The sequence below is a fragment of the Bison bison genome, unplaced genomic scaffold, assembly GCF_000754665.1.
Source record: "Bison bison bison isolate TAMUID 2011002044 unplaced genomic scaffold, Bison_UMD1.0 scf7180017864343, whole genome shotgun sequence".
In the NCBI taxonomy this organism is placed as follows: Eukaryota; Metazoa; Chordata; class Mammalia; order Artiodactyla; family Bovidae; genus Bison; species Bison bison.
Window position 1 is genome coordinate 2,178,670 of NW_011494915.1, and position 69,797 is coordinate 2,248,466.

Genomic DNA, 69,797 nt, shown 5'->3' on the forward strand with positions numbered 1-69,797 from the left:
AAGTCGCTCAGTCGTGTCTGACTCTTAGCGACCTCATGGACTGCAGCCTACCAGGCTCCTCCATCCATGGGCTTTTCCAGGCAAGAGTGCTGGAGTGGGTTGTCATTGCCTTCTCCGTTAATTCTATCTAGGTATCACCGAATTAAAATTTAGTTGATTTTGCATAACTGTAGAAGAAATAAAATTCTGTTATTATTGTTATGAAATGTATTAATATAAAGAGAAATATTTGCTGTTACTTGGTGAAGTCACATAACTGAACTCTATTATAGTTAATTTTTTGACTCTTGTATAATTTTACCTATGGAGCACCACTAAATGAAGCACTGGACAACTAACTCCACATACCTGAGATTTTTAGATCTGCTGGAAGTCAAACTACCCAGAAATTAGGTCAGATTATGACCACAAATAGATATAGGCTCTTACATCATTTCAGTACACATAGTCAATGTTAGAAACAGAAAAACACGTGCAGATCCTATATTATCTATTGTTTGAAAATACTACTGAATGGTGTGTGTGCCTGCTAAGTCGCTTTCAATTCAGTTCAGTTCAGTTCAGTCGTTCAGTCGTGTGCGACTCTTTGCGACCCCATGAATCGCAGCACGCCAGGCCTCCCTGTCCATCACCAACTCCTGGAGTTCACTCAGACTCACATCCAATGAGTCAGTGATGCCATCCAGCCATCTCGTCCTCTGTCGTCCCCTTCTCCTCCTGCTCCCAACCCCTCCCAGCATCAGGGTCTTTTCCAATGAGTCAACTCTTCACATGAGGTGGCCAAAGTATTGGAGTTTCAGCATCAGTCCTTCCAATGAACACCCAGGACTGGTCTCCTTTAGGATAGACTGGTTGGATCTCCTTGCAGTCCAAGGGACTCTGAAGAGTCTTCCCCAACACCACAGTTCAAAAGCATCAGTTCTTCGGTGCTCAGCCTTCTTCACAGTCCAACTCTCACATCCATACATGACCACAGGAAAAACCATAGTCTTGACTAGACGGACCTTTGTTGGCAAAGTAACGTCTCTGCTTTTGAATATGGTATCTAGGTTGGTCATAACTTTCCTTCCAAGTCTAACTCTGTGACTCTATGGACTGTAGCCCTCCAGGCTCCTCTGTCCATGGGATTCTCCAGACAGGAATACTGGAGTGGGTTGCCATGCCCTCCTCCAGGGGATCTTCCCGACTCAGATACTGAACCTGTGTCTTCTGAGACTCCTGCATTGCAGGTGAATACTTTACTGCTGAGCCACCAGGGAAGCCCCACTGATTGGTATGGGGGTCCTATATTACCTGATTCGTGAATTCCTTTGTGTTTTGTGCTAATATTGGTGTTCAGCTGAGAGTTTTTCTCCTTGATCTGGCAGACATTCTCATAGGTCTTTCCTTTTGGCCTGCGAGTGCTTTCCTGGGTCACATAGATGCACTGTGGCTTGGGGATTTCTCCATCTACCAGCACCTCTTCATCCAAGCCATATGCCAGGTAGTGTCTACACTGACCTTAGAGGTTATTATTTCTGTCCAAGTCACAGAGCTGACCTTCCATAGTCTCACTTTCTAAGCAACAGCCACATCGATCTAACACAGTCCCAAACAAGCAGATTGCAAGCTAGGAGCACAGTTCTAAATCATATTTTCCTTAGTCACCATCTACCCTGAATAATCTCAGCCAGCTCTCGTAATGCAAAGTGGGGAGGCTTTGCAAAACATGTAGTCAGGCTGCAGAGACCACTGTGCTTATTGGAGGCCTCATTCCAAGCAGCGAACAGGAGTCTTGAATGTTTAGTTTTAAGTCAAGAGGGGGTAAAGTCTCCATTTCTTATTTTTCCTCTTTCCCCTCAAAAAAAAAAAAAAAATCACAAATTTGCCATCAATGATTTCAAGCCAATATTGACATCAGATTCCAAGTCTAGAGAAGATAAATAGGATATTTAAACATCCACAAATGCTCTTCTGGGATGCAATTTTTATAAGGACGGCTTTTGGGTTTAAGACAAACTGCACTCTTGGCAATGGAAATATAGTTTTGCTTCCTGTTGGTTCTGGGAGCCAAATCCTGAGACAGTTATTATATGAGAATAGAATTGTTTTATACCACTTAATAGTGAAGCCCAAGAAGTATTAATGAAGAAAAATTATGTAAAGTATAAAGTTGATTATCATATGTGATTTTTTAAAAAAGCTTAGGGACTTTTAAGAGTGCTTCAGAGTGATGAGTAACGCAGGCAAGAGAAAAGGGTCTGATAGTGAAAGATGAGAAACAAATAAGCAAATAGAAAACACTACTTGTAGGAAACAGACAATTTAGGGAATAGAAGAAAACATAAAAAAAGAAACTATATCTTTAGAGAGAGAAAAGAAAAATTTTCATCTCTGCAATAAGCACAAAATGCCATTCAGAGAAGAAGGAATAGACCTTGGAAATGAAAAATAAAATACCAAAAATAAAAAGCTCACTAGTTTGAAGCAAAAGTTGAAGAAATCATCCAAAATAAAAAATAAAAAGGCAAAAAAAATAGGCAAGAAGAGATGAGATAGAGGGTCTTAATTCCTGAGTTCCAATATCTAATTAGTAAAAGTTAAAGAAATAGATGCTGTTAAAGTGCTGCACTCAATATGCCTGCAAATTTGGAAAACTCAGCAATAGCCACAGGACTGGAAAAGGGCAGTTTTCATTCCAGTGCCAAAGAAAGGCAATGCCAAAGAATGTTCAAACTACTGCACAATTGTACTCATCTCACACGCTAGCAAAGTAATGCTCAAAATTCTCCAAGCGAGGCTTCAGCAGTATGTGAACTGAGAACTTACAGATGTTCAAGCTGGATTTAGAAAAGGCAGAGGAACCAGAGGTCAAATAGCCAATATCCAGTGGACCATAGAAAAGGCAAGAGAGCTCCATAAAAACATCTACTTCTGCTTTATTGACTATGCCAAAGCCTCTGACTGTGTGGATCACAACAAACTGTGGGAAATTCTTAAAGAGATGGAATACCAGACCACCGTACCTGAATCCTGAGAAATCTGTATGCAGGTCAAGAAGCAACAGTTAGAACCAGACATGGAAAAACGGACTGGTTCCAAATTGGGACAGGGTACGTCAAGGACGTATATTGTCACCCTGCTTATTTCTATGCAGAGTACATCATGAGAAACGCTGGGCTGGATGAGGCACAAGCTGGAATCAAGATTGCTGGGAGAAATATCAATAACCTCAGATATGCAGATGATACCACCCTTATGGCAGAAAGCAAAGAGGAACTAGAGAACCTCTTGATGAAGTGAAAGAGGAGAGTGAAAAAGCTGGCTTAAAACTCAACATTCAGAAAACTAAGATCATGGCATCCGGTCCCATCACTTCATGGCAAATAGATGGGGAAGCAATGGAAACAGTGAGAAACTTTATTTTGGGGGGCTCCAAAATTACTGCAGATGGTGACTGCAGCCATGAAATTAAGACACTTGCTCCCTGGAAGAAAAGCTATGACCAACCTAGACAGCATGTTGAAAACTAGAGACATTACTAGGCTGACAAAGGTCCATCTAGTCAAAGCTATAGTTTTTCCAGTAGTCATGTATGGACATAAGAGTTGGACTATAAAGAAAGCTGAATGCTGAAAAATTGATGCTTTTGAACTGTGGTATTGGAGAAGACTCTTGAGAGTCCCTTGGACTGCAAGGAGATCCACCAGTCAATCCTGCTGAAGCCAAAGCTCCAATACTTTGGCCGCCTGATGGAAGAACTGACTCACTGGAAAAGACCCTGATGCTTTTGAAGGCATTCAAGGGAAACATTGAAGGCAGCAGGAGAAGGGGACGACAGAGGATGAGATGGTTGGCTGGCATCACCGACTCAATGGACACGAATTTGAGCAAACTCTGGGAGTTGGTGATGACAGTGAAGCCTGGTGTGCTGCAGTCCATGCGGTTGCAAAGCATCGGGTATGACTGAGTGACTGAAGTGAAGTGAAAGAGAAACAGAGAAACTATCACAGGGAAGGAAATTACCAAAGAAATCATACAGGAAAACTTTTCAGAACTGAATGCCATGTGTCTCTAGGTTGAATGGTCTATTAAGACCCCAACACAAATGAGGTCAGCTTCAAGAGTGATCAGTGTGGTTTGGGGCAGTTTTAGGCTCCAGGGTGAATGTTGGAAAAAAAAAAAAACAACAACAAAGCATCCACACCCAGAAAAATGGTAAATCACTTGATGCATTTGATCATACTGAAAGTTTTATGGTACTGGGCAGAGAGCTAAGGATTAATTAGTAACAGAAACATAAAATACTGAAGAAATGAAAGGGCAATGCAATTATTTAATTCCAGAGAAAGCTATTATACAAGAAAAGAAAAAGTATCAAGATATAACATTATTTTTGTTCGTCTTTGAATAATATTTATATGTCTAAATCAATGAAAATATTGACTATCAGTTCAGTCAACAATTCTTATATTTTTACATTAGAAGGAAAGAGGAGGGGTGCAGTGGGGGACGATATGGTGATTGAGAGTTAAACCTCATCTTTTATAGTGGTCATTATAATTCAAAAATTTAAAAATAAAGAAAAGGCAATTAAGCATATTTTAAAAGGTAGTATGGTAGACAGCATGGGACTTCCCTGGTGGTCCAGTGGTTATGAGTCTGCCTTCCGATGCAGGGCACGTGGGTTCAATCCCTGGTCAGGGATCTAAGACCCCACATGCCATGGGGCAGCTAAAGAACGCCTGGGCGCCATGAAGAAGACCCAGTGCAGCCAAAATAACCAGTAATAATAATAAAGAAAATACAATAGGAGGTAGAGAGCAGAAAAACCACTCAAAAGTTGTTTGCTCTGGGGAATGAGAATTAAAGGTGGGAAGTGATGGGGCAAGGAATCGTTGCTATTTGTTTCAAATCCTGTAAAACTTTTTAATATTCTGTGAACATATTTCTTGGCTAAACATAAATTTTAAATGAAAAGTAGTAATAACAGAACACAGTCAGATAATTGCTTATGGCTTGGTTTAAATCTCGACTCTGCCTATCACCACCTCATGACCTTGGGCAAGGGTATTCACCAACTTGAACTTAAAATTTTCTAAAAATTGGAAAACATTTTGCAGAGTTGTGATGAAGATGTAATAAGATACCTCTGTAAAAGCTTCTAGGGGATACAGAAGCACTTAATAAATAGCAGCTTTTCTTTTTTCATTAGTTCGTGGCAATCAATAATTATAGTAAAAGTAAGTCTTCTTAGAATAATTAACCTACTCTGGCACAGTAACCTTTGGCTGAATATCACTCTGGGCAGAATATTATATTGGCTTGCTTTAGACTCTTGCTAAGTGGCCTGCCTGTTGCCTGAGAAACAACCATTTAAACTAGACATATGGATTTCTGTCTAAGTATGATAGATGAGGCAAGATAACAGCTGGGAAGGGGGGAATCTCAAGGAAGGTGGGTGGGAAGGGAATTGATTTGGTTTTCTTCAAAGGGCTGGTGTCATTTTTCTTAGATTTGTCATCATGTCTTGTCTGATCACTTGAAATCTAGGTGTCAGATACCAGCTGCATGCTTTACAAAAGCAGAAGGTTTTATAGAAGAATCGGAAAGGTTTGGGAAATAAAGAGGAAAGGAGGAGAGAGTGTCTGATGACCGTTGCCATCCTTGCGAAGGACACCTATCACAGGACAGGGGGCTTTGAGGGGTCCTTAAACCAGGAGGTAGGATGAGAGGGACAGCAGGAGGGGACACATATGAAGTATCCTTTGTGTTCCGAGTCTTGGCTAGCCAGTTTCCTTTGAAACCTCACAGCCTCAACTTTAACCCAAGTAACTAGCTCAATATATGGCTATTTATACTCCCCTTCCCCACTTTGACAAATGAGCAAATTTAAGCAAAGAGGTTAAATAATTTGCCTGACACTGAATATTTAGCAGGGTCATGAATTGTACCCAGCTGAATCTCACTTCAGTCCATCAACATTTTTCATTCTATCATTCTCTCTCTCTCCAGACATGAACTTATTTTTATGAAATAATTGCATGTAAGTCTTTTGTGTGGCATAAAGCATTATACAAATCCAATATACTTTAGATGTTATTTAACATGTGAAAGGCAAAATCCGAAAATCAGAGAAGTGGTTATACTCATGCAACACTCAGTGTATTTTAGTTTGTGGAGCAGGTTGAAAAAAGAGATGGGAATATGAGGCCAAAATGGAGACAGAGATGAAAGGTAGTGAATTTCAGTTTTTCAAGAGAAAAAGAATAATAACTATTTCTGAGTAGTAGAAATCGCTCAATTGAAACACTTACTTCTTGCATGAAAAATTATATAACATGAATTTTCTAGGTATACAATTAAAAAGGGATTTTTTGAGGCTGATCCACAAAAGAATTAGGTCCTTGCTGCTTAAAGTGTGGCTTGGACAACTCACCTGCCTCACCTGGGAGTTTGTTACAAATGCAGGATCTAGGCCCCATCTGAGTCAGAGTGAACTTTTAACAAGATCCCTGAGTGATTTGTGTGCACATTTCAGTCTCAGAAGCATTGCTTTAGGTCAAAAGCCAAAGATTGTGGATGAAGGGAAACGGGCATAAATTTGGGTGAGGCGTTTTCAGGGCTACATACTGTTTATGAGAAAAATGAATTTCAAGGAGTACCATGAGTATTTTTTATGACTAATCAGTATAAACAAATCACTCCAGATGCCACAAAAGCGATTAGACAGTGGCCGGGAAGTGGAAGTATGAAGGGAAGTTATAAATAAACCCCATTAGACAAACAAAATGTGTATGTATTAAAAGAGATCAGAACATTTAATTCAACCTACCATTTATCTGCTACATTTTAGTGAACTGAGAAGGACTTAAATGAAATCTTGAAAATTTAGCTTAAAAATTTCCCTCTAGTAATGTTATATATGTTATGAATAAAATAAAAGCAAAATTTCGTGGATTTCTTGCTTGTCAAAACAATTGAGTATTTCATAAAGAAGTTTTGTTTACTCCTACAGTGTGCTAAGGAGGAGGAAACAAGTATCTGGCACTTTGTGAAGAACCCAGCAGCGGAGCAGGAAATGGTACCCTTAGATCTCCTGAGTTCCCACTAGGGGATAGGTCACATTTCCTGGCAGCTTGTCATCACCATTTATAACTCTGCACTCTCAGCAGAGCATTATACTGGAAGAGATTGGTGGAGACATGAGGCAGGAGGACAGAGATTCAAGGATTCGCAGTTATAGCTTAGAGTCTCTGATCTAAAGGAAATCACAACTCCTAAAGTGCTCAGGGAGTGAATTAAGCACTTACACTCTCTCAATCAATTCATTAACAGGCTTGTAGCACACACATACTTTGTGAACAGCTCTGTGCAGTATACTAAAGTGTAAGCCATAGTTCTTCCAGAATATTTACATTTCCATGACAGAATTGGCAATGGGGACGTTGAGGAGAGGGGATGCACATTTGGTTAGGAAGGGAACCATAATAATTCACTGCTGTATTTAGGACTTGACAGTAGACAAAACACATTCCGACTAGTAGCAGGCAGTTTTCTCCTTTTTGGAGCTGTGCAGACACATTTGAAGAGGTTTAATGACCAACCCAAGGTCATCTCCACTGGTAAGCTGGCAGATCTGGAAATAAAATCCAGATCTTCCACTGCTTAATTCCATGAGAAAGAATAGCCCAGAGGGTGATGGTGATGATGGTGGTGGTAGTGTTGATGATGGTGGTGGTGGTGGTAATGGTGGTGATGGTGGTAGTGGTGGTGGTGGTGGTGGTAGTGGTGATGGTGATGATGGTGGTGGTGGTGATGATGATGATGGTAGTGGTGGTGTTGATGATGGTGGTAGTGGTGGTGATGGTGGTAGTGGTGGTGATGGTGGTGGTGGTGATGGTGGTAGTGGTGGTGATGGTGGTGGTGGTGATGGTGGTAGTGGTGGTGATGATGGTGGTGGTAGTGGTGGTGGTGGTGGTGGTGATGGTGGTGGTGGTGATGATGGTGGTGGTGGTGGTGATGATGGTCGGGGTGGTGATGGTGGTGGTGGTGGTGGTGGTGGTGGTGGTGTTGGTGGTGGTGATAGTGATGGTGGTAGTGGTGGTGATGGTGGTGGTGGTGATGGTGGTAGTGGTGGTGATGGTGGTGGTGGTGATGGTGGTAGTGGTGGTGATGATGGTGGTGGTAGTGGTGATGGTGGTGGTGGTGATGATGATGATGGTAGTGGTGGTGTTGATGATGGTGGTAGTGGTGGTGATGGTGGTAGTGGTGGTGGTGATGGTGGTGGTGGTGATGATGATGGTGGTGGTGGTGTTGATGATGGTGGTAGTGGTGGTGATGGTGGTAGTGGTGGTGCTGCTGGTGGTAATGGTGCTGGTGGTGGTGGTGGTGGTGTTGATGATGGTGGTGGTGTTGATGATGGCGGTCGTGGTGATGGTGGTGGTGGTAGTGGTGATGGTGGTGGTGGTGATAGTAATGATTGAAGTGTGGGTGATGATGAGGATGGTGATGATTGTGATGGTTGTGTTACCAAGTCCAAGTCTGTGCTGCTCACAGCTTGCCAGGCCAATAAGTTGAGAAACAAGGTGTTGGGGCAAGGAACAGTGACTATCCAAAAAGCCAGGAAACCAAGAAGATGGCAGATTAATGTCTTAAAGAACCACTTTAACTCACAATAGAATTCAGGCTTCTTTTATACTAATGGAAAAGGGGAAGCAGGAGGGTTCAAGGTCAAAGAATAAAGGTGGACCACAGATTTCTTGGAGCCACCTGGCCTTCAAGGAAAGCATAACATTTCATTTCTCCACTTGCTCATCTAGGCTGGATCACAGGGCTCCTGCAAAACCTCGAGCTGTTAGCAGTTTACTATTTCTATCTCTGCTTATTCGTGAGATTTTTGGGCTGGAAGTAAATCTATCTTTATCTACTGCAAGTAACAGCCATAACTAACCTGGGACCGTGGCATGAGAGCTTTATTCAGGGAACCTAATGAGCTATTTGGGCACTAGCAATATTCGTCTAAGATTTAACTCTTGATGTGCAGGGCTAACAAAATAGAATACATAGGCTAAAGAATGAGAGAGGCAGTTTCAAACATGGTGTTAGTTCTGTTCTTCCTTTCTTACAGTGGTAAGGAAGGATAAAAGTTGAGAAAAGCAGTGCTAAGGACTCTCCATCTTAAACATAAAGGCATTCCTGGTACTTCTTCCACCAGTATTGTTTGTTCTATCTGAAGGAGAAAAATGAGTGGCTTCAAGGAACTAAAACTGAGGAAAAAAAGAGGGATCCCAGTGTGATCTTAGCATATATGGGGCTTCCCAGAGCTCTATGAAGTAAGTGGATGTAAGTGAATAATCCTTATTGTAACCCACAACAGAGGTTAAAAAACCAGGAGCTTCACTAAATGCATCTGGCAAGCATTTCGTCTTCCCTTAAATAAAATAAATACCCTTAATAAAGCCAATGGAGGCAGGGTTGGTGGGAGGGGTGGGGGGTGGAGAGGGTGTGTATGATTTATTGTGGAGCAAGAAGAGGGTCTTGATGGCTCTGAACTATCTATTTAGAACTGCTGATTCTAAAACGAAGTTGTACATTGGTTTCTCTTTTTGTGCCAATCTTACATTTTTTAAAAAATATAACTTTTATGAATATCATCATTAGTGCTATAAGCACAGGGAAGTATAAGTTAATTTTACAGTAAAGTGATTATTAAATCCATTAGTCATATACAGGGAATCCATAATTAACTTATTCTCCAGCATCAAGTAAATGATTCTACTGTGTGCTTTAAGAAAGCAATTGTTCACTAATATGCAAAATACAGCAGAACTATTAGATCATAAAGCTATGCAATCTTATAATTAAATTATAAATTTTACATATTTTAATAATGTGCTTTATATACTTTAATTGTTTTCTACGCAAGATTAAAAGGAGGTGCCACGGTTTTTCTCAGACATATTATATCTTGACCTGAACCATGCAATACTTAATAATAATTGATGAGTATCTACCAGGGATGGCAGCAGTCCTTCAGCAGCATCAGATATTTCTTTGGATTATTGCCGAAGACGAAAATGAAGATATGCATTATTCCTAAGTGGAGTCGCAGCCATACCCTTGGGCTTTTCTTTTGTTTCCCCGCCCCCTTTGCTGTTATAACAACCACAGGCATCCATGTTCCCTCTTCCCAAAACGGGCAGGCCTCCATTCTCACTGCCTTGGCCGACAGTGTGGGCAAGGCAACACACACATTAAATTCTCTGCAGGGGACTTATGTGCCTGCGTGAGCAATCTATTGTTGTTATTATATTTTGGATTAAATAATGATGCCATTCTTTTCCATGTGCACAATTAAATGTGTTTGAAAGGCTTGGGAAATAGCACAGATCTGTGCCTCAGGGGGATGCCTCCGTAACCTTCTGTTTTTCCAAACCCCAATTGCTGCAGTGGGAACCGTAGTGCTGGTTTCCTTTATGCTCCCTCAGAGGGAGCCAACCTTTCTCAGATGGTTCCCTGTTCTAACCGGCTTTCCAGTTTTCAGGAGTAACATTGCATTGAAGATGCCCTCCACACAGGAAGAATAAGAAGTTCATTCATTCTGTGAACACTTATTGAGAGTTTACGACAGACATGCCCAGCCCTGAGCTTAACGCTCAGATTTAAATTTTTGAAAGATGAGGTTTCTTGACTTAGGTCTGTGAATCAGGTTTATTGCTAAGGCTTACACAGTTTATGTTTGTTAGGGCTTTCACAAGGTGTCATAGACTGGGTTACTTAACAACAGAAATTTATTTTCTGAAGTTCTGGAGGCTGGAAGATCAGGGTGAGCACAGGGTTGATTTTTTTCTGAGACCTTACTCCTTGGCTTGCTAATGGCCCCCTTCTTGCTGTTTCTTCACATAGTCTTTCTTCTGTGTGTGTCTGTGCCCTAATCCCTTCCTAGAAGAATGCCAGTTATAGTGGATAGGGCACACCAGAATGACTTCAATTTAACTTAATTACCTCTTTAAAGTAATTTAAAGCCCTTCCCTGATAGCTCAGTTGGTAAAGAATCCACCTGCAATGTAGGAGACCCTGGTTCGACCCCCAGGTTGGGAAGATCCCCTGGAGAAGGGAAAGTCTATCCACTTCAATATTTTGGCCTGGAGAATTCCATGGACTTCATAGTTCATGGGGTTGCAAAGAGTCAGACATGACTGAGTGACTTTCACTTCCTTCACCTCTTTAAAGATCCCTATCCCCAAATACCATCCCAATCTGACATACTGAGAGCTAAGACTTCAACACATGAATTTAGGGGAGGGCACGGCCTCACTGACTCAGTGGACATGAGTCTGAGTAAACTTTGGGAATTGGTGACGGACAGGGAGGCCTGGCGTGCTGCAGTCCATGGGGTCGCAAAGAGTCGGACACGACTGAGTGACTGAACTCAACTATTAGTCAATAACACTAAGGGATCCCCATTACCAAGCCCTGGCTAGGGTAGGGAAGGCTTTTTGAAGGGTAACTCTAGACCAAGTTTCAAAAGATAAATAGAAGTTACTCAGATGACTTACAGGGAAGGAGGCTAGGCAATCTAGGTGGACAGGGCAAGATGTGATGATTAGTCTTGAGTATGGTCAGAGCTGAGTGTGACATGGGTGGGGAAATGGATTGACACAATGTTGAGTCTGGAAGGTGGGCAAAAGGGCAGCGCTGGAGTGCCACGTTAGATTTGGAGTGCCAAGTCTAAGGGATTTGGACTTTATCCTGAAGGCTCACAGGAACCACTGAAGGATTCTAAGCTGGCGAGTGGTGAAATTTATTTTATTTTTTTACAAAAAAGATGGTACGTTCGAGGCCCAATGTCTGAAAGGTCACTAATATCCCCAGATCTCTTCCCTATGTGATTTGCTTCAGTACCTGAAATTCTCAATAACAAAGAAGCTCTCCTTTGGGTCACTGTCCTGTAGATGCAATCCTATTTATTTTCTTGATGGCACTAATCAGGATCTGTAATGACTGAATTTGTTTTATGTAGTTATTTCTTTGATGGTCTGGTCACTATATTTCCTCTGCACTGAGCATAGTGCCTGGCATATAGTGGTTGCTCAATACACATTTGCTGAAAGAGAGGATGAGTCATCTCGGCCAAACAGCACATTAAGCCATTAAAGCCAACAAGTTGACCCAGAACCCTTGAAATAAGGTGAAGATCAGATAAATTTTGACAACAGGGAAGTGTTGCTGACCTAAATGAAGTTAGGTGGAACAGGCCAGTGGGAGGAGCCACAGCACACTGGCCGCTACCCTATTTAGGCCTGTCACTGGGCGGCTATGAGGGGTGGGAGATGACGACTAATTGAGGTAATGCACATAGAAGTGATTTGCACACTCGATCGGGAAGCTAGATGGCCAGTGGGAATCACACTTCTGCCACTCACTACCCATGTGACCCTGAAAAAGTGGCTTGCACTCTCAATTTCCATTTTCTCATCTTGAAATAGGATAATGATACTTCCTACCTTTTAGGTTGTAATGAGGATTAAACGAGTTAATACGAGGAAAACTTTTAGAATAGGTTCTGGCACATCATAAGTGTTCTGTCAGTCTTGGCTATTATAATGTGTTTTTGAATTTTAATTAGAGGAGGTACACTCTGTCCTCTTGATTCTGATCTCTGCTCCTTTTCTTCCAGCTTCTAAGCTACTCCTATTCAGCTTCTAAAACCTAAATCATATTACTTCCTTACTTGAAAATCTTAGGCTTGAAAAAAATTCTTGGCTCGAGTTCAGACTATCACACAGATATCATGTGAGTGTTATGTTCCAGGCCCTGGATCAGAAGTTGTGGAAAGATAAACCCAGAAGTGCCTTCTATTAATGGCGTCATGTGGTTTCTAGCAGTGTTTCTCAAAACTCGGGCCACAGATTTCCCTCTAGCGTTTCTGGTGCTGAACAAAATGACAGTAAACCAAATCTGTAAGTGCTCAGAATAGTCTGAGGGCAGAAGTCTAGGGCTTGACACTATCACCAGGATATGGAGAATGTTCTAGAAAAGAGTGGTAGTGAGTGGGACACTGGGAGGTACAGTATTCTTTCTAGAGAATTGGTCACACACTTTATACCGCCCAGAAGAGAGCAACTGAGGCTGAGGGAGGTCTCAGCTCTCAGAAAAAGAAGAATAGAATGAAGAATTCAGATACTCTCAGGCCATCACTGTAGCTACACTGTGGCTACCCAAACCAAACTTAGCTTTCTAGAATCAGCTGATAGAGCAAGATCCTGTTTCATTTGTGAGTTCTGGACACAGAATCATTCTCTGCGGCAGCTCTGATGTTGGCGGATGGGAGGCTCAGCTCTGTCCTGTTTATATAGCAGCAGTTGATAGATAGTGACTCCATAGTTGGATATTTATGAGAGGTTTCATTTCAAATAATATAGTTTTGGCCCGTGGCAATGCGAAGGCTCTTACCCATTATTACTGAGAAGCTAAATCTTTAGGATATTGTAACTATAACTGCAGGGTCTGTTTGATCTACCCGGAAGAACTGGAAAAGTTAATATTTTTCAAAGCAATGAAAGCTTTATTATAAAAAAGTCTCATTAGGAAGTTATCTGTCCCTAAAACATATAGGCTATCAGAAGGTCAGGTATTAAAAAAAGCAACTTTTCATACTTTTCTTATACCTTATGACTTCTATCACATAACAAGGTAATTAAAAAGAAAAAAAGTTTCTTGCTTTCCATTACAGAAACCAAACACCTTGCCATGCCCTCCAGCCAGGTCCCAGCTCTGAGAGGAGCTGGCGAGGTCCATTCCTCACCCGTTCGGGACAACGGTCTTGGCTGTGTTAGGAACCGAGACTTCTACTGATGCAGTGTTGTTCCCAGACCTAGAAACCGTCAGTGCGTTGTGAGTGTCCTCTGTTTCCTCGGTTGTAAAAGAACGCCACCCCCATTTTACACCCCCTGGGCGTATCTTCCAACGTCTATGGGGTTTAAATCCTTGTAACGTGATGGCAGATCCTTGGCAGTTGGGTCTGGAAAAGATGGGTGAGTAGGGTGGTACCAAAGCTCTTTAAGGTGAGTGCTGGGAATCAGGGCTTCCCTGGTGGCTTTCCCAGACGGTAAAGAATCTGCCTGCAATGCAGGAGACCTGGGCTCAGTCCCTGGGTCAGGAAGATCCATCAGCGGGGAAGTGTTCATGTCACTGCCGCTCTTCTCAAAGGGACACTGGATGGCACACAGGCAGTCTCTTGGTTTGGGGGAAGTAAATTAAGAGCTAGATGGTTGGAGAAAAATTGGGCAAGTAATGAGGGTGATAGAGTTAGCAGAGGGCTTAAACAATTTTTCCTTTTTATGTTCGTAGAGCAGGAAATTGACCAGGATACACACAGTAACCCCTTATGCTTTTAGAGGCCCAGTGAGGGCGGCTTTGCTGGTGTTACGGATGAACTGGACCATCCTCTCCATCCCAGCACCAAGTTCATTTGTTGAAGTCCTAGCCCCTAGTACCTCCGAGTAGGATTGTGTTTGGAGATAGGCTTTTTCAAGAGAAGATTTATTTAAAATAAGGTCCTTTGGGTAGTGTCTAATCCAATATGATAGTTGCCCTTATAAGAAGAGGGGATTAGGACACAGATGTGCACAGAGGGAAGACCATGTGCAGACACAGGGAGAAGTAAGCCAGGGGCGAGACCAACCCTGTGGCCACCCTGATCTGGACTTTCAACCTCCACAGCTACGGGAATGTACATTTTCACTGTCGGAACTCCCCTGGCAGTGCAGTGGGTAAGGCCTGTGCTTCCACTGCAGGGCGCATGGGCTCAGTCCCTGGTTGGGGAAAAGATGCTGCATGCTGTGGCATGGCCAAAAATATTTAAAAATGATAATAATAGTAACTTAAAAAAATAACAGCAGACAATAAATTTTAAAAAATAATAATAAGTAAGGTTTTGTTTTAGCCACCCTGTCCGTGGCACTTTTTTATGACAGCCCCATCTGTCATAAGTTGTGGTTAAGGGGTGGGGGGAGGAGAAGGGCAGACTCTATAACCTTGCATCACCATGCACAATGTACCTCTTTCCAAAGTGTGAACCACTTAGCGGGGCACTCTACCTTTCCGTATGCCTGGACTCTTAACAGGCTGCACTGGGCTTCCACCACAGATTTTGCTCTCAAGGGCTACAGGGATTTCTTACCTTGGCCCAGGGGAAATGTTGGACTCTAAAAGTTTGAGGCTAGATTTTTTTTTCATATATTTTATGTCTCATTAATCAGATTTTAAGGAAAAGTTACTTTCTTGATATAGTCAGGATTTCTGCAATACCTACAATATTAAAAACTATTTGGTCCCCAATTCTGTTTCTTGCTATGTTGCTACTATAGAATCTAATTTAGCATTTTTCCCAAAGTGTATTCTATAGAATATCCATAAGATACTCTAATATATTTTATTCACAAAAAGGATTTTATTGTCAAAAACCTTTGGGAAACACTGAGTATTATACTTCCCTCTTAGATATTCATCATGTACATTACATATTAGAAGCTCTGAGAATTCCTGCATCAAAGGAAGCCCTTTAACTTTATTTAATCCTCTATCTTTCAAAATTATTTGACTAAAAATACTTTTTATTCTCAGATCATCTAGCCAAAGTGATATTTCAAGAACTACAACAATAGGTTACATTCGCTCTGGCATTATTATTGTGTAGGGCATTGCTTTAAGCAGTGCATTTATTTTAATTCATTTTCTACTGATAACAGCCCAGGAAAGTAAGGACTATTCCCATCCCCAATTGACAGATGAGGCACACAGAGAGGACTAATTTGACTAAGACGACACAGCTAATACACCTCAGCCAAGTCTCAAAATCAGGCATTCTGACTCCACGGAGGGGTGCTTGGAGAAACCTCTCTGATCTCTAGGGACAGAATTTGGTTCAGTTTTCTTGGATTCAGTGAATGTATTGATTCATTCAGTAAGTGTTAACTGGGTACTTTTTATGTGAGTCTCTGTACTAGGCCCTGCGGATGGATGTCCAGTGAATAAAGGCAGACAGATTTCTCACCTGAGGAAGTACCTATCTCATGGAATGGCAGTCACCAGCCAATGCTTCACAGAGGTGTACAATTACAGCTGTGATCAAGTTACAGAGCTTTTTAATAAAAGGCATATACTGCCACAAAATATGGGGCTTGAGTTGTTCAGAGAGAGAGGGAGGTGAAAATTAAGCCTAAAAGTAACTCTATAAAGATCCAGCCCTGTGGGTGATATTTGGCAAAACTCCCACAAAGACTCGTTTTAGTTTTGCTTTTCTGAAACGATGGATTTTAGTGTTAGTCAGTCAGTCGTGTCTGACTCTTTGTGACCCCACGGACTGTAGCCCGCCAGACTCCTCTGTCCATGGGATTCTCCAGGCAAGAATTCTGGGGTGGGTTGCCATTCCCGTCTCCAGGGGATCTTCCTGACCCAGGAGCAGAATTCAGGTCTCCTGCACTGCAGGTGGATTCCTTACTGTCTGAGCTTCCAAGGGGACACTACCTCGAAATGAAGCTATGTGGTGCCAGCCCTTGGTCAAATTGTCACTTCCAAAGCCCAAGGTTCCTGGCAGCTTCTTGCTCCTTCCACTTCTTTGTTCAAATGTTTCCCATTGTTCATTCATCCTGAGGTAGATGTTTGAGGATTATCTTTCCAAGAGGACAGCTACATTTTCTCTGGGATTAAGCCATAAACAAAAAGACTGAAAGTCAGTAGAGAGAGCTTCCTTGGGCAGGATCCCTGTTGAGAGGTGGTCTCCATTTCAGCTTGGCATGTAGCCAGGCTACTATTTTATTTTCAGTACATAATCCTATTTAAGACAGTTTTGTTTTTTTTTTTAATGTGGGAATGGTGGCAATGAGAGCTAAAACTTTATTATGTAAAAATAAAAAAAGGATGAGATGTACATTTTAGGGTCTGACATATTAATTAGAAATTTTAGAGGTTTTATCTTCACATTCTTAGCAGCACCTGTTTCCTACTCAAACCAGAAAGAGAAATCAAGTGGGTTCTATTTTGAGCTGTTCAACTAAACTTCAGTGTTAGCTGAGTCTAAAAAAGAGCATCTGTTCTTGAAAGTAAAAACCCAGCGCTTGAGAGCCACTCTTTGTTTTTAAGTCTCTCTTAAATCAATAAGTCTAGAGCCATTAGGTGCCAACAAAAACCAGTTAAACCAGAAACTGTCATTTTTTAAAAAATCAGTAATGTGTCCTTTATTTTTTATTCAACAACCTAACAGCTAAAGTTCTAATAAAATATAGATAGCATTTATTAAGCATGCAACAATATATGCCAGGTATGGTGTTAAGTACACCGTACATTTTGTATCATTCAAGCCTACAAGGATATTTTCCTTTCTTACAGAGAAGGGAATAGGTTGAAAGAGGTTAAGTGGGGTCACAAAACTGACTAGCAACAGGCAGAGTGGGGCTCAAACCCAAGTTGACTCAGTACAAAGGCGTATCGTCTAACCTCTCCAGTGCGCTGCTTGGCTTTCTCACGGGGTCAGTTTGCTTTTTCTCATCACCCATGAGTGACTGGCTTTGGAGATGGAAATTTCAGTGAATATACAGTGGTTGAAGGAGTCATGTTCTCACTGTTTGAATTTGTTTCATTCCATAGCATCATCTAATTTGGATCCAGATTCTGAATACTTCTAACAGCTCACTGTAAGGGAGAAACGGTATGATATAACGGATAAATCATGGGTCTTGAGACCAATTAGACCTTGGATTCAAACCTCAGCCCTGCTGCTCACCAACTATGTAACACTGAGCCAGGCAGTCAATCTCACTGAATCATTGTTTTTCTTATCTGCAAAATGGGTTTGCAGCATTTACCTTACAGGAGTATTGTCAGGGTGAGAGACAGCATAGGCTAGGTGCCTAGTATATGATTGACACTTAATAAGTTGTAGCTATTGGCTCTCATTTACACACATGGGCTCCTGTCCTTTTGTGTGACTCGTAATATCAAGTCTATCCATCTGGGAAGAAGAGAAATGAGTAAAATGAGAAATGAGAAAAGCGCTGAAGGGCTGCATTGTGGTAATGATTCTTAATAATTTCCCCTAGTAGAAGTTTGAATAAAACTTGTTTTATGCCTCTGTTCTACTTGGAAAACATTATAAAACTGAGTAGACAACAGTGGTGATGACGCAGTGGGCTTTTCTGATAAAGATATAACTTTATTGCCCTTTATGTACTCTCTTGATTAATAAAGTAAGCAAATGGAAGGTAATTTGAAATACCTTTTCTACCATTTATAGTGTCAGAATACACAACTTACCTTTAAAAATGCGAAAGATTCATTGCAACGAAAGGTATGGCTTATACATACAAATGCATTTTTAAAACAATTCGCCTGTGTAGTGCTGAGAGGATTCATGAGCCAAGGTCTTTCACCACTACAGAAGTGAAATAGGATTTTCTTGCTAACTGTGTTTGAGGAGCAGCTAGCCGGGTCAGAGACACGTTGTGTGGGCAGGGGCTTTGAGAAGGAACGGCTGAAAAGCTGGATCCTATGTGAAAAATGGTTGCAGAAAGTCCTTTCTAGGGAAGAATGATCTTATTTGGTAGCAAAGATTCCAGAGATATACTCTGCCAAAAATTTCTGGGGGTAGGACAGTCCTGGCAGCTTGAGAGAGATCTTTGAGACAAAAGCCACAGATGGTAACTTTGAATCTGAACAGGGTTGTGACTTTTCATAACAATGCTGTGGATGTTGTAATCTTGCCATGCCCTGTGTGCACAGGCAGCGCACAGAGCCGTCTGAGGAGGTAATCGAATCAGTGACAAGAGTGCTGGGCTTAGAGGACGTGCCTTCTAGTCCTGCTCTGCCCTGGGTTTGCTCTTGGGTGCATTCTCTGATGCCTCTGACCATTAGCTACTAAAATGTCAATAAGCTTGTTGAACGTCATGATGTCCCAGCCATATCCCAATTCTGATTTTCTAGGGGTATGTAATATGTGCATATCCATATGTCAAATTAATTAGGACCTGCTTCTATTACACAGTTCCAAAACACTTTCATATTTGTAATCTCCTTTTTAACTCTATCACAAACCTGATGACTCAGCAGGTAAAGAATCCGCCTGTCAATGAAGGAGACACAGGAAACGCAGGTTTGATCCCTAGGTTGGGAAGATCCCCTGGAAGAACAAATGGTGACCTACTCCAGTATTCTTTCCTGGAAAATTCCATGGACAGAGGAGCCTGGCAAGCCACAGTCCATGGGGTCACAGAGTCGGACCTGATTGAGCACATGGCACACACAAACCTGTGGGATAGGAAGGGCAAATATTTTTGTTTCGTTTGACAAATTAGTGAACTTAGGCAAATAGAGATTAAGGTAATGGCAGAGCCCAGATCTCTTGACTTTCTTTCCTGGGTTCCTTCACTAAATGAAACTGGATTAATCTTTCATGATACGTTAAAAGAGTATGGAATTGGATTCTTTGTGGAAAAAAGATAACTAGGTAAGTTATGTTCAATTACTACAGGAGTAGATAAAACAAAGACCTATTTCCACTGTTGAGAATTTGCCTGTGATCCCTTCTATAAAATGGATAAGAATGTTCTGTTAGGATGTAAAAAACATACAAACCCAGAAAAGGTATATCTCATATTCTTTTAAATGGATACTTTCTCCTGAGACTCCTTTACATTCTGAAAATTCACTTTATTATTACATTCTAAGGTTCGTAGCTTTAAATGCCACAGCATCTAACTTTTATTGGTGATATTTGTGGTTATCACTTTCCCCTGTCATCCTCTTCCATTTCCTTTGTTTTGTTCCACAATACGATTTGATTTATGAATGAGGGCTTTTGATGCTTCAAGAAATATTTTGGCGAATTGGTTCAATAACTTGTTATTGAAAAGCAAAATCCATCAGGGACATATTTGCCTACTTCCCCTAAAAAGAAATCTCTCATCAAACCAACTGTTATTCATCAGTCATGCCGTGCTTCTATATGTTATGAGGACATATCCACATGTTTGGTTAAATATGTCATAAACATTTGCAACCTGAAAAGCCAGCTTCGAGACTACTTTTTAATTTGGAAATTAAACAACTGTTGTAATCCAGAAGATAATAAGTGTTAGTCACTCAGTCATATCTGACTCTTTGCGACCCTATGGACTGTAGCCAGCCAGGCTCCTCTGTCCAAGGAATTCTCAAGGCAAGAATACTTATGAGTAACCATTCCCTTCTCCAGGGGATCTTCCAGACAGAGATCAAACCTGGATCTCCCACATTACTGGCAGATTCTTTACCGTCTGAGCCACCAGGGAAGCCTAACTGTAATTTGGATTCTGGCTAAACTTGCAAGACCTACTTCTGGTGCAGATGCAGAGGAAGTTGGTGAGCCAGCTCAAAGAGGCCCTAAGAATGAAAAAGAAATTCGAATTTGGAGATGACCTTTTACGTCACAACTTTGATAATCTCATACTTCTCAACTGAATCTTCTTTAGTCACTCTGAGAGTTCTTATTTTATGCGAGACAGCAAAAGAGACACAGATGTATATAACAGTCTTTTGGACTCTATGGGAGAGGGAGAGGGTGGGATGATTTGGGAGAATGGCATTGAAACATGTGTAATATCATATAAGAAACGAATCGCCAGTCCAGGTTCGATGCAGGATACAGGATGCTTGGGGCTGGTGCACTGGGATGACCCAGAGGGATGGTACGGGGAGGGAGGTGAGAGGGGGGTTCAGGATGGGGAACACATGTACACCCGTGGTGGATTCGTGTGGATGTGTGGCAAAACCAATACAATATTGTGAAGCAATTAGCCTCCAATTAAAATAAATAAATTTAAATTAAAAAAAACTTTTTATTTTTTACTGGGGTATGGCCGATTAACAATGCTGTGACAGAGTCAAGCAACAGTAAAGGGACTCAGCCATGCATATACGTGTATCCCTTCTCCCCCAAACTTCCTTCCCATCCAGGTTGCCACATAACGTTGAGCAGAGTTCCATGTGCTCTGAAAGTTCTTGATGAAACTTTGGGGTCATACCCCTTGGCTCCCTGAGAGCTACCTTCAACCTAATTCAGGCCTACTGCTCCTCCAACCCACTGCAGAAGCCAAAGTCTTGGCTGCATGGAGTCTAACTCTTCGCTTCCCTGTGAAGGTTTTTAGTTCATTTCTGTGCCTGTTAAGGATTAGTGTTTCACAAACCAGGAATTGCAGTGAAGGATTGCTGTAACCTCCATATGCCTTCCTAACTCCTCAACCACATGTTCCATTAGGTGTCTTTTCATCACGTTGCGGCCTATCAGAAACAATACCTGTCCTGTTCCTTCTTGGGGCTAATATAGAAGATTCCCTGAGACAAAAGAAAATTTTGCTTTCCATCTGCTGTATACATTATTCATGTTCAATAATCATGTTGAGTTGGACTCCTCTTCCATGTGGCAAACACACTGTATTTTTTTTTCCTAAAAAAATGTAGCTTTAGTGCAGCCGTTGTCTTTTCCACCAAGGCATTTGGCATCTGTCTTCCCATTTGACTTGACATCAAAAACATCTGGAGAGCTCTGAAAAATATAGATCTTGAGTCCATAGGTTTAGGGTTAGACTCTGAAATCTATTATTTACAAAGCTCTCCCAGTGAATTTGATGATCAGCCAGATTTGGGATCCACTCTTCCAAAGCATGGGTTTCCCTGGTAGTTCAGCTGGTAAAGAATCCGCCTGCAATACAGGAGACACTGGTTCAATTACTGGGTCAGGAAGATTCCCTGGAAAAGGGATAGGCTACCCACTTCAGTATTCTTGGACTTCCCTGGTGGCTCAAATGGTAAAGAATCTACCTGCAGTGCGGGAGAACTGGGTTCAATCCCTGGGTCGGGAAGATCCCCTGGAGGAGGACATAGCAACCCACTCCAGTATTCTTGTCTGGAGAATCCCCATGGACAGAGGAGCCTGGCTGGCTACAGTCCACAGGTTCACAAAGAGTCGGACACAACTGAGTGACTAAGCACAGCACAGCACAGCACTTCCAAAGCATGTGTGTTGGGAGTCCCTAAGACCATCCACAGGTTCAGTGATTGTCTATGAGAACTCACAGGACTCAGTGTACAGTGGCACCCATGGCTGTGATATAGCAAAAGTATATAAAAAACAGTCAACTGAGGGAAAATAAAAGCACATTGCATGAAGGAGAGAAAACCACACATGGACTTCCAAGAGTCTTCCCTGTGTCCTCCCTAGGACATGCTTGTTTCCAGCATGCAGCTGTGACAAGTGTGGAATGCTGTCTACCAAGAAGCTCATCAGAGACTCAGTGTCCAAGATTTTGCCTGGGGGCTGCTCACACAGTCACCCCTTTGCTTAGCATGATCCCAAATTCCAGACTCCCAGAAGAGAAGCAGGTGTTCAGCATAAACCGTATTGTTTGTACAAATAGGTTAGGCCCAATGAGCCACTCTAACCAATTCGGGAATAATGAGAACTCTCCCTGAATCCAATTTCCCAGATGTCAACTAGGGGCCACTTTTCAAAAAGAACATTTTTAAGGATAGCAGTCTCAGGCTTGTTATGTTAATGATTTTCTACACAGTAAGTGAAACTAAGTTTCTCTATTGGGTAGGAGGAGAAATTTACAGATGAAGATAGAGATTTAGGTGATGAAGTGTGAAATCCTATTCTTTGAGGATTTGAATAAAACTCATGCCTTGACTTGAATAGGAAGCAGGCCCATCATGAATGCAGAGTATGAACCACTTCGCTCTCAAGATTGGTTAGCCCATGGCTCTAGTCTGGGCTTATTAAAGAAGAGATAACTGGTTTGTAGATGCAGATATTCTCGAAGATCACAGAGACATTGGATCAATATACAGCTAATCATTCACTTTTTATGCCCTATTCCCCTTTCTAGTTTTCCAAATGGGATTGCTTCTTCCCTAATTTCTGAAAAGGCACAATTTTAAGTAGTTAGATTGGATGGTCAAAGCCTATCTCACATCCAAGTCACTGAAAGCTGTGGGTCACATGACTCCCTTTCAAATCCCCCAAAAGAAAGCATAATTTTGGAACTCAACCTTATGGGCCACCAGGAATATTCTTAGGCATACATTCTTTGTTAGCAATAGTTGTTATGACACTAATTTTTTGAAGCCAGAGGCATCTCCTTATATCTACAATCTCCTAAGATTACCTAGCAGATTCTTCTGCTTTCAAACAGGTGGATGGCAAAATCAAAGAGGAGGAAAAATTATTTATTCTCATGGGAAATTTCCAGATGGAGACTAGATGTTTATCTGAGCATTTCATTATTCAACTGCATTTCATTATCCAAATTGCACATTTTCTTCAAAACAATTAGATTTTCTTTTAAGTTTGTTTCTATTTACTTTTATTCAGTTCACTTACTCAGGTGAATAGTGGAACAGTATGTCTCATGTACAAAACCTTCCTGGTCCTAATGACAGTCATTATCATTTAGTCTTACTTTTCACAGTGCAAAAAGGCCTTCTTATTGGACCTGTTTTCCAAAATTTTAATCACTTCTGCAACTTTTCTTTGACTCTTTTTCCTTTGCTGTACATCCTTCTTAAAAGTGTAGTGGCTAAACTTGGACTCAATGTTTTTCAACCCAAATATACTACAGTCTGATATATACACATATAAATTCTCTACAAAAATTCAAAAAAGATGTATATTATATATTTTAAAAATTATTTTTAAAACATAAGATATGTAGTCAGATGTTTTTTCCTTCTTTAAATTCATTAGTAAAACACAAATTATATTGACTGTATAATGGGGTATCATTTCTGCTAAGACTCAATTTTTAAAATGTGTATTAAGAAGCGAGGATCTTTGGCAGTAAACACATTACTAACTGATCAGAATTAACTATGAGCACGTAGCTGAGAAGAGCTGTGTGCGTAAGAGTAATGCATGGCGCTGAGGAAAGACCACAGCTGGTCCTGGAGGCCCAACTTCCCCTAACTACAGATTATCACTATACTTTCCTGTGACTGGAAACCCAAACTGTATTTTTTTCCCTAATGGTACTCCTCTGCATTGCCCACTTATTTTCAGCTTGTGGTCTTGTAGTATCTAGCTCTTTTTTGCTATGCTCATTTCTCCATTTCTTCCTTTCATTTGAAATTAACCTGCTGTCATCTGCTTGTTACTGAATATATCTACATCTATGTATACATATCTTCCTCCCTGTATTGAGAATATTGATATTAAACATTGATATTCTCAATATCAAAATAATTGATGGGATTAGTCTTGCTATTTTTACTCAAGAAATAAATGCTTTGGATAAAGCAGGTTGGGGACTGATCTGGGTAGGTATGATACATGGAACAGACTTAGAATATTTGGAGTGTTTTTACTGAGAGCTCTAATATTGCAACCTACATAAGTTTCACTGTGACACAAAAATCCAAGAATTTTTTTCCCCAAAGTATATTCTCAAACTATAAAAATATCATTCAACAAAAACAAAAGAGAATTTAAAATTAATGGAGAAGATGTGGAAGGGAATCTAGGACATTTTTTGAGAAGTAGGTCTTTCAATATCACCAGGCCTAGCTGTTTAACTGCAAAGCAAGTTAACAGCGGTACAGTGGTGTCAAAGAATGACACTGATGATTTCACGAGTGTCTACCCTCCTCAGTAGGAAATAGTAGAGGGGGGTGTGTGTGTGAATATATATGTGTATGGTCTAGGATGAAGGGAATATGAGGATGGAAGAGTGTGAGTCCACTGAGTTTGTATTATGATGAACAACTTTTCAAAATGGGATCTTAAACATGTTCTATAGATGACCACTTGACTTGGTATGTAGCTGATATGATATATTTATTTCACAGTTTCACATCTTTATACCTTTTTAAAAAATATAGTGCTTGACTGGAGTTTCAAAACAGATATTTCCTTTCAATCTTTATTAAAAAGAATCACAAATATTATTGAACCATACAGTTGCATCCACCTCTTTAATTCTTCCATTCCCATCAGAAACATTTTGCTTAAAAACCTCAGTTGATCAAACCCACAGAAACTGAATTGTTAGCAGTATCATAAAGGGGGAAAGAATGAGAGCCTGTGGTACAGGGATAGGAGAGAGATGATCTTCCAAAGCCATAGTTTATTTCTGAAAGGAAAAGTAAAAGGATACATTTATTAGCAAAGGAAGCTAAAGAATTAAAGATGGCAAGATTCTTTTAAAAGATTGGGCCTTTATCATGGCACACCCACAAATTACCATTTATGGTACCCTCGGCTGAGCGAGGCCAGGAGGCAGGGATGCACATAAGGTGTTTCTTTTGTTAGGGTGAGAGTGGCTGGGCTGGGAAAAGATAGCTCACCTGCAGCACCTTGTTCTGTAACAAGCTACTGACTCAGAAAGCTCTGGACCCAGGATCAAAATTCTCCTACTGAGGCAGGATAAGCCACTCAAAGTAGTCCAGCTAGAAAGATCAGGTGCCACTTGTGATAAGCCACTTGTTTCTGGGTGATGCAGCTCATTATCTATTATAATAAGCATCCTTCCTTGTCATTAGAGCATAGGGATAAAAGCTCCTCATGGAAGGACGCAGGGGATCTGCTGCTGGCAAACTGTTGCTCAGTGTTGAAGCAGCAGATAGAATTGGACTTGATTCTGCAAGGCTTCATGACAATAGTCTGTATAAAGACTCTTAGAATAAGTTTTTTCAAAGTTCCTCCATTTTTCCCATGATGTAGGGGAAACGGCTTCAGTATTGTTTAGGATAGGCTTGCATATAATAGTAAAATGATAAGACATGTCAAATGGGGGAATGAAGCCCCAGAGCTCTCCCAGTTTGGGGAATCCATTATATCTTATAAAAGAAGAGATTTATGTTTGAGATTATTGGTCCACTAAATTTTTCTTCACTTATATTTGATTTTCAATGGTAGGACTTATTGGAATATGTGGACAGTTCTGCTGTGGCAATAGACACTATATTAAAAACTCATCCTGGTATTTACTGCACTGACTTTCAGTTAATTTACTTAAGCCCACATTTCATTTTAATCAAAACCAAAAACTAGAAAATGTTACTCCCCAACTAAGCAACAATGTATTTTTTAAGCACTGTAGAGATTTAGTAAATAGCATGTGTGATTAATTTAGAAACAACCTCTGCCACTTGACTCAATACATGCAATAGTTTCCCTTTTCCTCTTTTGTATGAGTTAAATGAAGACCAGGGAGCCACTGAGAAGCCAGTCCTGGTAGGCTTGTAATCTTGGGCTCCATAGGGATGTCTTTCGTAAAAATAAAAAATAAATGGGTAGATATTTCTATTAAAAGACATGGTGCTGGGACTTGTACACAGCTTAAATAATGGTTGGGTGAGCCATTCTTTGAAGGGAAACGCTCAAATGTTATTTTAGTCACTCGCGGCACCATTAGTTGGGGTGCACACTTGGCTTAGAATATCGTTTACCTTATTACGTTGCTTATTGATGATCTTTGGCTTGCAAACAGTTCAACATCTTCTCAAAAATACATATAGTATGCCCAGTAAAATACATTGGCTAGCATAAAAATCAAAGGAAATAGTAGTTTGGAATATCGATCAACATTACTCGGGTTTTGAATTGTGAAATAATCAACAATCCTGCCCAACTTATCTCGGAAGACAAACTTGACCTTGTCACTGGTTTTCATTGTCAGGTCGCTGTAGTCAACGTTATCTCCGGAAATTTCAATGCTGGCAAAACTGATCTTCCGTTTAAAGCTGGAGATGGAGCTGTTGATGATGTTAGTAATGTTGACTTCTTCCACTTCCTTTGCTTTCCCCTAGTTCATAAACACGGTGGTTAGTGTGACAGATGACTTAGCAAAGTAAGTAAGTGGGTATTTATATACGTGGGGCTTCCCTGGTGGCTTAATGGTAAAGAATACACCTGCCAATGCAGGAGAGGTGGGTTCGATCCCTGGGTCAGGAAGATCTCCTAGAGATGGAAATGGCAACCCATTCCAGTATTCTTACCTGGGAAATCCCATGCATAGAGTAACCTGGAGGGCTATAGTTCATGTGGTTGCAAAGAATCAGACATGACTGAGTGACTAAGCAACATCAATTCACATACTTAGAGGTCTTAATATTGAATAATTAGGTTTAAGAGAGAGCAGTACTGAGTGCCTTGCTTACCATACAAATCAAAGGAAATAGTAGTTTGGAATATCGATCAACATTTCTAGGGTTTTGAATTGTGAAATAATCAACAATCCTGCCCAACTTATCTCAGAAGACAAACTTGAACTTGTCACCGGTTTTCATTGTCTGGTAAGCAAGACATGGCAGTCCTGATATCCTGCTTACAGGCACCTGTCTTTAAGCCATCAACTTGTATAATGGGGAGAATAACCATTGCCCATTCTAGATGTGCAGAGCCGAGTGTATGTGTGTGTATGTGTGTGCTCAGTTGTGTCCAACTCTTTGTGACCCCAAGGACTGTAGCCCATCAGCCTCCTTTGTCCACAGAATTTCCCAGTCAAGAATACTGGAGTGGGTTGCCATTTCTTTCTCTAGGGTGCTAAATGTTAATTGCTCAGGTTTTGAAGATACTGACCTGGGTTCAGATCCCATTCTGTCTTTCACTATTGTGACATTTTAGTCACCCCAATTCCTTTAGAACTCAATTTCCTTGCCTGCAAAATGTTGATGACATTAATACCTACCTCTTGAGAGTGATGGGAAGATTAAATGGTGTAAATTACGTAAAGCATTTAGTAGGTATTTGACGATTTCATTTTATTCCAGGGAGAAGGGAATAACTGATTATGGAAGTTAGTAGAAATCAGCAGTGTCTTAAGGTTTTTGCCACACAAACAGAAATAATGATGGTTCCTGCAATCCCATGGAGTTGCCATTCTCCACCATAGCTGGAACAACACAGCACGTGGACTGGAAAGAAAGCTCAGCTGTGGAACGCAGAGGCAGCCTGATCCCAGGGCAGAGCCTGGGTGGGGTGGTGGCAGCCGTTGTTGACTCTTACTCCAGCAGCACATCAGAAGCAGCCCAGGCCTCTGACAATGGCTGATACACAGTAGCTCACTGCCCCCAGTCCACACAGAGAGTCTACATGGGTCCTGCTTGCCCTGCGGTGCGACTTCACAGCAGGGCTGGGGTGGCAGAGGCCAGAGGAGTGATCAGCTACGAAGGAAAAGAGGACCTGGACCCGAGGTTGCACCCGAGCAGAGCAAGGGCAACAATTGCTGGTACCTGCCCAGATAGTACATCAGAGAGAACGTGGACCTCTCTCTGCAGCCTACCCAGCCTGTAGGCCTCCCTTCCTTCAGCACCTCCCTGGGGCTGGGAGAGGGAAAAGCATACATTTAAAAGGGATAGAGCCAGCATGAGCTCAATCCTCAGGGCTTCTGCTCCAGCAACTTGGGGTCAGATCCCACCCTAACAGGGTGAGGAGGGTCACCGGGCAGAAAGGAAGTCACACCCACACCAGGCTCTAGCTCTAGCCCCTCCATCTGCAGTCCCACCTTCCACCAAGGTGACAGCTGCCAGCACATGCTGAGGAAAGACATGACTAGCTTCCACACCAAGTTCAGCTTTCCCAGCAAAAGCACTCTGTGTAGGGACATACCCACATAAGGCCTATGCAAGACCGCAATAGGCAGCTGCTTCACCTAAACTCGTAGAGGCAGAGAAATTTAAGCAAAATGAAAAGTCAAAGAAACTGATCTCAGTTGAAAGAGCAAAAGAAATCCCCTGAAAAAATAATGAAACAGAAATAAACAATATCTGATAAAGAATTCAAAACATTATTATTAATAATGTTAACTGAATTAGGGAAAAGAATAGATGAACATGGTAAGAATTTTAACAAGGAACTAAAAAATATTTTTAAAAGGACCCAATCTTAGGGATTCCCTGATATCCATGGTTAGGACTCCACACTTCCACTGTCGAAAGCCTGAGTTCAACCCCTGGTCAGGGAATAAGATCCCACAAACCGCACAGTGTGGCCAAAAGAAAAGAAGTGAAGAATTTAATACTGAAGTAAAACTCACTAGAAGGAATGAAGCAGACTAAATGATACAGAAGAACACATAAATGATCTAGAAGATAGAATAATAGAAACCACCTGATTAGAACAGCAAAAAGAAAAACAAGTAAAAAAAAAATGAGAACAACTCTGAGATAATATCAAGTGTATCAATGTTCACATTATAGGGGTCCCAGAAAGAGAAGGGGATAGAAAACGTATTTGATGAAATTATGACTAAAAACTTCCCAAACCCAAACAAGGACCAAATATCTAGGTACAGGAAACACAGAGGGTCCCAAGCAAGATGAACTCAAACACATTCATACTAAGACATAACTAAAATGCCAAGCGTTAACGATAAAGAGAGAATTCTAAAGGCAACAAGAGAAAAATACAGAATCATATACAAGGGATCCCACATAAATCTGTCAGCTGATTTTTCTGCAGAAACTTTGCAGGCCAGAAGAGTGTGACATTCAATGCTCTAAAGGGTAAAACCTGCAACCCAGGTTATTCTAGATTATCATCTAGAATTGAAGAAGAGATAAAGAACTTCTCAGACAAGGAAAAACTAAGACAATTCATCAATAGTAAACTTACCCTAGAAGAAATGTTAAAGGATTTTCTGTAAGTGGAAAAGAAGAAAGAATCTATAGGAAAGGGATAATCCTAATCCCTTTACTAGGAAAGGCAAACGTACAGTAAGAACTGAGGCTCAACCACTTAATTAAGCCAGGGTGAAGATTAAAAGACAAAAAAATTGTGAAAACAACTATAACTGCAAAAAACAGTTGAAGGACACATGAGATGTAAACTATGACATCAAAAACGCAAAGTGTAGGAGAAGGGAGTAAAAAATGCAGCTCCTTCACAATGTGTTTGAGCTTAAATTACTACCAGTTTAAAATAAGTAGACACCACAAGTCAAAAACCTACAACAGATACACAAAAACGAAAAAGAAAGGAACGTAAGAATGTTATTAAACAAAATCTTCAACCATAAGAAAAGAAACAAAAAAGGAAATGAACTGAGAAGAACCAAAAAAAAAAAAAAAAAAAAAAACCTAGAAAATGAGTAATAACACGGCAGTAAGTACATAACTGTCGGTAGTTATTTTATTTTTTATTAAACTTTTTATTTGGTATTGGAGTATAGCCGATTAACAATGTTGTGATAGTTTTGGGTACAGCAAAGGGACTCAGCCATACGTATACATGTATCCATTCTTCCCAATTCATTGAGCTCCCTCCTAGATACACTGCTATATTTAAAATAGATAACCGCCAAAAGTCTACTGTAGAGCACAGGGAACACTGCTCAATGTTATGTGGAAGCCTGGATGGAAGGGAATAATTACTTTAAATGTCAATAGACTAAATGCTTCAAACAAAAGACAGGGTGAGTGATAGAATTAAAAAACAAGACCCACCTATATGCTGCCTACAAAAAAGTTTAATGCATGCAAAGACTGCAAGTGAGGGGATGGAAGAAGATATTTCATGCAGACAGAAATGATAAAAAAGCCAGGGTAGCAATACTCATATCAAACAAAACAGACATCAAACAAAATCTGTAACACAAAACAAAGATGGAAACATACAGTAATCAAAACAGCATGGTACTGGCACAAAACAGACATACAGCTCAGCACAACAGAGTAGAGAGCCCAAGAATAAATCCACTTCACAGTCAGTTAATCTATGACAAAGGAGATGAGAACATATAATGGAGAAAAGAGTTACCTCAATAAGTAGTGCTGGGAAGACTGGACAGCTATGTTTACAAGAATCAAATTAGAAAAATTTTAATTAATTTAAAATTTAAAATTAAATTAATTAAAATTTAAAATTAAATTAAATTTTAAATTTTGTATAAAATTTAATTTTATACAAAAATGAACTCAAAATGGATTAAAGATCTAAATGTAAGAGCTGAAACCCTAAGACTCCTAGAAGAGAATATAGGGAGAATACTCTGACATAAATCATAGCAATATTTTTTTGGATCAGTCTCACAAGACAAAAAGAAACAAAAGCAAAAATTAAACAAATGGGGCCTAATTAAACTTAAAAGTTTTGCACAGCTAAGGAAACCATTAATAAAATGAAGCGACAACTTACAGAATGGGACATAATATTTGCAAATGACATGAACAGTAAGAGGTTAATATCCAAAATATATAAACAGGTCATACAGCTGAATATCAAAAAAACAACACTATCAAAAACATGGCCAGAGGACCCGAAGAGACATTTTTCCAAAGAAGACATACAGAATGATTAACAGGCAAGTGATACTTGACATATCTAATTATTAGAAAAATGAAGATCAAAACAATAAGACATCACCTTACATCTGTCAGAATGGCTACCATCGAAGAGTCTACAAATGAATATTGGTTAGGACATGGAGAAAAGGGGATCCTTGTACACTGTTGGGAATGTAAGTTGGTGCAGTCACTATGGAAAACAATAAGGAGGTTCATCAAGACACTGAAAATAGAATTACCATAAGATCTAGCAGTTGCACTCCTGGGTATATATCCAGATAAAAATGAAAGTACTAATTGAAAAAGATACATGCACTCCACTGTTCAGAGATGCACCGTTTACAATAGGCAAGATATGGAAGCAATCCAAGTGTAGCTCAACTGACCAACGGATAAAGCATATGTGAGATACACATATATATAATGAAATATTAGCCAGCCATAAATATGAATGAAATTTTGTCATTTGCAGTAATGCGGATGGCTCTAGAGAGCATTATGCTCAGTGAGATAAGTCAGAGGGACAAAGGCTCTGTGATATCACTTATACGTGAAAAAAAATAAATGCATACAACTAGCAAAAGAGAAACAGACTCACAGATAGAGAAAACAAGCTAGTGATTATGGGAGGGAAAGAGAAAAGAGAAGGGGCAAGACAGGGGTATGGGATTGCATGATTTCAACTACTATGTATAAAATATATAAGCAGCAAGGGTAAATTGTATAGAACAGGCAATAGCAGCCATTGTTTTGTCATAACTTTAATGGAGTAGTATATATAAAAATAATCATTATGCTGTACACCTGAAACTCATATAACATTGTAAATCAACTCTACTTCAATTTAAAATATAAATGTAATTAAAAAAATAATTTTTAAAAAAAGAAAGCCTACAGGGAGTAAAATAAATGAATATTCTTTGGCTGGCACATATGATCATTTGCCTTTAGTACTTGAGTACTATGACTGTGTGAAACATTGTTTACGATAGTCAAGCACAAGAGAAAAGTCAACTGGATCTCTGGGCTATTCTGAGTCCTCCTTTTCTCCCCATTAAACCTTGTACATCCTGGCCCTTTGCTGAAGGTGGGCAGCTCTTCTGCATTGGATCCCTATTTTTTTTTTTGCCTGTTAGCAGGAGCTTTAGTATGGCCATGTCTATCAAACTGGGCTTCCAAAAAATTCCAGGGTTCCATGAGGCTGCAGAGAATAATAGTTAAGGGCATGGTCCATTGCCCACTGCAAGTGGGAATAACAGATGTGTCAGACTTTGGAGCCAAGCAGATTTAGGTTCAAATCTCAGCTCTGCCTTTTCCTGTCTTTGTCCTCTTGAATAAATTACTTATCTTCCCATACTTAGAACTCTCAACTGTAAAAATAGGGATAGCCTTACTGAGTTGTTATGAGCACTTTTAACAGGTGTCTACAAGATGGTAAAGAATCCGCCTGCCAATGCAGGAGATGTGGGCTTGACCCCTGGGTTGGGAAGATCCCCTGGAGTGGAAAATGGTACCCCACTTCAATGTCCTTGTCTAGAGAATCCCACGGGCAGAGGAGCCTGGTGGGCTACAGTCCATGGGGCCACAAAGACTCGAACATGACTGAGCACATGACCATGACATGATGACCATGAGCATTTTAAATGACATAATATTTGCAAAGAGCTTGTGACTATGTCTGGCACATACACGCTCAATTGATAATAATCATTATTATTATTCTGAGAGATGAACCATGGTGTTTCACTGCTAAGCCAGATAATGAGTCTCTCCCTGTTAGCAGAAAAATACGCTAATCATGAAGTTTGCCACAGTTTAATTTTTCCATACATTTTTCTGTAAACCATTGCTTGTATAATTTAAGAAAACAAGAAGGCAACAAAAGAATAAATAGTAAATACATATTAATCTGGAATTTATAAGCAGCTGATCATGTTTGATTTGATCCTAGGTTTTTCATGGATGCTTGTTCTCGTGGTTGTGATTTTATGTTGCATACAGATAACAGTTATTTTCTGTGAGAAAATTAAGCATATTAATATCTCATTGGCAAAAAGAGTAGTCTTGTTAAAAAGGTGTCATGACTGTCAGATTCCCACAATTGAACAAGATGAGAATCACTGGTGCAAAGTGAATCCCTGAGGGTCAGGAACCAGGTCCTGGTTTTCTCGACAGACCAGTATATGGCACAGGTGATGAATTATACACAGAGTCCTCAAATTCTTACCCGATCTTTGGCTGCCATCTGCTGTAAGGAGCTGTAGTGGGCAACTGCATATTCCAGGAGGGCCCCAAACACGAAGCTAAAGCATATTCCCAGGTACACATCGATGGCCTTTATGAAGCAGTTGGTGTTCGGGAGAGAAGTACGGGACCCAATCATCAGTGTGGTCATTGACAATACGGTGGTCACTCCTGGGGAAAAAGTGAGCAATGTACCCATGACAGTGGTCAGTGCACCTGCCTTCTCCACCTGGCAAACTGTCTCCACTCAAGAGCTGGCAGCGTGGGGACAGGACTCAGAAATGGGGCAGAGCTCATTCTGAAAAAGCTGTGGGCTTCTGGAAAAGAGTTGATTTGCCCATCTTGTACAGGTATGAGTGATACGACTTTCTAAATATTTCCGTCTTCTCACTGGAGGGAGGTGTTCAGTAAACAAAATAACCATTCTTCCTTATCTGTCACTGTAAAACAAAGTTTAAAAATACACTATTCCTAACGTGGTCTCTCTTTATCTCTCAAGAAATCAGCTCCTAGAACTGTCCTGTGAATATCAAATAAAAGAATGGCAGAAAGTTAAAAAAAATAAGACCTAATAAGCCAGTTCTTAGAAATCTCCCATTGGAACTACTTACCAATGCAGGTTCTTGCAGGAACTGAATCAAGGGAGATCCAAAACGAGACCCAGGATAACACCACCAGGAAAGTGGAAGGAACATAGGTTTCCAAAATGAAATATAGGACGTTCCTCTGAAGCTCAAATTGCAAGACCAGTCGTGTGTAATTTCCTGATAGGGTGAACAAGGGATAAAAGATCAACCCTACTCACATGGCATTCCCTGTGGGATGTTTAACTTCGCTGTATTTGCCTCAAACCATCCATTGTTCACCAAAACATAGTTAACAATGAACTGTCATTATAGTTTCAATGAAAGAAATTGTGGTTGTATAGTATGGCGTTTACGGGGGTGCTGATGCCCCCACCCGCGAGCCTCTCGTGCCTCACTCTGTCACAGTGTTCCTGCAGCATCACTGCTGGTTTCCAGGACACCTGCTTCACTAGACTGTGAGCCCCTGGGACCACCTCAGTAGTGGGTGTGAAGCAGGTAGAAGTGCCAAGCCCAAACGCTTGGCACATCACAGAGGGGTTCTTGGGCCCAGAAGGGGCCAAGTGGAAAAGACGTGATATTTCTGACTCAGAATACAACTAGGCTACATTGCCCTTGTTCAGATTGTCCTATGAGTTACCTGTTTCCTGCTGCGATCTGGTAACTGAGGTGAAATATTGTTGTATGGTGTACTGAGCAAGCCGCAGGTTCTCCAATCCCCGCACAGAGTCGTTCCCTCTCAGCCAGCTGAACTCTACGTCATTCCCATCGTAGCCCCCTGCCGAGTGAAAGAGTGCCCTGATCAGTGCAAGAAGGTGGCAGATTGGACTGGTCTGGAAAACACTGTGAGGCAGAGACAACAGAAGCTCTGTCTTGATGGTGTAAGTCCAGGGACGATCCCACGCAAAGCCCGGCGTGATTTCTCAAGCGTAGTTGCAGTGTGTGCCCAGAATGAGACGACCTGCTGGGGCCTTTCACCGTCAGTGAGAACCAGTCCTGCGCTAAGCATTGTATACACCTAGTAGATGATAAGTAACTAGAAACGGCCTCTATCACTATTTAAATGATATTTTTGAACACGTATCTGTGAACTCACAAAGATCTATAGTAGCTATTGCCTTTCAGGACAGTCTAATTTGGAGGGGGTTCTCAGGGACATTTGGCCTGTTCATATTTTCATATTGGCATAATACAACAAAAAAAGAACCCAAAAAAACTTTCAGCCATCCACTTTGTTGATGTCTGCAAACATAAGTATTTGATAAACCTCAAAGCAGTTTTACTAATATAGTTGGTGATAGTAATAATAGCTACCTTTTATTAAACATTTACATTAAGTCCTTTACATATTATGTCTCTAAGATTCTCACAAGCTTGCAAAGTAGAGCTATATACTTCTTCATTATTTAAAACTTTTTTTTTTACATTTTATGAAATTGAAATGGATCTCACAGTTGTTATATATTAAGTAGAGCTTAGAGCCTACATTTTTTCTGCAGTGTTCCTATTCGATACATGCTGTGCCTTAGAATTGAGGAACTGTAATGCTTTGTCCCTTTTATACATGAGAATGATCAGATTCAGAGAGACTGCATAACTTTCTCAGGACAGCAAAGCAAATGAGAAACAAACCTGTACTGGACCTCAAGAAAGTTTAATACCAAAGCCCATGGATGATGATGATAATATCTATTGCTTAGTAAGCAATTACCTTTCTAAGTGCTTTACAACATTATCATCTCATTTAATCCTCAGATGATACCTTTGAGAAGACAGATGAGTGGTTATTAAGCACATAAAAAGATTCTCAAAATCATTAGTCTTAAGGGAAACACAAATCAAGACCACAGTAAGATACCACTTCACATCCACCAGAATGGCTGTAATGAAAAAGACAGACAGTAATAGATGGTGAGAGTGTTGCTGGTGGAAATGTAAAATGGTGCAACCACTTTGGAAAACGATTTGACAGTTTCTTGAAAAATTAAACATAAATTTGACCCAGCGTTTTACTCCTAAGTATCCGTCCAAGAGAAATCAAATCATGTCCATAAAAGGACTTGTACAGAAATGTTCACAGCACTGTCGTTCATAACAGCTGAAAGGTGGAAACAAGTCAGAGCAACTTGTACTGCTTGTATCATTTTGTCTGGAATCCCAAAGGGAAAAAGTATCTAAAAAAGTAAGTTATACAAGCCTCTACTTAGATACTTTGCTTTCATAACTGATGGTGGGGTTGTTGTCCAGTCACTAAATTGTGTTCTACTCTTTGTGACCCCAGGGACTGCAGCATGCCAGGCTTCCCTGCCCACCATCTCCTGGAGTTTGCTCAAACTCATGTCCATTGAGTTGGTGATGCCATCCAACCATCTCATCCTCTGTCGCCCCCTTCTCCTCCTGCCCTCACCCAGCATCAGAGTCTTTTCCAGTGAGTTGGCTCGTCGCATCAGGTGGCCAAAATATTGAAGCTTCAGCTTCAGCATTAGTCCTTCTGATGAATATTCAGGGCTGATTTCCTTTAGGATTGACTGGTTTGATCTCCTTGATGTCCAAGCGACTCTCAAGAGTCTTCTCCAGCACCACAATTTGAAAGCATCAGTTTTTCAGCACTCAGCATTTTTATAGTCCAACTCTCATCTGTACATGACTACTGGAAAAACCATAGCTGTGACTATATGGACCTTTGTGGGCAAAGTGACTGGTAAATGCTCACAATCATTACCTTCTCATTGCTCTTTCCCTGGGTGGATATGGGCAATTGTGGCATGGTATCAATTCTTTTCTAGGGATAGCATTCAGGAAAAAGCCCTTGGTGAGGTTTCTGAACCCAGAGTCAGGGAAAGCTTCCTCTGCTCACTGCGGACAATATTTGTGCAAGCAGAGTGCTGGAGTTTCCAGGAGAATCTCACTCCTGAGATTTGAGATGAGCACAGCCACCCATGGAGGGCAATTGCTCTCTGTACATGGGGCTGAAAATGAGCTCTCTTTTTGTTAACCTCAAGTTTTAGTCTGCCCCCAAACAGCTGCATTGCTTCAAGAAGGTTTTTCATGCATTTAATCAATAAGGTAATTAATCTGCCTGCCCGAGTCTTTAATTAAATGTCTACCTCTGAAAAATGACCGCTGTCTCATAATGGTTCTGTTTCTCGGATGTTGGCCACTGGTGTCCTCATGTAAGAAGCACCCAGGGGTTTCCAGAGCTTGACTACAGTTTTTCCTCCTTGTGCAAGCCATGCCTTGAAGCCTTAGTAATCATTGTCTGTGGCATTTTTTCCCTAGGACTTGTATCACAGGTGCCACCTCCCCATGGTAGGCATTTCGGAGTGGTTTACAAAGGAACCACAAGATCACTCAGACGGCCAGGAATTCATCTGACACCCATCAAGTTAGAGTAAATCCTCATTCTTCATCATAAGCAAATCCCCAGGATGCAGTTTGGATGTCCACTTACTGGCACTATGCTATTAAGCTCTATGTGTATCAAATAATTTATTTTAGAAGTTTAAAGCAGTCTTGCAATAAAGGTCGATGATTGTTTTGTATATCCGCCAGTTCTTCTGCTGTGCTCTTCCTGGCTTCCATGACTCAGTGGTTTCTGAGACTCCTTCCTCGTCCTATTGACTCCTGTTTGCTTTGCTGTCCCGTCTAGTTGTAGGTGGGAATACTTGGTGCCAATGCACAGGGGTCCTCTCCCAAAGACATAATGTTGAAAGGTTTATTTTTTAAAGTCTCTAAATCTCTCTGGACATATACCCAGAAGGGATGAACCCATTGTCATCAACATCAAGGAGAGAAAGTCTACTATGAATAGGACACTCCTCACACATACACAGATCTAAGTCACCCCAGAAACTCATCTAAGGGGCCCACATGACATATACTCACAGCTCTCTAGTTGCAACTTGCATGTCTGTGTGTCCATGGGGTATTTAGACAGGTCCATGTTACATGCAACAGTTGTTGTGATTCTAAGAAAGGAAAAATGGGTTCGTAGAGAGTGTTATAAGGATGCTATAAAAAGTATACCCTCCCTCTTAAGGGCCACTCCAAGAGAACTTTCACCTTGACTCTTAGAGTGAATGTGTGACCTGGTGCCCACATTCACAGCGGTCCTGAGTTTTTCTGCACTAAGCAATACTTGAGAGACTTGGTTAAAGCCAGAGTCCAGAGTGCAGAAAGTTAGAATGTTGGCAATTCAGAGACAAACTTGCAACAATATCACAAAACAGAATCATTCATTGGCTTTTTTGAGATCCTTCTGCATCCAGTTTATTCTGGGCTCTGAGAGTCAAAAACTTGCCTAAAGTCAGAGAGCAGGGACTTGCCCTAAATCTGTCTGACTCTGGAGCCAGGCTATTAACCATCATCCATTATTTGTTATCCTTGTACTTGCACTGTTATGTGCAATAATACAGAGAGACAAACACACACACGCACATGCACACTCACACATGCTGTGGGAACGCAAGGAAGGGGCACCTTAGTATTAATTGGAGTTAGGGTCAAGGGAGAGGTCTATTGGACTTCTCGAAAAAGTTGTTGAGGTTTGGGCTGACCTCTGTGGCTCAGCTGGTAAAGAATCCGCCTGCAACGTGGGAGATCTGAGTTTGATCCCTGGGTTGGGAAGATCCCCTCGAGAAGGGAAAAGCTACACACTCCAGTATTCTGGCCTGGAGAATTCCATAGACTGTATAGACCACGGGGTTGAACACAACTGAGCGACTTTCACTTTCACTTTCATGAATATTTGGTCCCTGTGTGTGCATGTCTGAAGTCGCTCAGTCGTGTCCGACTCTGCGACCCCGTGGACTGTAGCCCCCCAGGCTCCTCTGTCCATGGTCCCTAGCCTTCTACTGAAGGCCTCTAGCAGCGTTTGGCTTGCAGTCATTGTCTAACCCTGGCAGAGGCAGTGGTGAGTCCTCTGCCTGTAGGCTGCCCCAGGGAGCACCTTAGGGGCATCCTTCCTGTTGCCGCCAAACAACAACTTGATGAAGTTGTGAAGGGTGGAAGGAAGTTTTGGCCTCGGGGATTTGAAGAAGGGGCAAAGCAGAACCCATGACTACAGGTGGTGAGGCTTTGGAGGACTGTACTTTGATTTTCTATCTGTATGAGAACAGTTCACCTAAGTAGAGATGTATTCTGTGGCCACCAACTGCCCTGCTGTGCCCAGGAAAAGGAAGTTCTTTGTATCACCTCTCTGTCTGCGCTTCCTGTTCCCCTTCCCTCTTCCTAGCTAACTTCCTTTTACTCTTTAAGACTCAGCTTAGAGTCCTGCGAAAACCTCCTCTAACATCACCCCAAACCACTGTCCCACTCCTGCCTCAGGCCCCCAGTGCTCTGACTTCCTTTGCTTATGTGTCTGTGTCAGGACAACATCTGATTCAGCCCCATGGCCTCAGCATCCAGCACAGGGCTGGCACGGAGCACACATTCTCAGTAGAGACTTGTTGAGCCAAACTGGACTGAGAAAGGGCCCTTCTGCTCTGGGGACAAGGACCTAAGAAGGCAGGCCCACGAGAAGGGGAGGTGGTTACTGAAGACTGGTCAGAACATCCTTTGCCTTTCCTCCCCGCTCTTTCCCCTCCAACCCTGAGGTCACAGGTGCCCAGTTACCTGAGGGCATACAGGACTGTGCCATTGGAGAAGAGGCGGATAAGTCTGTTCCCCACAGTGACTTCATGGAGGAAGGACTTCTTGGACTCCACGATGTAGGTGTCTGGCACCCAGAGGAATTCCACTAGGCGTGCATCCAGAGTGAAGCTCTTGTTGCCTTCAAACACCAGCCGCTGGTCCGTCCAGCGCTGTCTGAGGTATATGGTGGCTGTGTAGTCCTGAGGGGCATCCGGGGAGAGGAAGTGGACGGAAGGAGAAAGCTCAGAAAGTGCAAGGAAAAGGGTCCCGTCTTACTTCCCTCCCCACCGCCACTGAGATCAAGAGCACAGGCCACAGTAGACAGGGGTGAACGAAGCTTGCCTCGAGGTGGTGGCCTGCAGCTATATGAGGACAAAGCACCATATTTATTCCAGATAACAACACCCACTGCCCAAAGGGAGCCGCATAGGAGTATGTTCAGGGCCTTAACTTACTATCCCTTGATCACAAAGGCCACAGTAAGTTTTTCAAGGTTGCCCAGTTTACCTGGGGTCTACAGCGGACTCTCACGGCAAACTGCCTGTAGTGTCACCTTGCCTAAAATGTGTTCTCTTAAGTGAGAAGATGGTTGGAAGAAGTTACGTGATTATTGGTTTTCATCAGCTTGTCTCCTGCTCTGTGAGGAACCATGTGATATTTAGGCTTCCTCCCTGCATTTTATTTTTCCCCATTCTTATCCCTCACCCAGCACACCCACTCCCTCATCCCCCCCCTCCCAGCCTTTGAATCCACTTTTCCTCTGATACTCAGAAGATTTGTTTTACAAGCATCTTCCACTGTCTTGAGTTTCAGGATAGGTCTCCAGTTCCTGCCATTCCAATAAGTCTCTGTTCTGTTTTGCATAGCTAGAACGGGCTTCCTCATAAAACACAGGGAAGGGGCTCAATGGGTGGAAGGCGAGGGAAGCACACTTACCATATTACTCTCTGAAATACTGGAAATACTTGCAATGTCCAGAGTCAGTGCTATCTGAACAGGTTCTCCTAAGAATGGAGAAAAAACAGAAAGCCTTAATAGAAATATAAACAGATTCAGTAACATTAGCACAGTTAAGAAATATAGTTATATACATTAATAATTAATAAAAAATATATATAAGAAATATATGGGCTTCCCAGGTGGTGCTAGTGGTAACGAATCTGCAATGCAGGAGATGCAAGAGATGCAGGTTCGATACCTGGCTCAGGAAGATCCCCTGGAGAGGGGAAAGGCAACTCATTCCAGTATTCTTGTCTGGAAAATCCCATCGACAGAGGAGCCTGGTGGGCTACAGTCCAAGGGGTTGCAAAGAATCAGATAAGGTCTCAAAGCGGCAGACACAATTGAAGCAACTTGGCAAATATGCACATAAGAAATACATATATCTTGGAAAATTTCAAAAGTAACAGTGATCTATTGCAAAATTTTAAACACTTTAGAAGCTTATAAATAAAAGATTAATTTCTATCCTCCCCCTTGCAGGAGAAATGTCCATACAGGGTGTGTCTCTCTTTTGTATGAAAAAGCAACGCACATGTATACACTTAGCTAAACACGCGGAAGCGAGACCACACTAGAGTCATTAGTGTTTATTTGAAGGAATGGAATGGTATCTGCTACTTCTTACTTGGAGGACTTTTTCCTATGGTGCTTGTGAGGGACCCATTTATTTCAAAATGTAATAGAGATTTGGGAACTTGTACACAAATATATCTCCCTCCCTCAACCAAGTAAATTTACCACCAGATGGCATTCAAGACTGCTCATGGTTGAGCTTCCACTCACCTCCTGACATCTTTCTCCTCTTCCTGTGCTCTCCAGGCACCTTAAACTATTTACAATTGCAGAACCATCCCCATTTGGTCTGGTGTACAGATGCTGGGCCTCAATCCTGGAGTCTGGGCGGATGGGCCTGACTTCTGAGGGTGCCTGTCTTACCTCTCAAGTGAAGTAAGAAGAAGTGAAGAAGAATGGGAGCCACCATTCTCAGTGGCCAGGCCAGGAATGTTTACTCTCCCTGAGACTAGAGATGTGGAACAAAAGTCCAGGAGTCAGGAAGATGTGAGTTTTGATCTGGGAAGTTAGCAGACCTTTCAGAACTGCAGCTTTCTCACCCGCAGGTTTGAATAATGCTAATGACATCAGAGGGTCATGGAAAAGGTTAAATGAGAGAAGGTGTGTAGTAGCTTCTTTGCAGGTGACGAGCCAGAATATGCACGAATGGTTGCCTAGCTAGACATACAGAAGGTGCTCAGAAATAATTATGTGTACAGAGCCCCCAGCATGGTTTCTATCATGTCATACCATGCACTTGGTAAATATCATTTCCCTTCCCTAACCCCTCTCTTCCATGATGTTAGCTAATTCTGGAAAAGAAACAACCTTCCTCATCAGGTTAATAGGTGGAAAGCATTTACTTGGGATAATAACTGGGGGTGCCTCAGGGAACTGTGACAACACATTAACTAGAGAAGGAATTCAAAATGCTTCACCACATCAAACTGGGAGAAATCAGAGAGCAGCCTAATTATTAATTGAAGGAAATCAAGCTGCAGGGTATAGGTAAGAACTTGGAATTGGAGTTTTAAAGCCAGTGCAATTAAAAATAATTAACTGAATACTTGGTAGGAAAGGGGTAGATCTTTCAGGGCAGACCCTGGAAGGTGCTGAAGGAGTTAAGGTGCTAAGTGGCTCTCTGACCCTCATGGCAGCAAGGTGTTGCATCAAGAAGAGAAGCTTAGGGTCAGAGTGGCCACATCCCAGCAGTGTGACCTTGAACAAACTGCTAAACCTCTCTGTTTTACAGTTTCTCATCTTTAAAATAGAGCTACTAATGTCGGTCATCAGGGTGGGGTTGGGAAGGTCATGGGATCGATTATAAGAGCTCGGCACGTGGCAGGCGTGGGTCAGCGCTGGTTGCCACCCCGAGGAACATGGAGAACCGAAGATGTACAAGCACCTCAGGCTCACTGTGGGCTTGTACGTTTAGTTTGTTTCTAGGTAGTCTAGTCCCGGCTTTTCCTCAGTTGGCTGCTTTATGGACCAGAGTTTGTTCTTTCTTCCCTGTGAGTTAGAAAAGTGAGCAGTACCACCAGAGGGCAGCTTTCTCCTAGGAAACAGGTCAAGGCCAGGTCCTGGGCAGAGGCTTGCAGACCCGTGCTGCCAAGCTCAGTCCCTGAAAAGCCCTACGGAGGTCTGGTCACTCAGGGACCTCAGGGTCCTAGACCTGGGTGGACAGACGTTACTCCAGAGAACTACAGCCCCTCCGTGGGCCTGGAGACTGCCTCATACATGTAGGTTCTGTTAGGAGGCAGAGTGCCAAAGGCTCATGACAAGGGGTGGGGGGTGTGCCTTCCCCTCTTTTTGACTGAGGACCCCTTGCCCCATCCCACCCCAGGGGGGTGTGCGTCTCATGTCCCTGAGGGCCACCTCAGGCTCAGAATGGTATGTTACCCAGGGACTCTGCACCCTGTTGGTCCACGAGCCAGCAACAAGAAGGGCAGTGTTCTGGCCCAGTTGTTTGGCATTTGGGAGGCAGAGAAGTTGTTCAGCAAATCTAACTAGATGTGCACACTCCCAGGCTTATCATTAGCATTCAGTTGGTCCTGGGAAAACTAGGGGAGGTGGAAGCCCCCCAAGGTCCCTTAACTTAAGGACTTCAAATCCAAATAAGCAGCTGGGTCTCTCAGATCTCCACCTGAAGGGGTATGGGTGGCCCCAGCTGCTGTGCTCTGAAACCTTTCACCACACTTGTTCAGAGGCCACACTTCCCATGGGCTGCATCCCACTGGGGCCTGAACGTGTTAGGAATACTAAGGCAGGCCTGCTCCTGGGAGGCACAGAGATGGGAGACTCCTGTGATGGGAACTTCTGCTCAAGGACTCCGTGGTGGACTTTCTGAACACGCTTAGAACTGCACTGTGGTCTAAGGCACCTCCACTAGCCTTTCTTCCCTCCCTCCCTTTTCCCCTTCAACTTTCCAGCTTCCTCCTTTTCCTGCCCCATATTTTGTCATAGATATGGCCCCAATAAATATCTTGCAAGGATAATCCCCTCTCATTGTCTGCTCCTCAGAGGACCTGGACTAACCCACTAATCCTAGATCTGACCTGAGAATTTTATTAATATCAACTGAAGGGAGGAGCAGGAAGGCAAAGGGATTAAAATAGATGGCATCCTGATGATATATTTAAACACTTCATTCACTCTTCCTTGTGAGGTAGATGATATGCCCCCTAGTTACAGAAAGCTAAGATGCTTGCCCAGCAGTTGAGCCAGGAGCCAAACTCAGGTTTATTCAACTCCAAGGCTCTTTCTACTACTCAAGGTAACAAGACATTAGTAACCACCTTGTTCAGTTTTGCATTTTACAAACAGAGAGGCTGAGACCCTGTGAGAAGGAGGTAGGTGGTGGCCTCATTCTTTTTATCCTTGCCTCATTTTTCAAGATATATTAATTGACAACTTGCTACCTGCTGAGCACTGAGATACCACTGGGGCTAGTGAAGTAAATAAAGCAGGATTTCTGCAAGGGATTTCAGCCTAGAGCCGAGACAGACATAAAGCCAGTGACAGTAGCACCCGGTGACAGCTATGATCTACAAGTATGTTCAAAATAGAGTGTGAAGAAAGGGCATGAGGCCTGGAGGAATCTGTGTGGGCTGCTCAGAAGAGGAAGCCTTTGATCTGAGACATGAAGGAAAACTGGCATTTTACCAGGAGTCAAATTGGAACAAGCTCTTCTTGGCAGATAAACAGTCTGAGCAAAAACCATGGAGACCAGAGAGGCCAAGGAGGTCTGGGGGCACATTTGTATAAGGGCATAGCGGGGAGAAGCTGGGGAGATGAGGTTGACAGACAGATAGAGGTGGGGCTGGGAAGTGCCGAGTGTGCCACGCAAAGGGCTCTGGACTCTAGGCTGGAGATACTGGGGAGCAGGAAGTATTCTGAGCAGCAAAGGGCCCAGGTGGGTCATCCGAATGGCAGAGTAGAGGGTTAGTCTTGAGGTGGCAGGCTGAGGCATGAAGAACAGGTGGAACAGTCCTGGTGAGACATAGTGGGTTTCTCGAGTAATGATACCAGAAGTGCAGGTAGAAGGCAGAGAGCAGGTATGGGGTAGTGAGGAAGCTCTAGTCCTCCCTGGGGAGAAGGATTTCTGTATCCTGCAGGTGGAGAGACTAGATAAACTGCTTTCTCCCAAGCAGCATGAAAAATAACTGGCAGCTGTTTGTATCACTGCCAATCTGTTAGATCAGAAAAAGCAGTCAACTACAGTCTCCCAAAACCCTTATCTGCATATTATCTCTGGTCCTGTTCCTTTCGAATTGATGTCCTGGGCAAAAAGAATGACCTACCGCCAAAATTGGGCCTGAGAAACTTGTTATATCCTGCTGTGAGATTCTCAAAGCCAGGCAGGGACAGCTTGTTGCTTCTGCTGACCTCGATGTTAAACTGATTCCCCTGGACGCACATCCTGCAGAAGAAAACAGGTGTCAGTGTACATGTGTGCTGATGTGCGGGTTAACATGCACACACACAAACTTGAAACTTGAGCTTGTGTTTGCATGTATGTGTGTGGTTATATAGGCTTCCAAGTGGCTCAGTGGTAAAGAATCTGTTTGCCAATGCAAAAGACGCAGGAGACACAGGTTTGATCCCTGGGTCAGGACTCTGGAGTAGGAAAAGGCAACCCACTCCAGTATTCTTTCCTGGAAAATTCATGGGTTGCAAAGAGTCAGACACAACTGAGCACACAAGCACGCACATACGTGTGCATGTGCTCATGTACCAGCAGTGACTCTTCCAAAGAGAACCCTCCAATTTTCAGCTGCTGAATTAAACATATCTCTATCTCACCCCACTTTATTATGCATTTGCCATGTATCATAATGTCATGGTAATTTGGAAACACTCAAAACCTTCACCCCAAAACAAAAGGGATTTATCCATCTCTGACCATTTTGGAAGCTTGACTTCTCCAGACGGAAAAACATGGCATGACACTGTACGTCCTGGTGCGTCAGTGGGGTGAAGGCACTAGGATCTGTCTTGTCGTCGGTAAGTAGAAAGGACTGCCACCCCTCCCACCGAGTGCAAAACACAGAGCAGTTCAGACCAAGGCCACTGTGGGTGGCAGAGCTCACCGTGCAGAGAAGAGACTCAGACACACGAAGGTCAGGTGGAGACTGCGCTTCATGCTGGGGAGCAGCACGTGTAGCGTGAGGCCGAAGAAGAAACCACCTGGGGAAGCAGATGGGGCAGGTGGGAGGCAGCCGACCCCCAGAGCGCACCTCCACCCAGCCCAGCTTTTCCCTCCTGGAGGGTCAGGTACAGCATTTTCTCCACCTCTGTTGGGGGCAGCCTCTTCCCACACCCACATGCAGCTCCTCCCTGCATGTCATCCAGGAATGCCTTCATTTTGGAAGATCACATTTTTTTTCCACTTTTTAAAACTGGAATATAATTCCTTCACGGTGTGGTGTCAGTTTCTGCTGTACAACATCATGAATCATATATTGCCACATGTATTCATATATCCCCTCCTTCCTGAGTCTCCCTGCCACCACACCCCCACCCCACCCCTCGAGGTCATCACGGAGCGCCACACTGAGCCCCCTGTGCTACCCAGCAGCTTCCCATCAGCTATCTGTTTTACACACGATAGTGAATATGCGTCAGTGCCACTCTCTCAGCTCATGCCCTCTCCTCCTCTCCGACCACCGTGTCAACAAGTCTGTTCTCTACATCTGTGCGTCTATTCCCTCCCTGCAAATAGCTTCATCGGTACCATTCCTCTAGATTCCATATATATGCATTAATATATGATATTTGTTTTTCTCTGACTTACTTCAGTCTGTATGACAGGCTCTAGATTCAGCCATATTGCTTCAACTCACTCAATTTCGTTGGAGAATCACATTTCAAATAAAGGCTGAGGACTTGTTTAGCGAGCAGTTCTCCGGAGCAGAAATGTAGCTGGTGCGTCCTGAGGTGCATGTGTGGAGAGCCCAGGACAGTGCTCACCCTGTCCTTGTCCTGATTTTCCAGGAAGGACATCCCAACCACATACTCCCCTCCGACCATGCCGTATATCGGAGGGTCTAGGCCTGTTAAGCAGGAAATGAGAACTCCCTGAGGACCTCCATGGGCCAAGGAACATGTTAGGTATTTTCCCATAGATTCTCCTCATCTGTGCTCACAATGGCCTTGTGAGATGGGCAGGTTTATCCCTGTATTGCAATGAGAATACAGCACTCCCAGAAATGTCTCTGTGCTGGTGAATGTCAGAGGCTTCACAGACAGGGCTGGCAGCCTCAAGACCCAGTCACGGACTGCTCTCCACCCCCGGACCTGCTCCCTGGTGCTTTGAAGCTGCTTAGCCGGTGCGGGTGAGCATCATGTGCGTGCAGACTGTCAGGGGAGGCACGGCCTAGGGGCTGGCCTCCTCGGGTTTGGGACTGCTGTCAGATGTCTCTGGGAGAGGCAGGTACCCAGGCAGGCGAGCCTGCGAACTGTCACTCTGGGGACAGCAGCGGAGGTCCTCAGGGCGGGGGCGGGGCTCAGGTCCCAAATTGGACCTCTTTGGTAGTCTCTGTGAACAAAGTCACTTTCTAGAGTCTTGCCATTCTGGGGCTCAGGGTGCAAATCAGCCATTAATTAACATTACTTACAAAACAAACACATGTTTATTCTAGGAATGGAAATGAACTAGAGATGTATACAGTCAAACGTGAAAATTTCAGTGATGTAATGAAGTAGGTGTATCAATTTGACACACGTACCACTAGGGTGGGAGATGTTGACGGTGGAGGAGGCTGTGTATGTGTATGGAGCTCAGTTTTGCTGTGAACTTAAAAGTTCTGAAAAAATTAACTCTTAAAAAAATAGTGTAAATCCCTCCCTCACTTCTCTAGTCTCATACATCCGAGATAACAATTGTTAACGGTTGCTTTACGCACACATCCACTATATTTTTATGTACACATATATCTTTGCATGAAGAAAAAGATTTAAAAGCAAAACTGGAATGATGGCATACAGTTTTTGCTACATACATTTTCACTTAATAATAAAAGCAAATCTTTATTAAATATTGAATGCATGCTTTTACTATGCCAAGAACCTCTTCAATCCTCACAACAACTTTTTGAGGTAGTTACTACCATTGTCATTTTACAGATGAAGAAACGGAGGCTTAGAGATGATAAGAAAATACCAAGGTTATATAGCACGTGAAGAACAGAACTGAATCCAGGCAAGCTGAGCCAAGCACTTTTTTTTTTTAGCATTTTATGTTTTTTTTTTTTTAATGGTTATTTCACTTTCATATTTCTTTAAAAAGTTGAAGTATATTTGACCTACAAATACTTTTAACCACTGTACCATGACACATACTCTTTCCCAATGTCAGTGGGAACTTTCCATGTCATTCCTATAGATCTGCCTCATTGTTTGTGATGGCAACAAGATATTTCATAAGATTCCATCCATGGCTCCTCCCATGGATGGAGGAGCCTGGTAGGCTGCAGTCCATGGAGTCGCTAAGAGTCGGACATGACTGAGCGACTTCACTTTCACTTTTCACTTTCATGCATTGGAGAAGGACATGGCAATCCACTCCAGTATTCTTGCCTGGAGAATCCCAGGGATGGGGAGCCTGATGGGCTGCCGTCTATGGGATCGCACAGAGTCAGACACGACTGAAGCGACTTAGCAGCAGCTGCAGCAGCAGCAGTGTACTAACATTTATATAACACATGTCCTATATGGTTACTAAGTTATTTCTGAATCTTTTACTGTTACAAAGCCAATAATGAACATCTCTGCACATGTGTAAACTCCTATAAATCTGCACTCTGTCATATTTCCCTGCCTCAGTCTTTTCCTGCTCGTGCGCCAACAATACCAGCCATAAAATCACCATTATCGATCCACCAACGTTTGTAATCACACTTTCTCCCTTTAGTGCATCTCCCCGACGCTTGTCCTTCCTCTTAATCCCAGAGTCATGTTTAAGAAGGTCCAGGGAGCACTCCCATGCCTTCTATCCCTTCATTCAACTTTCCAAAGGCTTAGCAGATCCTCCTATGAATCAGACTCATGTGAGGCCCCCAAAGAGCTGCGGTCTGCTGGGGACAGAGGAGCGTGAGCAGTGAAGGAGACCTGAGTTCCCGGTGACTGTCCTGTGACGGGGGCCGAGGCAAAGGGATTCAAGGAGGGAACACAAAGGAAGCGCGCGGCCAGCTCCATGGGGGACGGTGCCACAGTGCTAGGATGGAAGCCATAGAGAGGGTCACGGGTTCCTGAAGGATGTGTGTGCATTTGCCAGGTGAATGAAGGAGGCCAGGGGCCCTCCAGATGGTGGGGACAGAGGTGGAGTCTCGTCTCCGGACACCCTGCTACTTACTGCACTTAGTCTCTCCCTGTAACCCATGGCCACTGACAACTTCTTTCTAGTCTGGCCTGAATTAGCTGCATTCTCATCTGGGATATGTCTCAACTCTTTCTTCTCTCATAAGGTACCACCCTCAGTCAAGTAAGTTGGAAACACCCAGTCTTCAGCTCCAAGACTCCAGCTGAATCATGTGTTTCCTGTGGTCAACCCTAAGTTAGGAAGACAGAATGTCTGGGCCCTGAGCCTTTGAATCTGCTCCAAAGAGTTCATACTCTGAGAAGCTTTACCCAGGCTAGACGTGGATGGGTGATCCCATCTCAACCTGCTTGCTCTGGTTACAGTGCTGAGAATGTCTCATTTTATAAGGGAAGAAAGGAGAAAAGGAGAAAGCCCTCTAAATGCCTGCTAGGTGCCACTCTTGGTGATTAATCTCATTTAATTCTCACCAACTGACCCAGTAGGTGTTAATTTCGAGAGTTGACTCTAAGATCAGTGAAAGGTTTTGACTGAGGTCACATGGCCATAAAGTGCCTGTGATTTGAACCCAGGTCTTCCAAGCCCCTCTTTTATGTGCTATATCTGGGAAGAGAGGCCTCAGGTCCTGGAGCTAAACTGGGTTCCACAAAACCCATCTCTGGGATGGAGTTCTGTATTCACAGCATGGCCTAAGTGGCAAGTGCAGCTGATGCCCTCGTCCCACGTGGCAGAGGCACCAACCCTTAGGTGGCAGTTTGCGTACCTGACTGCCTGAATGGAGGTTTGGGCCACCAGCTGTGATACAGACTCGGGGAATGGCGTTTGGCAGAGCTGTGCACTGAGCCACCAGGGGGCAGTGCCCAGAGGGTTGTCTTGCAGCCACAGATTCTGGCTGGAACCACCAGCCTCCTGCGTCTGTAGGGAACATGGTACTCAGGCACTCAGATCCACTCCTGAGTAGGGGCAGCCTATGCACTCTTACCCTCCTCTGAGGGGATCTCTGCCAAGATCCAACTTCCACTGGTAGAACTTGAACTTTGGATTCAGGCACCCCTGAGTTGTTTAACCTCTCAGAGCATTGGTTTTCTCATCTAACAAAAGGGAATAGAAAGCACTCAACAAACACCTGCTTTCATTCTCCTCTACCTTCTCCATCTTCCAGGGGACTTTGGCGACTCCACCATGACTACAGGAATCCAAAGCTCAAGCTCTTTCTAACATACCCAGGCTGTGAGCTGACTGTAGTGTCGCTCCGAGGGGACTCAGGTTGGCAACACCTCAGGTTGGACAGTGTCAGACACAGGACCTCAGGGTCACCTAGGCGACTGAGGCCACCTTTTTCTAGATGGGCTCTGAGAAGCAGTTGTTGTTGTTTGGTTGCTAAGCCATGTCCGACTCTTTGCAACCCCATGAAGCAGAAGTAATTCCAGTATGTGCTGGTCTCCACTCCCATTCCCAGAATCGCCATCACACAAATACTGAGAACTGAAATTTGTCATGTGAAGAGTTGACTCATTGGAAAAGACTGATGCTGGGAGGGATTGGGGGCAGGAGGAGAAGGGGACAACAGAGGATGAGATGGCTGGATGGCATCACTGACTCGATGGACGTGAGTCTGGGTGAACTCCGGGAGTTGGTGATGGACAGGGAGGCCTGGCGTGCTGCGATTCATGGGTCGCAAAGAATCGGACACGACTGAGCGACTGAACTGAACTGAGCTGAAATTTGCCATGTTAGCCTCCTCCCTCCATGGGCACTGTGCCCCTGTCATCGGTCACTTCTGCATAGACAGAACCATTTGTTGGAAAGCAGGTGTGGCACCTGAGTTAGGCTGAGGTGAGGAGAGACATCATTACCACAGGTCCACCTTGAGAACTCACAGAAGCTGGACTTGTCCAATGTGTGTCCTGGGTGGTGACACAGAGAGGAAGACCTGCGGCTCTAGGATCGGACCAAAGGTGTTCTGATCTTGCTTCTGTGCTTTCTCTGAGATTGCTTAACTTCTCTCTGAAGTTGAGTTCCCTCCACTGTATTAATAAAAGGAAAAGTTCTTAAGACAACGGTGAGGCCTCGTACAAAGGAGGTGCTCCGCAAATTCCAGCCCCAGCCCCTTTCCCGGGTCCCTGCCGGGCTTAGACTTGGCTCGCCTGCCCTTTTCCCGCTCCAAGCAAAGAGGGGCCAGCAGCTTCCTTACCGGTTTCCTTACTCCGTTAGGACCGGGCCTTCAGGTCTTCAGGCTGGGCTTTCAAGTAGGGCATAGTCTTCCAGGTCCCTGAGATTCTTCCCATCGTCAGCCCTGACCCCTGGGATGCAGACACACAACCACTCTCTGATGGAGTGGCTCTCTCTGTGGGAAAGAGGAAACTGCAGGACCTGCCGGCAGACGGCTGGGTGGAGCCTCTCACAGCTCCTCCCCCGGGTGGGGCTCTGAGCAGGTTCCAGGTGTCTGAGGGAATTCTCAGCTCTGGCTAGGGCTGCCGGCTGCCAGGGATTTGATTCTGAGCTGTGTCTCAGCCACACTCCTGGACCAGAGAAGATTCTTAAGATGAAAGACCCACGAAAGTCAAATAAAATGGGTCACCCACCCATCATGTCTGGAAGATGAGTCTCTGGTTTTGGATTCGGGAGACTCCCCCCTACCTTGGTATAATGAAATGAGAATTTGAAGTGTGTATGACCTTGGGCAAGCCACCTCACCCCTCTACTCCTCAGCTTCCCATCCATAACATAGAACTCGACCATCTCTAAAATTAGGATTCCTGGTTATGTATTTTAAATGCTCTTTGGGATCAACAGAGAACCTTATCTGTGTAGAAGACTTGCAGAGCCCAGCACCTCATGCTTTCCACTCTGTGAAGTCTCAAAAAGAGACACAGAAGTCAAAAGAGTAGAGGATAGAGGCTGAGCAGACCCACCCAGGAAGAGATTGGAGGGACTCTGGGACAAATCTGGAGAGATTTCTAGACTGCTCCAACTTCCCTGTCCCTACCCCTGACTCAGATGATTTCCCATTCCCCACGGAGTCCACTGTAGGAGCCTCCTTCTTCCCTGGCCAGTTGAACCTCCTAACAGAAGTGCTTCACAGTGTTCTCTGAAAACTAAGTGCCCTCCTTGTCACTGTAGCCAGTGGCCTCGAAACTCAATCTTGGCTTCCTGTGGGAAGGCACAAGGAATTCCCTGGAGGGTTAGCCTTGCACCCTGAGAGCTGGGGGCCAGGGAGGGAGTCGGATGGAGAGCCCCAGGGGCGAGCTGGCAAGCTGCCCCTCAGCACCTCCTACCCTCCTGACATCACTGCAGGGCTCCTGCCCAGGTCCCTGCCTGTCCGGGAGATGGGGCGGTGGGGAGAGAGGGAGACAGTTGAAGAGGGAGTGAATGAAAATTCAGGAAGCTAAAGGAGGTAGGAAGGATAGAGGGGGCCTTCATGGGCGATGCCCCATAGATACCTTTGGCTCCAGACAAGTTTCCTTAATGTGCCCCTGGAGCCTGGCCAGCCTCACAAGCATTTCTGTGCTGGTTGGCACGGAGTAGGTACCTGAAAAGAAAGCTCTTTGATTTCTCTTGAGAGGCCTCACTTTGACCTGAGAAACTTGAAGGTGGCTAGAAAAGGAATGAAGGAGGATCCAGTTTCAGGTTCTCAATGAATGGAAAGTTGTTTGGGGGTTTTCTCAGAATTTCCAGATGTTCTCATATAAAACGAAGGTTCAAAAGTGACAAAGACAGTTCGGAGATGGGAGGTGGGGATGGGAGGAGTGGGTGTCCTCTGACTCAGGAACAGTGAGATGAAAGGCCAGGTGGCAGCTAGCTGGGTGGCTTTGCCAAGTTACTTGACTTCTCTGTGCCTCAGTGTCTTTATCTGACAAATGAGGATGATGGCTTCTCACAGTGTTGCTTCAAGAATTCAGCAATGACAGGTTTGAAACTAGCTCGCGTATTGTGCCTGGCACATTGTGGATACTTGATAAATTGTTCTTTTTATCTGATGTCATTGGTATCTTCTCATATTTGTACTTACCTATTTAAATCTCCATCCAAGTATCTATTTACCTACCTATCTATTTAGCTTTCTATTTACCTATTTAGCTGTCTGTCTATCTATCAATCTAATCATCTACCCAACCATCCAGTGTTTAGACTTCCCAATCAGATTGTAATAGATTGATTGCATCAGGGTCAGGGCAAGCCAGACCTCAAGTTAATAAAGTAGGTATGATGAGGCTTCTTATCTCCCAATTTCAAATGATGCTTCAGTTTAGTGCCGGCTTCTTTGATTTCTTTCAGGTCAACTGAAGAAATGCTCAGAGTGGGGAGTTTGCAGGAAAGACATGTTCTTATCCAGAAGACCCAGCACCCCTGCCCCATCCAGGTCTCCTCATTTCCAAGAGTGACCTCTTGTCTCCAGATGCCTGAGGTCAGTGGTATGTCAGGATGTTCAGCTATGCAGGCACACTGCCCATGGGTTATTCATCATGGTGTTCACCTCTTAAGTCACCTGGCCACACACCCTCCTAGAATGTGTCCCAGAAAAACAAGGGCCAGGGTGAGTGCCTTGCCGGGGACCTTGATCACTCTGCACATAGGACACTCATAAGTCATAATAATGCTGTGCATTTAGATAGTGCTTTGCTGTGTTCAGAGCCTTTTCACATGCCTGTGCCTTAGCTTAGTTGAGCCGCATTGTAATTCTGTGAAGCAAACAGAATTTGTTCCCTTGTTTTCAATGTGCAGATGAGAAAGCCCAAGAGTCACACAACCACTAAGCAGTAGGCGACACAGACCAGAGCCCAGGCCCTGGGACTCGAGTCGGCCGCTCGCCTCACACCTCTGTTCAGTGACGACGGGGAGTGCAGAAGGACAGGGTCCAAGTGAAGCGGGGGATGCAGACAACCCTTGCATCTTCTGGCCTAGAAGGCTATGGTGGGAGAAGGCTACTGATACCTGCTTGTCAGGCTCAGGCCCCACCACCTGCAGCCCCAGGTGGAAGCACCAGGCAGTCGCTACCCCTTTAGTTTCTGTCTCCCCTCCCCCTTGTCAACACCCAAGTGACCCCTACCCCAGACACCTTTCCATTTTGTCTCATCTGCCAGTGCCTGACTCAGGATTGTCTTACCTTGGAGTCTGTGGTCTCCAAAAAGAGGCTTGCATGCACCATGTCCTATGAAAGATGAGTCTCTGAGGTGTGGGGAGAAAATAGTAGAACTTCTATGGCTTCAAACAATAGGAAAAACATTGCACTCTAGTAATATTTCTGTGTAGGTGGACACTGGCCTCCCATTCCTCTGTTGGTCAGACTGGCCAAGGCCACATGCCAAGGGCCACGTACCACGTAGAAGCCTGAGGATGGAGCAGGGCTTCACACGTGGAGGGCTTGCAGCCTCCACTCCTTCTCTGTCAGTGTGACTGGACCTTCTGCAGTGCACGTTGGTTAAATGGATTTATGATTTGTTTTCACCAAATTAACCCTAAAGCAATGGAAGCTTGACTTAAAAATGAGTCCTGCAAAGAGAAACTACTGAGAGAAGATAGCATTAATAATGCAAACAGAGGCAAACAGCAAGAAAATGGTGGTATTGACACTTCCTACCTAACGCCTACCTTAACTAAACGTCTTCCAAATGAAGCGTTCTAGTGCTTTTCAAAGCTTTGGGTCAAAATATAAAAAATGCAATAACTAGCTAGCAAAAACACCTGATAGACATCAGAGAAGATAGAAAGTCACGAGCTGAATTTAAACAAAAGCCTTTACAGTAGCATTTTGCATTACTGTGATACATTATCAGATTATGGATCTCTGAACCTTAGTGAAGTATCTTTTTTTTTTTCAATTCTGAAAACTATTAGAACAAAGTATCAAAATAATTTGAACTTCAAACCAGATGGTATGAATGTCGAATGGCAGAGTGTTAATACGGACAGAAAACGAACAGAGGAAAACACGCCAGCCGTGAGTGTGTTGCGTGCATGCCCCGTTGCTGAGTCATGTCTGACTCTTTGTGCTGAAAATATTAGCATCCAAAATAATTCCTTTCCGTGATAAGTTTTTTTTTTTTTTTGGTATGGTTAACAAAGTAAGAGCTCAAAAGGTAATGTAATTTCATCTTTAGCTCATCTATTTAAATCCTCTTTCTATGTCTTACTGAGGAATGAAGCTCTAGTGGTGTCTCCTGTTAAGAGGTGACCTTTGCACTGACCCTAGGTTACTGAAGGATGAGGGCTGGTTGCCAAAGGAGCCAACTATGCAATTAAAGGTCTGGAAATTTCTGGACCTCCAGGAGGTTAAAGAAGTTGGAAGTTGAATCAGTCACCAGTAGCTAAAGATTTAATCAGTCATATTTAAGTAATGAGGCCTCCATAAAACCCCACAGGGACAGTGTTCGGAAAGTTGAGCTGGTGAACAAGTGGAGACTTGAAAGAGTGAATTGCTCAGAGGTGACAGGAAGTTGCCCATCCTTTCCTCAAACCTTGCTGGATACATCTCATCCATCTGGCTGTTACTGAGTTATACTCTTTTAGAGTAAACCAGTAGTCTGCTAAATAAAACCTTTGTCTGAATTTTGTGAGCCATTCTAGCAAATTAACTGAACCCAAGGAGGGGGCCCCCTGGAACCTGTTGGTCAGAAACGCAGGTGACAGCCTGGACTTGAATCGGCACCTGAAGGCGGGGGAGGGCAGGCAGTCTTTGGATCGAGTCCTTAACCTGTGAGATCTGGATCCTGTCTCTGAGACACTGAGTCAGGCTGGGCGCCAGAATGTTCTGGGGGCCAGACACCCTCTTCTGGTCTCAGCCGCACTGTCTCCTGCCTGGTTAATGTCAACGTCTTCCCCACTGCTTCTGCTCTGACAACCGCATTTCATATTCACCTCCCTAGCCTGTCCAGCCCCCTGCCCTGCTCTTGCTTCTTTCTCCGTATCTTATCCTCTTCTACCAGCCTCCATAATTCAGTCATTTACTGTGTTTACTGTTTATCATCCACTGGGCTCCTCCCTGTAGCATGCAAGCTCTACGGGGCCCTTCAGCTGTTTTGTTCCCTGATGTATTCCAGTGCCTGGCACATAGGGGTCTACAGATGTGTTGAGTGAACCGTAGCGACTCAATGCTGTTGGCATTTCAGGACCCCTGTTCTAAGAAACAGCTGGGGAGCTGGGATGTCCTGCCCAGAGACACACAGCCAGGGAGGGGCTGACTGTCGAGTCCGCGTCTCCGCCCCTGGGCCTGGCTGAGGCTGAGCTGATGCAAGCTGTGTGAGGTGGTCTCAGCCTCGGGGGTCCCCCTGCCCCTCCCCTCGACTGAACTCTCCATGGGGTTACTAAGTAAGCATCCTTACTCAGCACCCCCTCTTTTGTGTTGAATAGGGAGAACCCCTAGGCTAAGGAGCTCTGCCCTAGTTAGACCTGGGGGAGAGGCTGGACTTGGCTGTGGTGGGCTTGTGCTGAACTTTCTCATGCTCCAGAATATAGAAGTCAGAGGCGCTTGGCTTCGGGCGGGGGCGGTGGAGTGGCTGGCAGACGGGGAGGGCCTGGCAGAGAGATGAGGCTCGCACAAAGCAGCTAATTCTGACAGTGTCTTGAAGACCCACCTTCTGAGGCTAGAGAAATCAACCCCACCTATTTTACCACAGGTTCCTGGCTTGCTCCCATCCCCTCTTTCCCTGAATATTATAGCCACGCTCAGCGTTAGTGGCTGTCTAATCCTTGTAGTATGCATTTGCTTTGTAAACACTCATGCAGCCAGTTCAGGTGTGGCCGTGGCCCTGGCCTTGCCTGACCTTCTCCTGGGTTGCTGCTGGCATCTCTCCAAAAGGCTGGGGCACCTGCCTAGACCCCAACGCGGTGCTGAGGTCTCCAGGAAGGTCCCACTGGTGTGACCCCAAATGGACTCATCCTCTCCCCTTCACCCCGTCTCTGCTCTGCTGCTGCCGCACCCCAAGCATACCACGTTTGGTCATGCCCCTGGCCTTTGCACACCCTGTTCCCGCTTCCTGGAACGCCCGCTCTGCTCTCCCCCACCCACTGAACTGCTCCTCATTCTTCAGGAGCCAGACCTAGTGCTGGTCTCTCCAGAAGGTCCTCCCGCTCCCTGCCCCTTCACGTGTGGATGTGTGCTGCACACGTGCACACTCACACACACAGATATCCTGAACACAGACTTATGCATTTATGTTCCATATACACACACACAACATGCACACATGAATTACATATACATCCATAATTCCCATCCCCTCCACAGGTACACACACCATAGTCCCTTCCAAATAGACCCACTCGCACATATACAGACATATTCCACATCCCACACATGTTCACACACCCTCCTGCCCTCTGTACCTGCTCTGCAGACACAGTCCCGAGCCACCCCCTTCTTTATGCCTCAGATCACTGGGCACAGGTGTCTTTTAGCAGGTCCTGCACTGGACCATGGTGGGTCATCCCTTGTTCCTCAACCTGGACCAGAAGTCCTGCCTGAATCCCCCTTCCTAACAGGGTGGCTGGCACACAAGAGGACTGAAAAGCAATTGGGAGGTGGGGACTGAATCAAAGTGAACTCATGAAGAAAGAGTAGGGTAGAGATGAGCCCTAAAAAGGATTCCAAGAGCATTCAGCCTGGGGCCTCAGTAGAGCTGAGGCAGACAAGGGCATCTTTACTTTGAAAATCAAAACAAGCACAAAAGAAAGCAAGCAATGCGGCACCTCCCAGGTGAGCCTCCCGTGCACCTCTGGGTAAGAAGCCCTGGTCAAGGCCACCAGCCCTCTCGTTCTCAGAGTTGGGTCGTGGTGGCCGTAACTACACACAGCTGGGTCGGGACCCGTGCCCTGGTTCCTAAACACCCTGTAATACACAGGCAGCACCCTCCACCACGCCAAGAAAGAACTATTTAACCTAAAATGTCAACTGTGCCCCCTTGAGAAACACTGGTGGAGAGAAAGAAAAGAACATGGGTTTTTGGAAGCAGTGTGAATCCCAACTCTGCCCCTTCCTGCCCATGTGATCTGGGACAAGTCATTTCCCTGCTGCCTCTGAACCTCAGTTTTCTCACTTGCAAAAGGAGATAGTTATGCCTATGTCACGTGGTTATCGTGAGGATCAGATATACACAAAGCGGGAACTCCCTGGTAACACTGCGCTCTCACTGCTGAGGACCCGTGTCTGATCCCTGGTCAAGGAACTAAGATTCTACAAGCCACAGGGTGCAGCCAAAACAAAAACTTTTTTTACACAAAGCATCTACCTAGCTGAGTCACAGGGCACATGGAAGGTGTGTGATTAACAACGGCTTCACTTTAGCCCTGGAGCCTTCCAGAGCTAGACTTCTGAAGCCAGGCATTTTCCTCTGCCACGCCTTTAGCAGTTCAGTTCAGTTCAGTCACTCAGTCGTGTTCGACTCTTTTCGACCTCATGAATCGCAGCACGCCAGGCCTCCCTGTTTATCACCAACTCCCGGAGTTCACCCAGACTCACGTCCATCGAGTCAGTGATGCCATCCAGCCATCTCATCCTCTGTCGTCCCCTTCTCCTCTTGCCCCCAATCCCTCCCAGCATCAAAGTCTTTTCCAATGAGTCAACTCTTCGCATGAGGTGGCCAAAGTACTGGAGTTTCAGCTTTAGCATCATTCCTTCCAAAGAAATCCCAGGGCTTATCTCCTTCAGAATGGATTGGTTGGATCTCCTTGCAGTCCAAGGGACTCTCAAGAGTCTTCTCCAACACCACAGTTCAAAAGCAGCAGATCTTCCTCCTAGTATCTCCCTGGTCTCTTGGTTTCAGAAGTGTCCTTGTTCTATCACTGGCCTTCCTCTCTTCTCTTTGAACTGTGTCCATGTGAGCTGGAGTTCTGAGCCCTTCATCTTCAATCCCCCACCTTGAATATACATATATCTCTGCTTGAGTGCCTGTGTTAGCTCTGGATGGGTAAAGCATTCCTTGAACGCAGGGCATGGTGTGTGTGTGTGTGTGTGTGTGTTTGTGTGCCCGTGCCTACATGTTCACGTGCATCTGTACACTTTCCTAACTTCTCCTCTGATATGATTTTCAGAAAGGAGATGGTAGGGGAATCCCTGATTTGGAGGTGTGGCATTTTCATTTCTAAAAGTGTGAAAATTCACATCCTTCCATGGTAGCTCAACTGGTAAAGAATCTGCGTGAAATGCCTGAGACCCCAGTTCGATTCCTGGGTCCAGAAGATCCCCTGGGGAAGGGATAGGCTTCCCACTCCAGCATTCTTGGGCTCCTGGTGGCTCAGATGGTAAAGAATCCACCTGCAATGCAGGAGACCTGGGTTCGATACCTGGGTTGGGAAGATCCTCTGGAGAAGGAAATGGCAACCCACTCCAGTGTTCTGGGCTGGAGAATTCCACCGACAGAGAAGCCTGGCGGGCTACAGTCTGTGGGGTCGCAAAGAGTCGGACAAGACTGAGTGACTTTCACTTTCACTTTCAAGTATACTCAGGACATAAAAATAAGACAGTGTCCACACAGAAAGTGATATTTCCCATCTTCTCCCAGTCTTGCTATAACTAACTTTTAGAGGAAACTGTCATCCTTGTTTGGACAGAAGAGTGCCAAAGAACTCTAGAAGGGGGCTGTGGGGGTCCCTTATCCTTCCTGAGCTTCTCTGAACGTTGATATGCCCCATCTCAAATATTTTGTCTGTAGCATATATTTTGTTTAAAAATAATAAACTTGCCTTTTGGTATTATAGAGGAGCAGAATTTGACACCCTAAAATGTGTCTCTTAGTCATATTAATTATTTTAAGCTGATTATTTTCTGAAAAAATAGGATATAGGGGAAGGACTTGGAAAACAAAGTAGGCCCTTGTGTAACTAAAGTTACCTTTGCAAGAGAAATCCCCATTTTTAAGTGTGTCTCCCTCTCTTACTCTCAAAGGTCACCTTTATAAGATCACCAACATACTAGTTCAAAACACGGGGAAGGCGCTTCCCAGTGGAGCCTTTCGGGAGCTTCAGCCTTGATGCTTTTGCCTGCATTTACCTCCATCTGCCATCCACTGCCCCAGGTCTTATTCCAAAATGCAGTTCAGATTGTGTCACTGCCTTCCTCAAAAGCTTCCCTGGTGGCTCAGACAGTAAAGAATCTGCCTGTAATGCAGGAGACCCTAGTTTGATCCCTGGACTGGGGAGATGCCATGGAGAAGAGAATGGCCACCCACTCCAGTATTCTTGCCTGGAGAATTCCACAGACAGAGGAGCCTGCTGGGTTACAGTCCATAGGGTCGCAAAGACTCAGACGTGACTGAGCAACTACCACTGGGCTTCCCTGGTGGCGCTAGTGGTAAAGAACCTGCCTCAGTACAAGAGACATAAGAGATGCAGATTTGATTCCTGGGTGGGGAAGATCCCCTGGAGAAGAAAATGGCAAGCCACTCCAGTATTCCTACCCGGAGAAGCCCACGGACTGAGGAGCCTGGTGGGCAACAGCGCATGGGGTTGCTAAGTTGTACACAACTGAAACAACTTAACACACAAAACGTGCTCACCCTTTAAGATGCCCCTCGGACACTTCCCCCTTCCCAGAACCTCCTATTTGAAGTTCTCCCCTCCCTATAATATAGCCAAGTGCTGGAGTTGACTGGATACATGTTTTTCTTCTCCAGGACTGAAAGCTTCTGAAATTCAGGGACTGTGTCATTAATCACTGTGGTCGATCTCCTTCCCCCTTTCCTGCATCCAAGTGCTTGGCACAGATTAGGGATTAAATAAATCATGGAATTGAAGCATTTTCTACAAGCTCTTATAGGAACCGCTGATGCTGACAGATGAGGAGTGGGGCTTGATGACTGCTGGAAATCCTCCCCAGCCAGGTAAATAGCAGGAGAAAACCCAGGAAAGACTCTAAGAATTGTTGAAACGTGTATTCCAGTGGTTGGGAACCCACTCCAGCTGATGCCACATTATCTTCCCTTCTGTAAGAGCCAAGCAGCCTCTTCCCTTTCCAGCCCCTCCCATTTCTCTCCAGCTCCCATCTCTGCTGCTCTCCAGGGGAAATTTATGTCTGTAATGGTGGAATGATTAGCTCCCAATCCTGGTATGCATTAACCTCGAATTGATGGTGTCAGCTAATGAGAGAGAGGGAGCAGGAGGGCTCAGGCATTATGGCGCCTCTAACTGCAATCCTTTCTCTAAGGCCTGGCTTGAACTTGCATGTTTTTTCACTCCCAACTAGGAAAGATCATTATAGTTTTTCTCATACTCTATGATATCAGTAATCTCCATTTTAGTCAAATCTTTCTCCCCCATCCCAAATAAAGTTAACAATATATTTCTTCCCACAAAGATTTCTTTACCTGTGGACTTAATTTTGCCCTTATTTTGGCAAATGGGAGGCACAAGGTATAACCATCAGTTATTAACTGTGACTCTGGATGAGCTGCTTAGCTTAGTCTGTTTTCTTATCTGTAAAATGGAGATAGTTATAATATCTACCTCATAGGGTTGTTGAATGGATCCAATGGTTTGACATATGTAGATACTCAAGCATAGGGCTGTGCTTAACTACTGTTAAGTAGTCATGATTATTGCCTGGTCCACAGGAGCACTGGCAGCCTGTGCCCTCTCTGGGCATCAGCATCCTTTTCTCTAAAATCGGGGCTGAGCCTAGAGGGGTGGGATGGGGGAGTGGTGGGAGGGAGGCTCAAGAGAGTGGGGGTATATGTATACACAGAGCTGACTCATGTTGCGGTACAGCAGAATCTAACACTGCATTATGAAGCAATTATACTCGAACTTAAAAATAAAGAAGTAAAATAAAGAATATAAAGAGAATTATAATTTGACAAGAGTTAAGAAAAAATAAAGCAGGGGCTCAGACTTGGCCATCTGTAACTCTCAAGTGAAATACTAAGACAGGACAGCTTTTTTTTTTTTTAACTTTTTATTTTGTATTGGGGTAAAGCCAATTAACAAACGATGTTGTGATAGTTTCAGGTGAATAGGAAGGGTCTCAGCCACACATATACACACATCTATTCTCCCCCAAACTCCCCTCCCATCCAGGCTGCCACATAACACTGAGCAGAGTTCCCAGTAGGTCCTTGCTGGTTATCCATTTTAAATACAGAAGTGTGTACATGTAGACCCCAAACTCCCCGACTATCCCTTCCCCCCGTCCTTCCCCTAACAACTATAAGTTCATTCTCTGAGTCTGTTTCTGTTTTGTGTAAGTTCATTTGTATCATTTCTTTTTAGATTACACATACAAGCATGTCATACATGTCAAGCATTCTCCTTCTCTGTCCGACCTACTTCGCTCAGTATGACAGTCTCTAGGTTGAGATGGGATAATTCTCTGGTCTTCTCATCACTCTATTTATATGCCAACCTGGCTGCTGTTTCTTATTACTTAAAGTCTCGCTTAATTTGCTCCACTCACCAGTGCACAAGATTCCTCGGATAGTAGTCATAATTGTCCCAGTAACGCGACGGCAGGGAAGGGACTTCCTTACTTAGAGCTGCTCCCTGCCCTCCGGAGAAGTCGCTGCACTTCGTCAATGGCTTCCTCCGATGGTCTTCATCTCTGGCAACCGACGATATCAGTTCACTCAGTGATTCTTGTGTCTGCGTAGTGTTTTAGAGAGTTTTCCATCTTAGTGGTCTCAATTCGTCCTCTCAAGTAACCCCATGGGTAGCTGGAGTAAATATCTGTCAATCCCATTTTAGAGATGGCAATACTTATTTGTTTGTGAATATTTGTGGAACATCTGTACAGCTGCCCCAGCTCAGATGACTGGTGTGCGTGGCTGAGGTGTTGTGGCTCCCAGTGGCGTCTGGGTCCCAGGCCTCCCTGTGCTGGGCCCAGCATGCCCTGCCCTGTCACACCCCTCGCCTGGAGGCGGCCCCAGTCACCACCCTGGTTCCTGGTCCTGAGGCCCTCACTTGATGATCACCTCCAAGAGAGGCCATCAGCACAGGCAGCCCCCTTGGTGTCGTTTGCTGAGCCCGCCGTTCCCTGGTGAATTGCTACTCACGCTCTAGGCTCCAGCTCCTACCCTGTGGACCCTCCCTCACTTTGCCTTTCTTTGCTCCTCCCAGCAAGGCACTTTAGATTCATCTCCATGACCACACTTATCACACTGTAGTGTGATGACTTATGTACACTCCTGCATGTCTGCACCTGCACCCCCCACCCTGCAGACATCCCCATCCACATACAATGCTACTAACTGGAAAATTCAGGAGGTTGAGGGCCCATTCTCTCATTCCTGAGTCTCGAGAGTCAAGCCCAGCATCAGCAAAGGCTCAGTAAATGTTTGTTGAATGGATGGAGTAATTCTGAATGGGTCATTCCCTCTCTGAGTAATGTTGGTACCTTACATCCTCTGGGTGTAGTTGGGTAAGGAAGGGGAGAAGATGGGGAGATGGTGAGGGGAGAGAGTTATTAAAGATAGAAGCAGAATACCAGGCCTGGCACCTCTGTGCTTCCGGGGTAGATTGTTTTAATATGAGAAGTGTCTCGTTTATAGATGTCCAGTAGCCATTGTGGATAAGTACCCCTCTCAGTTTGCTGCCATGTCCTTTCCTCCCAATAGATCCTGGGTCAGGAAATTAGAAAGACACAAAGCAACCAGGCAACTTGCTTAGCAGAAATGAAAGGGAATTTCTGATGGTCTCTCAAGTGCTAGGCTCCCTTGTTACTAGGTAATATTATCACCATTTTATAGGTATAGTCAACATTACACAGTAGATCCTGGGCCAAGGTGAGATTTGACTTAAGACCTCCCAGGACCAGGAACACTAAATGTCTCCAGGCTTCACTGGGGACCAGAGAGAAAGGTGAGAGGAGGGTCTTATATTGAAACCTAACATGCTGGGAGGTGGGAAAGGGAAAGACCTGGAGAAAGTCATGTCGACTCTGGGAAATGATTGATGTCTCCAAAGGTGGACTCTGCTTCACGTCTATGTGGTATTATCTTACTTATAAAGAGTTCCTGAGCTCAAGAAAATGGCCAGAAGTAGGGGACAGTAAGGGTCACGTACTCTGAAGGGACCCCCACAGAGGGGCAGATGGAAAGCTGTAGCATTGTTTGAAGGGACCCTGAAGTAAGAGCTCCAAAGCTCTGTGAGGGAGAGGGCTGTGGCTGTGTGTATGCCCTCATGTGTGTGAACTCTGTGTGTGTGTGTGTGTGTGTGTGTCTACCACGTGTGTGGACTCTCAGGAGCATAAACTGAGCCTTGTTCAGTGTGGTTCTCTGGGTTCCTGGCATCACCAACTGTGCCATCTGCAGTGAATCTTCCTCTACCTCAGTTGGCTCCTGCTCCAAAGGCCCATCTGGGCCACGTCCCCCTCACCCTGCAGGAGCCCCTGTTTGACTAGCTCTTGAGCAAGATCTGTTAAGAAAGTGCAGATTAATTTTATTTTCTCAAGAGTCACATTGTCTGGAGAACCCTCTCTGGCTTTCAGGCAAGTGCCTGGACTATGGGCTGGCACAGGGCCACGGGGAGGGGACAGTCGGCTGAGCAAACAGAGGGCCAGCTCCTTCCTTCATCACCTTTGTGTTCGGCACCCAGATGGGGCTCAGGCTGGGCTTTGGGCAATCAAATGACCCACCTGTCCAGTCCCTTTTCCCCAGCCTCCCCCAGGGCTCTTGTACTGAGCCCGAGTCTAAGTGGTTTCCTGCCTGTGTATTGGCCCTCTGAGGAAGTACTGGCATCAACCCTTACTCACACCCCACCATGACTTCCTGACCCTTCTACCTAATGGAATAATGGTGTGTGTGGGACTCTTCATAGACTATGAACTCTTCATAGATTGTGAACCGTTTCATCCAACAGCTAATATACAGGCCAGGGAAAATACTGTTTGAATTGTCTGTGGTTTATTCATTCACTGACTCAGTGAACATTTATTATACCAACTCTGGGCTAAGCGCTGGGGAAATAAAGATGTATAAGACATAGCCTGTCCCTTGAAGGGTTCATGGTCAGCTGGAGGAAAGTTGTAAACAAGAAACCCATTATGCAGTACAGGGAGCAAGGAGAGTGGCATTACAGAGAAAGGAGCCAATGAGGTAGGGGAAGAGAAGAGAGAGACCACTTGTGGGCTGAAAACTTCACCAAGGAGGTGACAACTGAAATGGTTCTTGAGGGATGGGTGTCTGCTACCCAGGTGAAAAAATAAGGACAGGGTCCTTCTGGGCAGAAGAAACAGTGTATATGAAAGGCTAGAGCGGGAGAGCGTGTACCAGGAAGACGCCAGGAGAGGGGAGTGTCACATGATGGGCCTGGCACCCATCTGGAGAAGCCAAGAAGTTTGGATTTTATCAGACAATGAGGAGCCAGCAGAGGACTAGCCAGAGAGCCGCCTGCTTGCCATACATGGTGTGAGAATATGGTGAGTAGGTTAGAGAAGCTCCCCAGCGCTGAGGTCGTGTGGTTGGTGCCCAAAGAGGTGGTAAGATTTGAGTGGGGAAAACCTCTCTGCTGGGAATGGCTTCCCACCTCATTAACTCTGCAGATCTGGCAGGAAAGTGTAGACAAACTCCAGTCCCTACAGCTGGAACATGCAGCTATGCTGAAAATACATCTTACCTATGAAACACAATGTGTAATAATTAACAGGAATAGATCCTTCATTCTCCAGCCAACATGGAAATGCAGACGTTTACTCATAGAAATTTAGAGTGGAAAAGTCCAAATACCTTTTCATTGGATTTTGTTTTTCCAGTGAGTTTGGGGACTAAAGATCCTCCTCCTCTTCTTTTTACTTTTCTAATGAACAAAAACCTTCCTTCGTTTTAAAGTCTGGAAAGCCAAGACCCTGAAAATGTAAGTTAATCCCTCCAGATTCCACTGTGTTCAATGGCAGTGTTTATACTCATGAAGATGGGGGTGGGGCTTGTGATTCCTGAGTATGAAATGGCCATCTATGAAGTCCTTAGACGGGTGCACTGATGCAATTGCCTAGGAATTTTTTTTTTTTTGAAACAAACAAAGAAACAACCACCTTTTATCTTCCACTTGAGTTATCTGGATCCCAAGGCCAGAGGCTATTGCCACCCATGTCTTCCTTAGCTTCTGCAAGATTGGTCTTCACATCCCAGGTAAAGATGACCAGACAGAGGGAGAAGTGAAGAAAACATCTCCCTTCTGGACTACTCCCTTCACTCCAAAGAGTCAGATGAGGCAATCTTTTATTTTTAATCAATTAATTAATTTGAAGTAGACCATTTTAGTCTTTACTGAATTTGTTACTATACTGCTTCTGTTTTTTTATGCATTCGTTTTTTGGCTACGAGGACTTTCCAGATGGCATAGTGGTAAAGAATCTGCTTGCCAATACAGGAGACACTAGAAATGCAGGTTCCATCCTTGGATGGGGAAGATCCTCTGGAGGAGGGCAGGGCAACCCACTCCAGTACTCTTCCCTGGGAAATCCCATGGACAGAGGAGCCTGGCGGGCCACAGTGCATGGGGTCGCAAAGAGTGGGACACGACAGAGTGACCAACACGTGCTTGGCCATGAAGCAAGGGGGATCTTGGTTCCCTGACCAGGGATCAAGCCCACAGTTCTTGCACTGGGAGCCAGGCTTCAGCACTGGACCTCCAGGGAAGTCCTGGGGCAGGGCTTTCTGCTCAGAGCATCTTTGTAGGGCTGTCAGTGGAAGGCAACATTATGAATAATATAGCCCTCTCTGCTGCCCTTCGTGCTGGAGAAGTTCACAAAGCAGGGAAGCAGCCCCCTTGCCCCTCACTCCTACAATGCCTTCCTCGGGTTTGAGCCTGCTCTCAGTGTGAATCTTTTGCTACTGTTGTGGGGGCATTTCTGCAGCTGTGTTTTATATTTTAAAACATTAAGAAATGTGAATTAAAATTTTTCTCTTTCATTCCTATATAGGGTAACCAGATTTGGCAAATAAAAATAAAAATATAAGACATCCAGTTAAATTTGAATTCCAGGTAAATAAAGAATACTTTAAAAAATATGTGTGTTCCAAATATTGCATTATTTGGTGCTGATCTGAAATTTTAATTTAACTGGGTATCCTGTATTTTATGTGGCAGCTCTACTCTCTCCACAAGGAAAATGGCTCAATATCTGTTTTCTCTGACCAGAGCAATTGTTTACACTTGTTTTTGCCATGATGATTTGCTTTGAGCTTGTTAAAATAATTGGTCAAAATATACATGTGCCTGGGGAGTTCAGATGTCTGCATTTCCAGAAGAGTGTAGGAAATTGAATCCAAATATTGATATTTCTGGTGATTAATCATTATCAGTGTTTGTGCCTGATGCAAGCTCTTCCTTTTGACTGAACTGACAGATTAGTGAAAAAGATAGCCAGTCACTTGCTTCTACCTAAGCCCGTATCATGAAGCATCTTCACTTTTCAATGGGTTGCTTTAATGTTTACAACCATTGTAGTTAGTGTGTAATTAAGACACGGAAAATACCTCCTTGAGGCTAGAGGCCGTCTGGCTCTGTAAATAGTATTTGTACTGACCAAGCCAATAAACTGTGCACACCAGAGGGACAAGCTGTGCACCAACCCCCTACCCCCACCCTGCCACTGACCCCAGTAATTTAGAACTAAGGTAGTCCTTTCGGAGAAGGCAATGGCACCCCACTCCAGTACTCTTGCCTGGAAAATCCCATGGATGGAGGAGCCTGGTGGGCTGCACTCCATGGGGTCCCTAAGAGTCAGACACGACTGAGTGTCTTCACTTTCACTTTTCACTTTCATGCATTGGAGAAGGAAATGGCAACCCACTCCAGTGTTCTTGCCTGGAGAATCCCAGGGACGAGGGGAGCCTGGTGGGCTGCTGTCCATGGGGTCACACAGAGTCGGACACGACTGAAGTGACTTAGCAAAGGTAGTCCTTTAAGAGTTACAGAATAAAATTCATAGAATATGAATGAAAGAAATTATCTCTAGACATTACAGGGGTTTTTGCCAGTATTTTCCCAGAGCCTTTTAATTTTATTGTATAAATTCCCATAGATGGGCAGGCACAGATCTCTTCTGGAGTTAAGGGAGGCTGGGCATCTAAAGGTGGGTAATCTCCCGTTAAATACTACTTTTTAGAGAAAAAAGGGGCTTCCCTGATGGCTCAGCAGGTAAAGAATCCGCCTGCAATGCAGGAGACACAGGAGACATGAGTTTGATCCCTGGGCTGGGATGATCCCCTGGGGGGGGGAAATGGCAACCCACTCCAGTATTCTTGCCTGGAAAATTCTGTGGACAGAGGAGCCTGGCGGGCTGCAGTCCACGGGGTCGCACAGAGTCAGACACGAGTAAGCGCCTAAGCACTCCCACACAGAGAACAGAAGACAAGTCTCCCTAGGGTGACCGCAGCGAGTGGAGGCTGTGTGCATGGTGCCGTATAGCCTGTATGCTCTCGTGTGCCCTGAGCTGTGGTGTTAGCACTGCAGTTTGTTTGCCAACTATGCGAGGAACAGGCCCCAGAGCCTCTGTATTCAGCAGCAATTCACTGCTGGCTTCCCTTGGCAAAATGCCAACTGGCTAACCTTTCTGCATTGCTATAGAAAAGGTGAGTGCTTGCTCAGTTGCTCAGTCATGTCCAACTCTTCATGACCCCTGGACTTAGCCCTCCAGGCTCCTCTGTCCATAGGATTCTCCAGGCAAGAATACTGGAGTGGGCTGCTATTTCCTCCTCCAGGGGATCTTCCCGACTCAGGGATTGAACCCGCGTCTTCTGTGTCTCCTGCATTGACAGGCAGATTCTTTACTGCTGAGTCATTAGGAAAACCCATAGAAAAGGTAAGTAGCTGTTCGAAATTGCAAGTGCATATAGAGGAGATATACTTCTGTCATCATCTTCTACATTTTATACAGTGTGTGTGAGCAAACTGTATTCAGAGGCAGGGGTTCTTCTAGCAGGTCAAGGCTGACTGTTGCATCAAATTCCATTGCTGTCCATTCTGGAGACTGTCTTTGCCATGAGCACACTGAGCCAAAAGAAATTATTAGAGTGGCATTTCAGGTTTCTCTCCTCTTGGGTTCTATTTTGTGTACCATTGGTCAGGAGATTAACTTAATATAAGAAGGAGGCAATTAATTTAGTTTAAGGGAAGCCTATTCACTCATTAAATAAACATTAGCAGAACACCTGCTCTGTGATGCCCTTTCGGCCTAACAAGAACAAACAAGAGAAACAGACATCTTGTTTGCTGGTTCAGTGGTGCCAGTGATGTGTGGTTTGGTGGCCTAGACCTATGTCTTTTTGTGCATATTAGAATCAGAGGTCACCACTAGGTCATGAAGACGTGGATGGAGCTGAGTATTATAGGTATAGGACAAAGTGGGGAGGACAAGGCAAGAATGGTCTGGGAGCTGTCCAGGCCTGGGCACGGATATAAGATCCCTCCAACATTCCAATCCAAAGCCCTCAGACAGTCAGTTCAGTTCAGTTCAGTCGCTCAGTCATGTCTGACTCTTTGTGACCCCATGAATCCCAGCACGCCAGGCCTCCCTGTCCATCACCAACTCCCGGAGTTCACTCAGACTCACGTCCATCGATGGCATCAGTGATGCCATCCAGCCATCTCATCCTCTGTCGTCCCCTTCTCCTCCTGGCCCCAATCCCTCCCAGCATCAGAGTCTTTTCCAATGAGTTAACTCTTCGCATGAGGTGGCCAAAGTATTGGAGTTTCAGCTTTAGCATCAGTCTTTCCAGTGAACACCCAGGACTGATCTCCTTTAGAAT

At 44.1% G+C, this 69,797-nt stretch overlaps 1 protein-coding gene across 4 annotated transcripts; it reads right to left on the reverse strand.

The window, feature by feature from the left end:
• Window positions 1–24,837: 24,837 nt before the first annotated feature.
• On the reverse strand, window positions 24,838–51,459 carry GABRP (gamma-aminobutyric acid (GABA) A receptor, pi). Of its 4 annotated transcripts, XR_826545.1 has the most exons (12): window positions 51,317–51,459; window positions 51,003–51,149; window positions 45,896–45,992; window positions 45,107–45,225; window positions 40,689–40,756; window positions 39,735–39,952; window positions 38,007–38,089; window positions 34,762–34,899; window positions 34,149–34,301; window positions 33,521–33,708; window positions 26,458–26,813; window positions 24,838–25,139 (listed from the first exon to the last, which is right to left on the reverse strand). XR_826545.1 is itself a non-coding variant. In XM_010854556.1 (11 exons), exons 3-11 carry the CDS (start codon window positions 45,946–45,948, stop codon window positions 26,511–26,513), a joined length of 1,323 nt encoding a protein of 440 aa, XP_010852858.1. In that variant the 5' UTR covers window positions 45,949–45,992; window positions 51,003–51,149; window positions 51,317–51,459; the 3' UTR covers window positions 24,897–26,510. The 4 variants fall into 4 exon arrangements, 3 of the variants coding, with proteins under 3 accessions (XP_010852858.1, XP_010852860.1, XP_010852859.1); XM_010854556.1 differs by having other exon boundaries at window positions 24,897–26,813; XM_010854558.1 differs by lacking the exon at window positions 45,896–45,992 and having other exon boundaries at window positions 24,897–26,813.
• Between the last annotated feature and the right edge of the window lie 18,338 nt (window positions 51,460–69,797).

What these genes read in the sequence shown, in the direction of transcription:
- GABRP (XM_010854556.1), bottom strand. Translation starts at nt 45,948, where the DNA reads ATGAAGCGCAGTCTCCACCTGACCTTCGTGTGTCTGAGTCTCTTCTCT. An exon ending in TCTCAGGCCCAATTTTGGCG is followed by an intron (nt 40,757 to 45,106) that starts GTAGGTCATTCT and finishes CTCCATTCTTAG; the next exon opens with GAGAACCTGTTCAGATAGCA. An exon ending in AGATGGCAGCCAAAGATCGG is followed by an intron (nt 26,814 to 33,520) that starts GTAAGAATTTGA and finishes TTTATGAACTAG; the next exon opens with GGGAAAGCAAAGGAAGTGGA.